The 72,089-nt window shown below is 44.7% G+C and overlaps 3 protein-coding genes across 6 annotated transcripts in view; 1 reads left to right on the forward strand and 2 right to left on the reverse strand.

The window, feature by feature from the left end:
- Positions 1–8,917, reverse strand: part of ttc21a (tetratricopeptide repeat domain 21A) — a 23,320-nt gene extending 14,403 nt beyond the window's left edge. The window contains exons 1-17 of the mRNA XM_062521970.1: positions 8,779–8,917; positions 8,224–8,353; positions 7,884–7,994; positions 7,492–7,658; positions 6,954–7,076; positions 6,563–6,720; positions 6,117–6,201; positions 5,688–5,786; positions 4,807–5,002; positions 4,275–4,372; positions 3,880–4,074; positions 3,560–3,695; positions 2,738–2,895; positions 2,250–2,456; positions 1,383–1,621; positions 932–1,004; positions 591–701 (exon numbers count right to left, since the gene is read on the reverse strand). Coding sequence (XP_062377954.1) covers positions 591–701; positions 932–1,004; positions 1,383–1,621; positions 2,250–2,456; positions 2,738–2,895; positions 3,560–3,695; positions 3,880–4,074; positions 4,275–4,372; positions 4,807–5,002; positions 5,688–5,786; positions 6,117–6,201; positions 6,563–6,720; positions 6,954–7,076; positions 7,492–7,658; positions 7,884–7,994; positions 8,224–8,353; positions 8,779–8,805 — 2,313 coding nt within the window. The 5' untranslated portion in view covers positions 8,806–8,917. The remainder of the gene's footprint in view (positions 1–590; positions 702–931; positions 1,005–1,382; positions 1,622–2,249; positions 2,457–2,737; positions 2,896–3,559; positions 3,696–3,879; positions 4,075–4,274; positions 4,373–4,806; positions 5,003–5,687; positions 5,787–6,116; positions 6,202–6,562; positions 6,721–6,953; positions 7,077–7,491; positions 7,659–7,883; positions 7,995–8,223; positions 8,354–8,778) is intronic.
- An 11,370-nt stretch (positions 8,918–20,287) lies between these two features.
- On the forward strand, positions 20,288–60,099 carry mcamb (melanoma cell adhesion molecule b). Of its 3 annotated transcripts, XM_062521779.1 has the most exons (18): positions 20,288–20,422; positions 45,557–45,681; positions 46,010–46,244; positions 46,598–46,668; positions 46,774–46,861; positions 47,566–47,745; positions 49,060–49,187; positions 49,466–49,616; positions 49,924–50,039; positions 50,279–50,420; positions 51,156–51,280; positions 51,592–51,739; positions 52,263–52,304; positions 53,634–53,666; positions 55,497–55,541; positions 56,526–56,652; positions 57,580–57,695; positions 58,099–60,099. In XM_062521779.1, the coding sequence occupies exons 1-17, from the start codon at positions 20,365–20,367 to the stop codon at positions 57,686–57,688; spliced, it is 1,923 nt and encodes a 640-aa protein (XP_062377763.1). In that variant the 5' UTR covers positions 20,288–20,364; the 3' UTR covers positions 57,689–57,695; positions 58,099–60,099. The 3 variants fall into 3 exon arrangements, with proteins under 3 accessions (XP_062377763.1, XP_062377764.1, XP_062377765.1); XM_062521780.1 differs by lacking the exon at positions 53,634–53,666; XM_062521781.1 differs by lacking the exons at positions 53,634–53,666; positions 55,497–55,541.
- A 9,362-nt stretch (positions 60,100–69,461) lies between these two features.
- The window catches only part of cbl (Cbl proto-oncogene, E3 ubiquitin protein ligase), a 42,981-nt gene continuing 40,353 nt past the window's right edge, over positions 69,462–72,089 (reverse strand). Inside the window, exons 14-17 of one of the 2 annotated variants that reach the window (XM_062521783.1) lie at positions 71,660–71,769; positions 70,750–70,992; positions 70,544–70,589; positions 69,805–70,138 (exon numbers count right to left, since the gene is read on the reverse strand). In XM_062521783.1, coding sequence (XP_062377767.1) covers positions 69,946–70,138; positions 70,544–70,589; positions 70,750–70,992; positions 71,660–71,769 — 592 coding nt within the window. In that variant the 3' untranslated portion in view covers positions 69,805–69,945. Of the gene's footprint in view, positions 70,139–70,543; positions 70,590–70,749; positions 70,993–71,659; positions 71,770–72,089 lie in introns of both variants that reach the window. The other variant, XM_062521782.1, reaches the window with a different exon arrangement.

Genomic DNA, 72,089 nt, shown 5'->3' on the forward strand with positions numbered 1-72,089 from the left:
TGCAATAAAAAGACAGATGAATACCAAGTGTGGCCTTTGCTCCTTTTCTGACACTGGTTTTGGAAACATTTAATTCCTTGATCGACCTATATCTTATAACGATAATGTATCTTGCTGTATCACACTGCAAGCTGATATTCATAACTAATAATAGTAACAACAACTATAACACCTAGGCAAAATAACACCTAGGCAAAATAACAAACTAGCTTGATGTAGGATAGTTGTGCCTCCACATAAAAAAATCAATCACACACACACAAACATGCACACACACACACACACACACACACACACACACCTCAATGTTTTTTTTTTACATTTTATACTGTTTATATCTCCCCCCCCACCCTTAATTTCACCTCTTCCTTTTCCCGTGTGTTTCAGTGTATGTGTTCTCTTTGTTATCAAATAAGATAAAATCAGTCTTGTGCACTACTGACATTGCTGCAATGAAATTCAATTTAATTCAGACGTAAGCACAGAAACAGGACTAACACAGGAAGCTGAGGCTAGAGTGTAGCATCAGCAGTGATATCAGAATCTGGGAGGTCTATGAGCAGATTCATTCTGCCTGAGCTGCACTGTACCTTATCGTACTGGTGGGTTTTCACATACGCCTGGCCAATCTTCTGGGCAAAGGTTGGGTCTTTAGGGGCTTTTTCTGTTGCATCCAGGTAGACTGCGATAGCCTTCTCTGGCTTTGGGTGTCCATGTTTTTAACACATCAGCATTATACAAGTTATGGTTCACGCCATCATCTACTAGTCCTCTCTATGTTCATGCAAAACACCATTATACTGGAAGGCATCAATTCATATAGACTTTAATGCAACTGGAAAGAATCTAAAAGGTTAATGGTTGATGTATTGAATTATTTGGTCCAATAATATAAAGTCCAATACACAACTGCACACAACACACAGCATACCTCTTGGATTTTCATGTAGGCGTCACCTAAGAGAACACTCGTGTGAGCATTAGGCATCACTTCACAGAGCTCCCTAAAATAACAACATCATTTCACTGGTTACAGTACACCAACAATGTCAGACTATTTTGAACATGCAAAGAACAGAAGGGTATATGTCCTCTTATCTCACTCTGAGGTAGACACATATAAGCTAATTTCCCAAAAGGTTGCTGTGTTCCTTTAAAGCCATCCTTATACCAGGGGACTTAGACAAGATTCGGGAAAGATCCTTTAAAGATTGTAGTCTTTTGAGAAAAGCTTGAATAGAGGGCATTTGTTAAAAGAAAGATTCTCTTTCAAGAATCGTTCCAAAGTCTTGTCAAAGTCTTGTGATGTAAGGACAGCATTAGGAACACAGACTCTGCAACCAAAGACTTTTTTTTCTCTCAGTAATTTGCACAAGGCTCACCTGTAGCAGGCAATGTAGAGGTTTTTATTCCTCTTCCTGTCCAGGTAGATGGCGGCCATCTTCTCTTTGGCCTCGATGTAGTTGGGCTGACCAGGCTCGACGCCACGCAGCATGCTGATGGCCGTGTCCACCAGGTTCTTGGCCAGCGCCAGGTCCACATTGGCCACCATCACGCGACTCTCCTCTGGGGTGTCCGTGAAGCTCAGGATGGCGTCCTGCATCACCTTGGTGGCTTCGTGCTGCCCAAGAGAACAGCCAGGTGAGCTTACTGTGGAGATTACTCCTATGGATGTTGTTCGAGTAGAATCACACTAGGCTCTGCAGGAGTGCCTCAATTTCCATTGATGACCAAGAGGTCTATTTTCATGAGCACACCATGTAGCTTTATGGCAACAAATATAGTCTGACTCGGGGAAGGGTTCCCCTTTATTTTTATTCAGGATCACACTTGGTTTTCATGACCAAAGATCGGAGAGCAGCTTTAGAACAAAGCATCTCTGAAACCTTTGGTCATGACCATTCCAAGAGATGGAAAATGACCAATAATTACCAAAGAATAGATATTCTAGGTTCAACACCTGGTTGGCTTGGTGACAAGTGTTTTTTGGCCGAGTGTTCATTTTCATTTTCTAAGTAACTAGTAAATTAAATAAACGAAATATATATTAATACACTTTGCTCTCTTGAGGCCTACACAGCTGAATAACAAAGCAGGACTTTGAGAATGAAAGCGTATGTGTGTGTCTTATGTGCAACCTCTTCTCTGTTGAGCCTGAGTGTGTTGGTGTAAATCCTGTACTTGCGTGTACCATTAAGCCTAAGTGTGTGTGTGTGTGTGTGTGTGTGTGTGTGTGTCCTGTGCGCTACCTCTTCTCCGTTGAGACGGAGTGTGAGAGCAAGCTCCAGGAACACAGAGGCCCTCTCACTGCTGGTGATGTCCTGCCTCCCTGGGATGGGCCTCCGGATGCCGGGCAGATTCATCAGGAGCTGCAGGGAGCGGATGGCCTCCACCAAGTCCCCCATCTCACGCTGACAACGTGCTTTCAGCAGGTGGTACCCTGGCAACTCACGCACCTGAGGCGCACGTGTGTGTGTGTGAGAGAGAGAGAGAGAGAGAGAGAGAGAGAGGGAGAGAGAGAGAGAGACAGACAGAGCGCGAGGGATGATGATTTCACAGAAGAGAAAAGAGAAAGCGAAAAAGACAAGAAAGACATAAACATCCATACACATAACACAGAAAGTGGGGTAGGCATAAAAGCACGCTGTATGAGGCAGAATCTATAAATAAGGAGCTGAGCCGGCTGCATCCTGTGTGCTGACTCAGCAGCAGTGTGCGGTGGGTGAGTGTGTCTGACCTGGAAGTTGTGTGAGACGCCGCTCTCCAGGCTGCTGAGGCACTGCTGGTAGTCGCGCGCCGCCAGGTGGATGCGGGCCTGGAGCACGTGGGCCGGGGCCAGGGTGGGCTCCCGCTCCACACACGGGCTGAGGTACGCCTGCGCCACCTTACAGTCACCTGCAGGAGCACACACACACACACACGCGCACACACACACACGCACACACACACACACACACACACACACACACACACACACACACATGGAACACATACACATACACATACACATACACATACACATACACATACACACACACACACACACACACACACACACACACACACACACACACAGACTTAAGAGTGGATGTAGGGATTGAGCACACACACTCACACGCACACACACACACACACACACACACACACACACACACACACACACACACACACACACACACACACACACACACACACACACATGGAACACATACACATACACATACACACACACATACACACACACATGGAACACACACACACAGACTTAAGAGTGGATGTAGGGATTGTATTTATACAGTACGTCTCAGACAGACACAGAACGTGTCAGACAGACACCGGCTGCAGAGACACACACGAGGTGCACACACACGGAGGAGCACAGACATACACTGTTTATGTCCCTCATGCTTACCTTTTCCTTTGTAAACAATGAGACGTTCATCATTGTGAAATCAAGCAAAAGTGAAAGAACGGGGCTAATGTATGTGCCATCAGATCTGATTATGCCTGAGTGGTTAAACCCCTTTTGAAAAGAAAGGGCACCGGCTGCTAGGCTCACCAGACAGGAACTTGACGAAGGCCGTGAGGTAGGAGCAGGTGAGGATCCCTGGGGCGGCCCTCACCACCACGTCCAAGATCATCACACAGTGCTTCAGGCCAAAGGGCAGAGGCTGGCCCTGGACATGGGCCTCTGTCTGGGGAGGCAAGGGCCACTTCATTAAACACACACACAAAACACGTGCACACACTAACATATGCCATTATCAAAACTTCAAAACTTAAGGCTAACGGGAAACTGTTTGCAAATGTCCGCAAACGTTTGCCTATGCTTGCGAATTTGAACACACCTCTGGTGTCAGAGGCTTCTGGCACCCTCACCTGGATGTAGGAGAGGTGCAGCTGCACCACCTGGAAGAGGAAGTTGGGGTCGAGCTTGAGCAGGTAGTCTGGGCCCAGGGGGACGCCCCTCAGTTGGAGCAAGTGGAGCTCCACAGCTTCCTTCAGCAGATGGGTTACACTCTCCTGCTCTCCCCCATTCCTGTTTAGTGAGAGCGCTCGCAGTAACGACACGTCCTAACACACACACACACACACACACACACACACACACATACACACAGTGTTAAGAGCTAAATGTAAGTGTGTGTATGTCTATGTGTCACATAGTGAGGAAAATCCCTGGCTCTGTCTAACCTCAATGATGTACTCCAACTGCAGTGTGTGTGTGTGTGTGTGTGTGTGTGTGTGTGTGTGTGTGTGTGTGTGTGACATACTGCGGAGCGTCCCAGTGTCTGCTGAATCTCAGTGAGGAACTCCAGCTGCTGGGCTGCCTCCCCCTCTTCACCACTCAGCAACTGGCACCGCACCAGACCTGCAGGAGAGCACACACGTTACACACACACATTACACACACACACACACACACACACACACACACACACACACACACACGCACACACACACACACACACACACACACACACGCACACACACACACACACACCACACACACACTGTGCAGTATATTCACTTGTGTCACATCCAAATAAAAATAGGCTTTAAACATCATTGACCCACACAAACAAACAAACAAATGAACAAGGTAACATGAACTGAAACATTGTCTGTTGGCTGCAGCAACTTGAGCTGGGTAGCACTGTTTTTTTTTTTTTTTTTCCATATCGACAGTAGGCTACTCGGTGAACTTGAGAAAAAGAGATCTACAGTATGTGAAAAAATTGTTGGAGTTTTCCTTATAAGTGTTAAGTGTCCGTCACTCAGAGGTGGACGGTGTGGTATAGGCACCGGTCAGGGCCTTCAAGCTGCTCTCCTCTGCTTTGAGGGCCGTAGAGAACCACTTCTTAGCCTCTTTGGGTTTGCCCTGGATCAACAGCAGGTGACCCAGCTCATTGGCAACGTCAGCGTCTCCCGCGGCCTTGGAGTGCACTCGCAGCAGGAAGGGGATCAGGACCTGCAGCACTGCCGCGTCGCTCGGCACACACTGCAATAATAATGTGGTGGGAAAACACAAGCCATGAACAAGGCACCTATTCAAGACCGTGCACACGGCGGTTACTATACTACCTCCAGGTTTTTTAAATAAACCTGAAAGCCACATGCTGCTCTTGCTAATGCATTCACATGAACAAATATTATCACGATAGAAATAATACAAACTGCCAGTGATATGAATGAATGTGCAAATGGCTGTGTCTTTGTGGCTTTCTCCTTCAGCGGAGAGCCAGAGTGACCAGTGGCTCTACTCACCAGTCAGCTGATTATGAAGGGGGAGGACGAGAAGGAGAAAGAGAGATAGAAGATGGAGAGGGAGTTACTGTATAAAAAGAAGTAGAGAGAGAGAGAGAGAGAAGAGTGATAGAGAGGGGTACAGACTGAGAGAGGAAGAAAGAGAGACGGGGGATGGAGGGGAAGAAGAGAAGGAGAAAGAGAGATACATGGATAGAAGGTGGAGAGGGAGGTACTGTATAAAATGTTGAGAGAGAGAGAGAAAAAAAGAGTGATAGAGAGAGGTAGAGACTGAGAGGAAGATGGAGGGGAGTGATGGTGCTAGAGAATAGATGGTGCTTTTTGAATTTCCCCTTGGGGATCAATAAAGTATCTATCTATCTATCTATCTATCTAGAGAGCAGAATAGCAGGAGAGAGATGGAGAGCAGCTCTACTTGCCAGCCTGCTGATGGGCAGGAGCATGTCTGCATGGAGTTTGGGGTTGCTGGGCTCCTGCATCTCTAAGGCACTCATCAAGGACTGGAGGTGGTCCTTTGCCTGCAACACAACACAACACAACACCTACGTGCCAGGTCACGTTCTCTTCTTCCGGAGTGAAAATGCTATTTTCAATTTTAAATAGCTGGTTAATAATCGTATTCATTGTTCCAATTAACCTTCCTTTGAATATTAATCAAAAGCAAATGGGCTTTGAAAGTCACCTGCTTACACAATGTTCCTCGGACCCCTTAGACTAGAGGATGCTCAGAAAAAAATCAAATGAAAATAATTTTGTTTTTCGGTCCCTGATGCAAATAAGGTGAAATAATGACCCAAAGAACCAACAGGGTGAATACACTGTACTGAACAACTCTGTAGTTACAGTACCTTGACCAAGTCCCCATCTTTAGCCAAAGCCAAAATGACCATCATCTGACGTGCTCTCAAGTTCCACTTATCATGTTCGAAGATTCTAAAAACAATTCAAAAAGTCAGTTGAAAGCATAGCATAGCATAGCATAACATAGCTAGAAGGACAGTTAGGCTAATATAACTACAAAACATTCTCCGTGGACCAACTAAATGTCCTAAAGTAAGATCAAAGATCATAGAGCGCTACGCGCGTAGCGCTCTATGATCTTTGGTAAGATTACTTGATAAGAACTCAAAGCAAATAAATAAATGGACTAAATGTTCATTCTATAGTAGGAATGGTAGATAAAAACAAAGCAAATATAATGAATGGTAATGAAGTTGAATAGCCCCGGACTAACTAAATGTCCTACAGTAAGACAGTTCGATAAGAACTCCAAGTACATAAACAAACATGACACCTGTCACACATCTCCCTAACGTGCTCCCAGTCCTGGCTAGCCATGAAGACGGCCATCTTGAGCGAGAGAGCGGGGGTGAAGGTGGGGAAGGAGGCGATGACCTGGTTCAACACGTCCATGGCCCACGAGTAGTTCTGCTTCATCAGAAAGAACTCCACCTGAAAGACAGGAGCAAGCATCACCCAGGACTGTCTACGGGCCTCCCTCACAATCCTTGTGTTTCTAGTCATCACTGCAGTCAGTTGAGCCTGTGGCTACAGGATGCTAAAAACACCACGCTCATCAACACATGAATAAAGGCAAACCTACAACCAAAGGATGAAAGCTCTTAGCTTTTCAAAAGGGATTGATTTCTTTTTTACTTTTAATATTTTTCAAAATATCACTCCACCTTGCCAATAAGTCCAAAGACATGAACGGTGTCCTGCACCCCGCTGTCGAAGCAGTGCACAGCCTGGGACCTTTGCTGGTCTGTCTCGGAGTTCAACAGCATCCAGCCTTTCATGATCAAAGCCTGCCATAGAGTTGGACTTATTGCAAGATGATTATCATTATGTGATTATTGTGTGCAATTTCAAAAACTCCCTTAGATATCCCCTTCCCCTAATGCCTAAAAGTTTCATCTGTTTTCCTCTAATAGGCGATAAATAGGTAGATGCAGACCCAGTATATCGATGGGCAGGCAGACAGATACAGTAGATGGTACGAGAGAGATAGAGATGGATAGTTAGATAGATGGAGAAGGAGAGAGAAAGAGAGAGAGAAAGTGTGTGTGTTTTAGAAAAAGTGTAGTGTTGCAACAACAAATCACAAAAAGCACACGTTTAGAAAACTCTCACTATTGATTTCAACACTCCAGGTTCCTGTTTAAGCTGGCATTGGCAGGAAGCCGTTGTTGTTGCTTGTTCGCTGGCACACGTTGCACTGACCTGTGGTGAACTGTTGCTCATCTTCACGGCCCTGTCGATGTAGTCCCTGCCTTTAGCACAGTGACCCAACAGCCACAAGGTCATGGCAGCATACAGCAGCGCTTTCTCTCCCGCTCCCTTACGACTGGAGCGCAACAACGCCTCCAGCTCAGACACAGCCTCTCGATCTGCATCAGGGGACACTTCTGAAGTTATACTGTATGCAGCCTCAGTGATCATATTAACCTGTTACATGTAGCCTACTCATACAGAGTTGATATGGATTTGTAAAAAATCAAACTACTGACTGTAACAAACTTATTCTTTCAGCATATTTACACAATACAAAATACAATGGATGAATGTGTGGCTATGTGAATGCAAAGGCTATATGACTGACTGTGCAAACTGACCAACTGTTTCACATTTTCTATGTGCAAATATCAGGGCCAGCATGGATGCAATTGAGACGCTGGACATGTCCTTCAGCGGCTGCAGCTCTCTCATTGCATCTTGGGTCCGACCTGTAACTCATGAAGCCAGAGCTTGATAGTGATTTGATGTTTCAATTTAATGATTTAATGATTTCATGTCAATCAATCACTATTGTGTGGTCATATGAACATTACATTTGTATACAATATCTTTTTTTCCCGTTAGCTAACCACTCGAAAGCTTGTTATGTTAAATCAAATGGTTTTGAGTGAATAAGTATCCTACTCAAGTATGTAATCCAATTTTGGGAGGGCTTACCTTCCATTAAAATGCCAAGAGCCTTTAACAACTGAAGCACTGGGTCGTTGTGATACATTTTCAGATACTCTATTGCAGAATTGATGGCTTGTCGGTATTGTCCATCTCTGAAGTAGTATATAACCGAAGCCTGAAATAAATCAGTGAAGTAAGATTAATCTCCTACAAATGTCTCTCAAACTACCTGATAACGAGTAAATGCAGTGTCGCTGCATATCATCTCTACTTTATTATGGGTGTAAAGTTAACTTAATTTTAGCATGACGTCTCATCATTTATCATGCTAAGTTAGCTATCATACCCTTGTTTCTAAGTCTGAGTTATTTATACTAGGCTAGCCTACTGTAAGACTAATAATTACCATATGTGTTACTTTATATAGCTGAAACTAGGTCTACTTGTTATTTCCAGAGGCTTTCGATGAATTATAGAGCGACAACCAGTTAGAAGCTAATATTATGTTAATGTTAGCCTCCTGTGATATACTCTACTACTCTATTACACTAATTATCTACTGTAATAACGTATTTGGGTTTTCTAACCACTGAAACTTACTAGGCATACTGGGTGATCTTCAGCCATAACGTTAAGAGAGTCAATTCAGTCTCTATTTCAGATATCGACAACTATCACAGTTTACGTAACCCTACTCTCCCTGAACACAGTCGCTCGAATCTGAGATTGTCAACAGGAGGTGTTCAGGGAGAGCGCTCAAGTTTGGCGTACTTGGTTGCTTAACAACCAAGGACCAATCGGGAATATTTCGGGAAGACTAATCGATTACCGTCAGACTAGGAGGATCACACGTTCGTTTCCACGAGTTCAAAACACAAACATGCACACACAAATGAAGTTAATTATTGTATCTATAAATGTCACTATAAAAGGTGAATTTAATGAATAGCGAATCTTTCTCCAAACTTGTTCCAGAAGACTACTTGCAAGCTGAGCTAATGCTACAGTCCTCTAGATGGCGCCATTGGCCTGCGTGTTTTAAAAGGACAGTTAAGCGTTTCAAGAGGAAGGTAAGATAGCCTTGCCAGGGTCAGATCAGATGAAGTGAATACTGGTGCATGAAGTCGCAGTTTAAGAGATACATTTGTTTGTTTGCGCTTCCTAACGAATTTACAGGGTGGCTGTTTTCAGCATGCCAAATAGATTGAATAGCCTAAGCTATGTTTTATTCAGATACAGAAATAAATAAAATATTAGGCCTATGCTACATGACATTCAACATTCAGTCAACAGCATGGCAATAGACTTGTAATATCTGAACCTAATTATTAGCCTTAATGAACTCAAGGTTACAATATGCCTAAGCTGTCTGTTCTCCCAGTCATGCCATTTGAATTCTTCAAAATGGAGAGCTGAGTCCCCTCTAATCACTGCAGAGGATCTGTTTCACTACTGGGCTGGCCAGGGGAACAATGACAGACAGCTCATAGGAAACTGATTCTGGTTTGTTTGTAAAAGCACAAAGGCCTTTGTTCTGATTTTAATGACATAGCCTACATGTAGCTCATGATAGAGGATCAAGTCACTCCATCATAACTTTTGCCATTTGTTTTCCTTTTATGGTCATGGTCTGGCTGATGAGGAAATGCATTATGAGTGAACTTCCTGTGTTTGTTACAGTGAAAAGGCTCTAACTGTTTTGTGAAGAGTCCAGATGTGTGGCAGTTACAGTATCTTTGGAATCTCCCCCAAATGACCAAAGACTATAACCTGCAAGGGAAATAGGCTACAGCAAAATAGGCCTAAATAGGAATTAAAAAAGAGAGTTGTGCATGTCTTTTGTCACTTTGTTAATGTGTACAGTTTTATTTTTTATTAGTATTTTAGTACTTTCCAATTACAAGCACTGCATCATCCCAACCCCACAATGTGCAAGTAGGCTATATAAACTATTGGACATTTGTAGGATCAGATGTTTCATAGTTATTTTGCAAATTAATTGATGATTAACTTCCATCAAACATGAAGAAGAAGAGGAGGCAAAACTATGCTGATTTTAATTTATTTCAAAACAGGTGCATTTCATGGCAACTCTTAACATCTGGAGTTGGGAAAGTTATATTTCAGTATTTGAGCCCTTAACTGCATTTGGAAGTTGTAGAAGCGGAATTGCTGAGCCTTGAGTCTGACGGTAGCTGAAGCATGTTCTGCACACTAGATGATATTCATGTCTGACACAAGGGAGTTCATTGTTCTAAAAGCGTGTTTGTTTTAGATGCAAAAGGATATGATCATGGAAAAATCCTTCATGAACACAAAGACATTTTACTCGAGACAGCCCTCAACATAAATCTGTGTTTCTCATCCTCAGAAGATGTGTGAGAAAACATTCATTCCATTTTGATGTTTGTTTCTGATGTTTGAGACTAGTGAAACAAATATTTCTGTTGCCATTTTAGGGGACATGTGTGGGTGGCTCTGATCACATTACCTCTAAACATGGCTTGCAATGCTTTGGTATCAGTATCAGCATAAAGCTATTAATCAAAAACCTCTTAAAAGCATCTGATAAGAACTATAAATAAAGCCTTGTTTGTAAGGAGGACAAGCAAGTGATTACGGGTGCATTGGAGAGGGTCTGAAAGTTAACCTATTACTGTAAAGGGTCTTTTAAGGAGAGTTTTGGATCACTCTTTACTTGGATGGTCCCATCTTCAGTAAACGATCAACAACAACTTTAAAGACTGAATTTGCATTTCAACAAACTATCTGTAAAGTCTTTGACTAAACTTATGCAGGTATAATGTTACCACAATCAAATTGTTTTCGTTCGTCAACATGTTAGTAAGAATTTAGTCTGTGAGCTATCGCTGTCCAATACTGACCACGGTGAGTGGGACCATTGAATAATGTCCTTGGCATAATGTCCTTTTCCAGAGGAAAATTTCTCAAAAATGTTTTTGTTTATGGTTTAAGACCCTATACGTCACCATATAGTTGTGTAATCAATACTGACCTTTTTGTAAACCCTGTGAGCCCAGAGATACTGATATCTATACACATATCAGGATAGCTACAGTATAGGCATCTCAGGACTAGGACTAGCCTAGTTCTGGACAACAGGAAACCCCACCATAGAGTCATGCCTTCAGACAAAAGCACCATTAGAAAGCCCTGTTTTAATTAGAGTAGCATGTGAACACCGGCTCAGCACTCACGCCCATCATTCTTTGGGACATCCTGGAGCACGAAACCTCTGTTTGCGGGCTAATATCCAGCGATAACATAAACGGCCCAGCCCCTGGGTCTCTAGCCTCGCTCTGAAGCCCACCCGGTGGAAACATGCTGTCATCATGACACCCTGGGGGGGAAAACAAAAACAAACAAACACCAAACAAATAACAAATGACAAGCAGCATCTCTGAGGAGAGCTTTCGGGGAGGGGGACCAAGAGCCCAAGAGCCCAAGAGCCCCCCCCTCCCTGCTCCAAGAGGGCGATGCAGAAGGCCTAGCGTCCTGTTATTGACTTGCCACACCCTCGCCGGGGTCACGTCCATGCCACTCCGTCCTCACTAGCCTCTCCAGTCCAGCCCCGGCTGCTCGTCTCGTGCCCCTCTGGAGGGATGGAAGGAATGCGGGCCGCTCTCGGCTGGTTTGTGTTTCATGGCTCTCAGAGGGAACGCACAGTAGCACAGACTAAGGCCCAGGCCGGCACACAGGGCGTGCCCATAGAGTATTCCGTTACAGACTTACTCAAGGTCAGATGAGACAGGTTCAGTTCAAAGTTGCTGTTGGTGTGATGAAGCTAGTGTACACAGTAGCAGATTAGCGAAAGAAATTCTGATTATTTGTAACCCGTTCATGACTTTGACCTGAGGGGTCATACTTTTATATGGGGATTTAAGAGTTAAATATAAATTATATTAACAAAGTGAATTCATTTGAATTATGAGCACATGTGTGTCAGTGTGTGTATCAAATTCACAGCAAGACACCTTAAATAGATTCCTTGTCAGTTTCAACCGGTTTCACCCAGCCGTAAGCCAGGCGGACTTCTGTGTGTGTTTGTGTAAGGCCATTTACATGTTGAGTAGGATGCTTTGGCTGATGTTGGGCTCCATGCTGGCCTCTCCAGCTGACAACTGTGTTTTCTTTGGGCCTTTGCCAGCTTAGCCATAGGAGAGCGGGCTAATAATAAGCAGCCCAATGACTGACAGGGTGATGGGGGACGGCCAGGGTGTCGGGGGGTGGTGGGGGGGAGCTGGAGAGCCGTAGCAGTGCGGAAGCTTCTATGGGAAAAACACAAACTCCAAACAAGGGGGGGAGCAGCCGTATGCGGCCTGGTCACAACCCAGGCGACGACCTCGCATACCAACACAACCCACAGGCTTCAGCCTGCCCCAGCATCTGGGAGCCGAGAGAGATGGAAGAACAGAGTGAGAGAAAGAGAGAGAGAGAGAGAGAGAGAGAGAGCAAGAGAGAGGGAAAGACTAATGGCTCCGCTGAATGCTGAAGTCCCCTGGGCGGGTAGTCGTGGTCTGTGAAAATGTCCCTTCCCAGTGATATCCCAGCCACCCGCACATACTGTAGTGAGCTCGGCGGGAACTTGCTAAGAACAGAGGCAGTGGTATGAATCTATCAGTAGGACATGAAGGATAAAGCGCTACATGGCATCTATGGCAGATTAATCTGTAGACCAAATGTTAATCTGGACAAACCTCTCTCAACCAGGTTTGGATATTTTGGCAAGGACATTGTTGAGGGTAGAAGTGAGTAACCACATAAAATAAGTCTACAAAAATGTAACAAATTGGTGAAACAGATTGTTCTTGATATATTTGCAGGGTATGAGGACGCACAGACACATACACACAGAGAGATCACTGTGAGTCACAAGAAATCTCAACAATAGTGTCATTATTGGGGAGAATATTAAGAGTGACAGATGCATACAAAAGAACTTGAAAAGGATGTGAATCTGCAGTCTAAATCTGATTTAAACGGACTAAATGTTGTCTTCTATCAATCTCTTCTCCAGATATGGACCTAAAAGTAGGCCTATAATACGTATAATATGGTATTATAAGTACTATATGCATGTAGGAGATAAATTCCAAGGAAAGTTGTAAATGCAAATGCTCTCATTCAAATTCCTATTTCAGACGTGGTCTTAAATGTCAGCGTCCTTACCCCTTTCTCTGTATTAAAATGCCCAAATAACCCTGAGACATAACCCCCCCCCCCCCCCCCACCCCCTCGAGCCTCTCCAGCCCCCACTGCCACCGCCCTGATGGCTGCTGGACAATACCCCCCTCTCATTCCAGCAGACGCGGCCCACACAATGTGCGCTTTTGGTCCAGCGTGGAAAGAATGACTTCTTTTCCTCTTTCCTTCCTTCAGAGTGTCCTTCCAGCTCGCAGCGAGCCCAGGGGTCTTTCCCCCCCATATACTCCAATGGCCCGAGTGGTAAACACGTACGGATGTGAGGCATCCGTCAAGGTGGTGCGTCGACTTTAGAAGGGGACGGTGGTGGTTTGGCTACTGCACTACACTCGGTGTCCTGTGTCGTCCACTGAAGTGTGTTTATGGGGAAGAGCAGTCATAAATCAGGACATTTTTTTTTTAAAACAATATCCACCGCGGCGTGACCGACTGGACACACAGGGTCAGCCTCGGTTCTGCAGATGAACTCGGAGGAAGTTGTGTTTCCTATACCTCACAGCTTCTGCTGAAGCAGGCATATCTGTAATTAAGATGTCAACTGCCTCTAAAAATAAGTCAGAGTTTACAACTGGGAATCCATCACTTTGCCACTTGGGTTGTTTGGCGCTTTTCTCATTAGAAGTGGTGTGTGTGGCTAGAGAGGGGCCGAGAGGAAACAAAGATAGACACAGAAAGTTACAATGGATAATAAACATGAGACAGAGAAAGAAAGAAAGGATGAAAGAAAAAATATGTCTTTTTTATGTCTGATGTCAGAAAGAAAGTACATGTACATAAGAATAATTGTACAAGATAAAGATAAATAATGATAGAGAAGAAGTTAACATAAATAAAGTACTACAGTAAGTTAGTGTTTATTTGTATGGCACTTTTTTCAAGCAAAACATACAACCCAAAGCGCTTTTCACACATAAATTAAGACAAACAAACAACAAAAGTCCATAAGTTAAGTAGTTTATTGGTTGAATTGAATTGAATATCGGATCAAACAGATAAATAGAATGAATTGTTCATGTACGACAAAATATGAGAAAAAGAAAGACTGAAAGGTAGTGAATAAGATAAAAGAAGAATAAAAGTGAAGAAGATAATTCTATAATGGGAAAGAGAGATGTGAGATGCGAGAGAGATAGGAAATGCAGGGGAAGTCAGACCCGATGCCAAAGTGTAAGGATTCAAACAACTGGATGTAGCCTACGTGTACTCACAAATAAGCCCATGTTAGTGGTAGTCCACCCCAGCTTTGACATCCAGTTGTTTGAATCCTTACACTTTTTTACATTTCACCATCTTCATCTACATCTACACCACTCTGCCATTTTCAAGCTCCTAAAATGGAACTATTTGAAAATGTTGTTGGCCTGGCCCCATATTTTTTTTGAAAACCTTTTGGGTTTGAACTTTAATGTAGACAGCGAATCTGCAAACATGTGAGAAAGATGATGTGGAAATCCATGTTCCTTTCCTGATTGGACATGTTCAGTCTGATGTTTCTTGACTCTCTCCTGCCGGAAGTGAAAGCAACACGGAGACCGAAATAGCCTACAAGCTGTACTGGCCTTGCTGTCTTTGGTAGCATCTGTAGTGCAGTTCAATTCTGCAAGTACAATGTGACAATAATGGTCATGTGATATGAGCGTATGGTCATGGGATCTACACAGAATGGAATGATGCGTACGTTCCAACTGAATACTCGCTGTAAATGCAGTATCTTTAGGAGAACAACACAAGTGTAGATGCATCTGTCCATCTCCATCTCTCTTTCTCTCTCTCTCTCTCTCTGCCCTTTGCTTTAAAGAGCATTACCTCAGAGACACATCCAGCAGCAGGGAACAGGAAACAGTGACAAGACTCTTAAAAGCTTTGAAGAAGGCACCCATATGACCGTATGAATAGTATTAAGTATTAAAGGTTATATACAGTAGAGTATAGATTAATGTTGACATATTTTGATTTCAACATGCATTTTAAGGTAATTATTCGTGCATACAAGCTTCTATTGGTCTTCCTGAATCCTGACCCTGTAATGGAATGTGAAACATATTGACTGGATCTAATGGGGCTAATTAGTCAGTGAAAACACTAGGCACTTGAGTTCAATTATGCAGAATTACGGGTAAAAAAAAACTATGGCTGTGAGACAGCTTCAGTGTGTGGATGCTCTCTCTCTCTTTCCCCCTCTCTCTCCTCTTTCTCCCCCCTCTCCTCTTCCTCTCTCTGCCCTGTCTCTCTCTCTCTCTCTCTCCTCTCTCTTTCTCTCATCCCCCCTCTCTCCTTTCTCTCTCTGCTCTGCTCTGAGGGTTGAAATAAAAGCTTTTCTCTCTCTGGGGTCTTCTGGGTCCACTGCAGCTCTGGGAATGAGAGATGAGGGGAAAGTATTTTTGTCTATTTCTGTCCAGATTCTCAAGCCTGGTTTAATGTTCCTAAAACCCCTTGTGCTTTGGATACCCCACAGCCTCGAGGTGTGTGGCTCACAGAAAATCAAAAGTTTATGTCATGAGCATTAATAATTTCTCATCTCTTGTTTATTATTATTTTATTTTTTTGAGGAGATGGTAACTTTTCAATTTTGACTTTTTCCAAATTATTCTCACCAAAAGTCAAACTAGACTTTTCTCTGAACATAAATAGCATTTAATCACAATGTCAAACAAATATAAATCAACATTTCACTGCTGAGTTAAGACAATGGCAAAAGTTTCCAGAGAGCTAATTGAGCCACATTTGCGGTGGTAAATTGCTGTATCCCTCTGTGCCTCTCTCCGGGTTCGTCTCTCTTCCTTCAGAAAGTGCCCACTTTAGATACTGTGTCCAGTGGACATGGAAAGTCCTGATGAGGTCAGAGAGGAATGATGTCAACTTAAGGACATCTACACAGGAACATTCCATCCAAAACTGACCGTCTGTGTGTATCATCTAGACAGACCTTATCCTTAGACGCAAGTTTGACGCAAGTCTCCCCTGAGGCAAGACAAACACAGGATAATTTTCACTTCCTCTTTAGAGATCAGAAATATGTCAAAAATTCAACCTTTTTCCTCCTACCCATTTTGAGATGTGCGCAGCTTTGACCTCTCACCTTTGAACCCTATCCCCCTGAAACCACTTTTATGTATATCTCCCATCTATCCATGGGAAGATGCAAGTGCTTCCCACCGTCACAGAGTCACCTCTTAATGAGAGGTCAATGAGAGGTCATCCTTTGATAACAAGTGTCAGGCCATTACGGTGGACTGACAGGTCAACTAGCACCCAAATGGGCTGCATTGTTGTTTCTATACTCCTGAATGTTATCTTCTGAGTGTCCTGTTGATATGTACAACGTGGATGGGAAAATATCCAAGTGGCCACTATATAGCAACTACAAGAATACATTTTATGTGTGTATATGTACAGTATGTACAGTATGTATTCATTCATTTTGAATTAGGAATTGATGTGCATGGTCTTGGTGCTTACCTTCAGAGTATAATATTTTGAGCATGTCGGGGTTGACTCAGGCCACTGGAAAAAACTCTCCCATGACCTGGGCCGGGTTAAGAAAACTGCCTAAGAGAAGGAAGTGGCATAAGCTTGAATAAAACATCTGAACAGGCCAGTGAGAGACACAGAGAATGACGTTGACCAAATACTTCATTCATAATGACAGAGAGCCTTTTCCCAGGCTTGCCAGCCATGCAGGGCAATCACTTTTAGTTGCTTGCTTGAGTGATGATAAGTACCAAGATTGTGTGCATTTCTTGTGACAGATCAGATTAAAATGGCTCTCTAATCCCTTTATGGGAAAAAGAAAATGACAAGTCATGTCAAATGTATTCATCAAGTATTATCACATCTATTTATAACAACCACAGATGTGGACAGACAGCTGTGCAAACATCTGTGCAAAGCAATACCGTGTAATAGAAACAAACCTTATAAACAGAATACAACCACAAGTGGCTGTTCAAGGGTTGTGTTTGTCCTTTGCGGTTTCTTAAGCAGTCTAAAGCCTTTTTTTTCTTGTCATTGAAAATTCCACAAACAACGACAATTGAGAATGCATATTAGTTATACATGATTAAGTTTACAATTTGTCACTAGTTTGCTGTTCGATTCAAATTATAGGGTCCAATTCTAGGGGCGTTCTTGTGTCTAGTTTCTGTAGGCCTCGAATTTAGTACCAGGATGCACTATGCAAAAGGACAGAGAAGTTCAGAAAATACCAGAGCCAGGACAGTCGGGTCTCTGTCACAGATTACTCCCAGTCCTAGACACTCGTCATCATCCATCATCATGTTATTCCTAGTGACTAATGATGGATGCTGTTTAATGACAATAACAGAAAATCCTGAGACGTTTGTGCTTTTCCATCTAGAGATGCTTAACAGCCAAAATGTCTTCATCAATCTTCCAAAAATATTTTGGGGAGTATAATGTGACTGGTATGATTGAGAGTAAGTTATGAAACGTTTCTTGGTGGCGGTGGTAGCGAAATGGCTAAAGAGTTGTAACCAGAAAGGTTGTGAGTTCAATTCCTGGCTACCATTGTTGTGTCCCTCAGCAAAGCACTTACACTAAAGCAACACTAAAGCACTTTTGCAGAATACACTGTTATGAGTTGATGAGCCACTGAACAGATGTTGGACCATTATTTTAAGATAAGTTGCTTTAACCCTGAGTTGTTCTGGGGAGATTGGCCCTCGTAATAACTGACATTTGTAAGTTGCTTTGGATAAAAGTGTCAGCCAAATGTACAAGTAGGAAAGTTTCTTGCCTGATGATACGTATACTGTATTACGACATTGAGCACTGAAAACAATTCTACTTAATCTCATCCAATTTGATGTGAAAATACCAGGCTGCTGTCACAAAGATCATAACCTGTCAACACACCACATACTGTAGCAGTATGCTCAGTGTTGGAGGTCGTACACACACACACACACACACACTCACAGACAAACAGAAAGCACACACAAAAATACATCCAATCTTACTGACTCGTCTCTTTTTCATCTCTCGAGTGGATGTGTGTGTATTAGGTGCACCACCAAATCACCAGAATCCTGTTCCATCAGCGGCTCACCCTGAAGTTGGTTCAGCACTGACCTGGTGCTAATCCAACACAGATAGGATCCATGTGGGTAGAGCTGGGATGCACTCAGCTCTCTCATGTCTGGTGTAGTCATCTCTGTCTTTCTCAGCCGTTGCTTATAGCATACTGACTGTGTAGATTTGCAACCTCACCCAATATTGCCTCATAACAATCAACAATCAACACAATCAACACAAGCATTAACATTACCTTATTGACATTCATCTCTATTTTGTTATATATACAATTATAATATGTATATTAATATAATAACAATAATAATTAGGGGTGCAAAGGTTCACATATTCATACCAAACTGTTTAGGCTATACTGATGTGACCAGCCTGTCATGTTGGATACAGCTGGAGTAAGATGGTGATGCTATTCACCAGCCAGTCAAGCTTAACATTGTTGGTGTCAGATGGTCATACTGATTTGCTAGTATGACCAACATACTGCAAGCTATGCAATGTAGACCAGCAACACCACCTAAAATGACCGCCAGATCACCATCGTAATCTGGGTAAACCAGCTGAAGGTATATTTTTGCTGCATGGTCTTGCTGGTCAACCATCATAGCGAGGTCAAACAAGCTGGTCAACAAGTTAGTCAACCAGCAAACCACCTTAAGCTGGTCAGGCTGCTTTTTTTTTTTTTCAGCGGGTTCATCCTCACCAGAAACTGTCTTGGGCACAACAAAAACGTTCTCTCTCTCGGCCCCAGCCGTGGCGCGACTGGCTGGGGCACCTGCACCACACACCAGCGACCCGGGTTCGATTCCCGCCCCGTGGTCCTTTCCGGATCCCACCCCGACTCTCTCTCCCACTCGCTTCCTGTCATTCTCTCTACTGTCCTGTCCAATTAAAGGCATAAAAAGCCCAAAAATAATCTAACAAAAACGTTCTCATTTGGACCAGAAACGTAGATACAAAAAAGTTTCCGTTTAGGGGCTTTGTGGTCCTCTTGCATTTATTTGCATTTATTTATCATTCTTTGCTTTTGTTTATGCAAAGAACATTGAATTATTGGGAATTAGCCATTGTGAAGAATCAGCTCATAAGAATACAGGCCTGTGTGATACAATGTTAGTTGTAAAACTATGTTTGCTGTGTGGTTGGCTTTGCAATGTACAGTGTCTCAAGGATTTTGAGGATGAGATTTACAAATTGAACTTGTGCAACAACAAGCCAACTGACACAGTGTCCCTCATATGACCTGAGCCTGTGGTCACCTGACTGATGTTTTGATTGCCATGAGGAAAGATTTACTGCAGAGGAAGGGATTCAACAAATAATACTTTTGAGAGTGGAACAGGCCGAAATGCCTGCCAAATATAATCATTACACCATGCAATATAGCCTGCCAGCATTTATTAGAATCAAAATGAACTGGGTAAAGTTGTTTGAACTGATAAATCCAGTCATTTCAGCCATCCAGACTGTAAATGAATGATGAATGGATGATTCATTCTTCAGCATGTCAATTTGATTGAAATGCAATTAAGGAAAATCTGGAAAATAAACATACAAACAAAATAAACTAGCTACAGCAGACTGATTGCAGCCATTCTAGGTAAAACTATGCTAATCTGAGGGGAAATAAATATTGTATTTAAAACTGTATTTAAACTGGATTACAATAACCAGAAACCACCAAGCTACCACATTTCTGAACCCCAGCGAGGGCTCCGCCTTGAGTTGTATACAGTCAATCCTCTCCGTGCGCCCGTCCCTCCTCCTCCTCCTCCTCCTCCTCCTCAGTACAGTGGGTAATGTGTGGAGTACACATCACACCGCTGTAGTCATTCCCTCGGCTCTCCCTCAGTCCGCCTCTCGTCTCTGCAGCAGCAGCTTGGACCAGGCACCTTCTGGACAGGAGTCCGCAGCATGGCTTTGAGTGGTTTTGTTCTCGCAGGACTTTACATCCTCGTCCTCGCCAGTCAATGTAAGTAAAGCGAAACGTTCTTAACATGCTTGTACGCTCCGAAATTAACTTCAGTCTCGACTTGCACTTGGGTAGGGGTAGTTTATCGCGTTGACCTGACAGAAGCAGTTGTCTTGCAGCGTTACAATTTGTAAAACATGTGACGCCTGCGTGATGGTGATTGTATATAGAGGCAGAACCTTTCCAAAGTGGATTTTGAATGCCAGTTACAGTACAGACACAAACTCTTTCAAGGAAAACAAAGCGTTTGATGAGCGTAAAACGAATGAGCGCTTGATTGATTTTCATGTAAGGCATACATTAGACTTTTAGTACAGTTTTCAATGATGTGTGACGCTGTCACATGCAGCCCTCATGTAATTCGTATCGCGAATATTCATGTCACATTCACGCCCACGACTAATTGCCAGGTAAATAAGCGCGAGCTGCTGTCCCCACAGCTTCCGATATGAAGCGTATGCCAGTGAGGTGAATACTAACTTTTTAAAATGTGAACACTCTAGTTTTAAAATAGCAGCCTGTATGATCTAAAAATCCTTGGAAGTTTCTTTTTTTTCTTTTTTCCTCCATGAAAAAGTTAGATTTGTGTATAATTTGATAAATGACAGTGGTGACAGTGACTTTCTCTGGTCCTGAAATGGCTTACAAGAGCCCGTTCTCTATCCATGCGCTGTAACTTTAGCCACTTAAAACCATGATCCGTTTCCTGACGTGCTCAATTTGTGCCTTGCACTGACTTGAGGCTCACTTCACAGAGCAGAAACGCTCTGACTACCTCAGTCAAAACCTCATTCTTCCCCTCTTTATCTAAGCGACGCTGTAGCACATTCCAGAGGATTCCTAGCCTGTTCAAGGATGTCCAGACTGATGTAGGAAGGGTGGAGTGACAGTGGCATGGCCTTCGCCATCTTTCAAAGGCATTTTAGGATGTTTTGCACTGATGTTGAAGAGAGTTGATGTTCTAAAAGCACTTAACACTCCCCGTATCCTTCCTCTGCGTTACTCAAGCAGTGCACCAGCAGACCAGACTTCCCCCTGTTTGTCTTTAGGTGTCCGTCATTAACGTCACACCAAGGAGCCCTCACCATTGTACTCCTGTTTTTAACGGGAGCCGTGGGGGGCTGACCCTTCCTCTTCCTCTCTTTCTCTCTCTTTTTTGTTCCCCCCTCTCCTATCCCTCTCTGTCTCTCTCTTCTACTGCCTCTTCCATTCTCTCTTCTCCATCTTTACTTTCTCTCTATTTTTCCCACTATCACTTCATTTCCCCATCACCCTCTCGCTCTATCCCTCTCTTATTCTTCCTGTCTTTCTCTCTTTTCCTCTTCCTTATCCTTCTCTTCTTCCCTTGCTTCTCCCTCCTCTCCTGGTCCTCTGAGGTCTTGGCCTGTGTGGCCCTCTCTTCAGCCTTAATGAGGCGAGCCTTATCTCACTTCCTGCGTGACCTGTCGTCTGTGAGGCCTCAAGGGGATTTCCCCTCAATCACTCCCTATCAGCCCACTTTGGCTGCTTCTTTATCAGCACAGCCCTGACGGGCACCTGGGGTCTGTAGGGCACTCTGCTGTGGACAAAAGTCAACTGTCCAAATTCAAAAAGACAAAGCGAAGACAGCTCTGCTCGACGGTCTTTCAGGCGATGTGGAGGAGAGATAGGCTGATTCTCTTCTCACATGTTCATCTCAGCGATGAGAAATGTCTTGAAATCCCTATAGATAATCGGTGTGGGGTGTGTGAAGATAGGGGTTCTCTGACAATTTCCTCTTGGTCGCCAACAGTAGTCCCAGCAGCAGGCAGACTTGTGTTCAGCTAGTCTTCTTGAGATAGGGTTCTGGGTTGGGTTAGGTGTGGTCGGAGTACATTAAAATGCAGTTGTTTTAATATACTGTATAATCAACTATTTCGTATCTCTCATATCTTCTACACTTGTTCTATAAAAAGCTCAGCCCATTATCCAAGCTATCTCCCGAAGTTATCTGCAACTAAAAGAAAACTCTTTGAAACAAAAGAACCACACCCATGGCATGAAGAAAGTGATGACAGAGAAATGAAATTCCATCTGTGAAACACAGAGAAAGTATCTCTGTCTCTCTCTCCCTCTCTCTCCCCCCCCCCCCCTCTCTCTCTCTCTCTCTCTGTCTCTCTCGGTGTCAAGGCTCTCTTACCCTACTGGGGGTCAAAGGCTGCCATTTTCACACAAAGGCCGCATGCTTTAGCATGGCAGTATGGCTGTATGCGCCCCTGCAGCCTGTTCCCAGTGGCTGCTCCTACAAACCGCTCACACACAATTAAAGCCATTGTTTCGTATGCATAGTTTATCACTGAGATTAAGGAAAAACATACCAAGTCAAGGCCTTGTACTTGGAAGATGCAGGAAGTCTGTTAAGATAGGACCATGAAAAGGGCAGAAAGTCTGTTTTTGTGAGTTCCTTTACTTGAAAATATAAATCATCAAGTTGTGGCATTCATTTTCAAAGAAAAAAAGCTGTTGTTGCTGCTCTGTGTCCAGGTAGAACAAAACTGTTTATTCTTCACAGCCGGTTCTTGGAAACTCCGATTTTGCCATCATTTTCTCAATTGACGATCATGAATCTTGGTGCAGGGAAGTTTTACTGCTATGGCTTTCCTTTTTCTAGACTTTTTACATAGCTGTCTTAAAGTAGTGTCACTCTGTACACAGATGTCTTCTTGACTTGACTTCCCTCCATACTTTGTGGGGATTTACCTAAAACTAGAGTAAGATACGCCATGGCTAGATAAAAGGAGTTGTGGAGGAGGAAGTTGTGGGAAGTTGTGGGAAGTTGGGTGTCTTTTGTCCTGCTCAGATGTCCTTCCTTGTGAGGAATTCTTATTCACCTTCCGTTAGTAAGCTACAAGGACGTCTCCCAGTGGCCACTGGACACTAGTTAAGTCGTCTGGACGGGACATGTGGCGGTTCCTGTCTGGATAACACACGACTGCGGTGACGGCGGTGATGCTGTCCAGACCAGCGGGAAACTGGGACAGGAAAAGGCCCGAGCTGCACTCCCGTGTTTATGCTTCTGTCAGCTCAGTGCAGACATCTCTGCTTTTAGGGATTGTTTTCATCCTCATTTTTTTTAAAAGTGATTTTCACGCTCCTGTTTAGTCTCACACCATTGTCTCTTTTTAAAGCTAAATATAGACCTTTAAAAACTAAACAGGGGATGAAGTTTTTTTTTTTTACGGAATGACTGATGACTATTTCTTTCATCTTCCTTTGTGCTGTGTAGTTCACTCTTTTTGTTTATTGTAATACATTTCCTGTTTACAATATTTGTCATTTGGCTGAGTCTCTCACCTAAACACTGAATTAGATACAGTAGTCCCTCTGAAACAACAGGTTAACTGTAGTGCTTTGCTCAGGGACAATGATAGCACTGCCAGGGATTGAACACACAATGTTTAGGTGTTCTATTTGGAAACCCGTATCGTCAACCACTAGCAGCTAGCTACTTGGAAGATGTATGTTGCTCATTTGTCATTTACCTGACATGCTCATCAAGAGCAACGTAGAATGGACTAGCTACAGAGACAGTCCCTCTGAAACAACTGTACAGTAGTCAGATTAAGTGCCTTGTTTAGGTTTCTGTGCTCATTAGCCATATCTGAGTGTACACTATGTGTTGGAAGTGTATGTGGAAAGAACACCTCTAGGTCTGACCCAACCCTGACATAAAAACTTTGCAGCGTTAAGCATTGTATTATGGAATTATTTTGTGTGGGTATGGGAGGGAGGGAGGGAGGGTGTGTGTGTGTGTGTGTGTGTATATCGTTTTTCCGTTATGTTATTTAGTCAGGTGCTTGCAGAGGATATTTGTAATATTGTTTCACTCGTATTCCCATCTCCTTTGATGGAGCATGTGTAATTTCCTCGGAACCTATGTGAACCTGCAGTTAGTGACTCTGGCTGGGCATTGTTCTTCTTATTCTCTTTCTCTGTCTTTCCTTTGCCTTTTCCCCTCCATCTCTCTCTCCATGAGCTAAGTCTCTATGACTGGAGAGGTTCCAAGTTCCCCTAGTGAGACATCCACAGGTTGTGCCAGCTCTCTCACACATGCCTTTGTAGTGACAGAAATGGATCACCAGTCACAGACCCCAGCACAAGATATACCAACACTGATGTCATATGCCAGAGAATGGGGGGGTGTTCTACATAGAGGAGTTGCGCGTCAGGCATAGACAATGAAAACCACGAGAGCAAAACTTGCTCCTACATGTCGTCTCTGCTTGTGTTGAAGATTAGTAGAGCAGAGCTTTCGGTCTGTTTCCTGGGTGCAGAATTGCACGTTAATGGTGTGGGGGTGGAGGGTGGAACCACCTCCCCTCCAAAAAATGTGCTTTATCATTGAAATGAGGCTGCTATCAATCCTCCGTGCTTGTGACTTTTACCGCCGTTCTCAGAGGGCAGTTGTGGGAGACTTGTGTGTTTTAAATGAACCTGTCAAACGCGCAACAGGCAATGAGACATAGATCACGCAAGTGGGCGATTTACTGGTGTGCGCTTTGAGAGAAGAGGTGTAATGTAGAACATTTTAGTCGCACTGTAGAGGGACTGTTAAATGTTGTTATCCAAACTTCCCAAATGAAAGGCTTTCATAGAACCCTTCTGAATGGCCTGTTTAGGGAGTGGGTCCGTTTTGTATTCTTTACAGAAGCCACCCCGTGATCCACATGCAAATGGCCATTTTGTTTGTTTTTTTTCCCACATACAGATACAGTATATATACAAACACAAGTGTAGCTATACGAGGAGAAGCATGTGTGGCCCAAGCAGGCAGGGCCGGGGATGAACAGCTACGTTGGCCTCACCTCTCACTGAGATCCTGGGAGTCTGAATTTATTACCACTACAAGTACTTCAAGTTTGCTCTAAAACTTTCTAACGAAGAGGTTTTTACTAAAAACGTTCTTGCTTAAATTCGGTTCTTTAAGCTGCTGAAATGTAAAATGAGAGAGTGACATGTCATTTAAAAGAAGACATATTTTCTATAGTCAACGATATTGTAATATTACATGGAATGACTGAAACAGCTGTTGCCCGTTGACTTGTGAGTTGGTCTTTGCCAGTTCCCATGACTACTCTCAGTTTGACTTAAGGGCTCCTTTTAGTGCTGAGGGACTTTGTGAATTACTCTTAGTCTGGACTGACTCTCTTCTTGCTCTACTCTACTTTTAGGAGTTTCCCTGAAATTGGCAACTTAGGACCTACCTACGTACATGTACAGTACTTACAGCATAGCCTTGAGAAGCTTTGTGAATATGAACCCAGCTTATTGTGTGGTACAACAGTTGTGGGAAAAACTGACTTGACGTACTGTAATCATTTTGTTTGTGTACTTGAACATAAACATAAACATACATAAAGACAGCATACATCTCGAGCAAGCCTTCTCTCTGAGTGATCAGTGACCAGTCGAAGCTGGCGTGATGGGAAATGTCTGTTTTCCAGTGGGCTGTTTTAACTGCCCAGGCCCTCCCATCCTTTAACACTAATCAATAAGAGTGGAGAGGAGTGGCGCTGCCCTGACACACACACACACACACACACACACACGCAGGGCCCAGTCAGTCAGATGACTTGTTTGTGTTCAGCCTCCCCCACCACCCTTTACCTTCCCTGTGTCCCTGGGCTCCAGCCGCGCTGCTTTGCTGCAGATAATATTATTTATGTCGGGCAGCGGGCGGCCCAAGCCTGAGTCACCGCTATACTGCGCTCGCTCCCAGCCGCCCGCCACAGCCTCGCCGTGTAGGCTAATAAATGGTGTTTATACGAGGTGCTTCGCTATAAGAGAGGAGTATGAAATGCTACACACCGCTATTTTGTCACGCATGAGATAGTGCCAGCGCGGAATGGCACAAGGCCTCAGGGAATTCTGCCGGGGCCTTTTGGAATCTCAGTACACTACATATACATACCTAGTAGATATTACCTACACACACGCACACACAGACACACACAGACAAACACACTATACAACAATGTAGGGAGGTCTGCAAAGACCTATCTGTGTCTCAGTACACCATACGATAATGCAGGGTGGTCTGCAAAAGGCCTTCCTTTGTCTCAGTCCACCATACATAATCATACATATCCATACACAGTCCACCATGCATTTGTTAGCGAAGCCTATAAGTTAAATGTTCCAAATGTAAAGCACTTTGGGCTGTATGAAAGGTGCTGTACAAAATAATAAAGTTTATAACTATTATACGATCATGCAGAACAAACGGAACAAGTATGCACCCAAAAGGGGAATGAGAGAGAATGTCAAGCTGAAATAATTAGGAGTCTGGATTGGAAGAGCAGCTGTCGTGAGGGTCGGGTGCTACAGAGCTGAGCATGTGAAGCATGTCCATCATCAGAGTGCTAATTCTACGCACCCCTCTACATGCCCCGGCCCCCACCCATACACACCCTCACCACACCCCATCCTAATTGTTTTTTTCCCGAGGCAGCTGCACACACCTGGCGTCCTAGTCTCTCCTCACTGGTTGGGGAGTTTTGGGGGGGGGGGGGGCATCTACAGGCTCCAGTTACCACAAAATGTCCAACATAATTACCTCCCCTGACCCCCATTCCTGGTGCGATGCAAGCATCATCTCTGAAGCTCACTCTATTGCCCCCCCCCATACACACACACACACACACACACACACACACACACACACACACACACACACACACACACACTGCTTTCCCAAGGAAGATATCTTACTCAGCCTCAACCCCCCCACTGTGTGCTGATGGGTTTGTCTTCATCGGAGCTGAGGGTCTCCTACCGAGCCTGTTGCCATGCGTGTCCAACACAAGGTCAGGTCTTCACGGCTACCAGAGGATGGGTTACTGAGGATTATGGGCGCCCTGTCATTTCTGGCAGGACAGATGTGGTCTTTCAAGTAACAGCCTCTTCACTGTCCAGCTTTTCGCTGCTGCACCCTCTGCTGAAAGTAAAGTAGCAGAACTTTAACAGTGGATTTAGCCCTGATATGGTGTAGTTCTGCTGGCTGAACGGGTTCCAAACGTTCTTATTTTCGGGACTTAGTTTAAAAATACCCCACCATTTCAGCGGAAAAAAAGGAACTCCGTGTTCCCTTAAAGAGCAATGCTTTGTTTGTTTTTACTGTGCAGAGAGTTGATCCAAGCTATAACTATGAAACTAAACAAGATGAGAGAATGCGGACGATGATGAGCCATAAATTGGCGAGTCGGAGGGAAGTGAGCAGTGCCTGAAGTGGAGAAAAAAAAACGGTGCCGGTACTCATCATTCATACTCATCATCAATGTATCTGTAGAAAATGTAGAAGTTCTGGTACTGCGTGTGTGTACCAGTGAGTTCCGGCCCACTTGGAGCACTGGAAGTGAGTCCATAAAACATTAGTTGCTTATGATTTAAAATAAACGTTGGAGCTGGAGCTCAGCGCCTTCACTGCCCGTCTGACTGGACGCGGTCTCCCTCTCAGAGTACTCCTGGTATACGTGACATGAATATGGATGCACTGTGTCTCATGTTTACTTAATCCCACTAGTCTGGTCATGTATTCTGTTATCCAGCAGTAGAAACGATGCTTCTTTCTGTCTATTATGCTGTTTTGATACTTTAGGATGCAGACAAGTCAATGATACTTAAAGATGTAAACAAGCCTATATTTCTTTCAGACCGATTAGCCTAAGTCAATGTTGGTTTTAGACCACATATTTTAGTGCATACACTGAGGAAGAGCTGGATTTGACCAAACACAGCAGGGCCTCAGTCATTTGGTCTCAGTGCTAAAGCAGACGTTTATTAGCTGTGACCTGAGGGATGTGTGGGGATTGAGCCAACCTGAGGGGTCAGTTTTCCCTTACATGATGGATTGAGGATTTGAAAGTCATGTTTTCTTGGTAGCGTGCTGCCATGCAGCCTAAACCAATATGGTTTCTCAACTGAGTTAGGGTTGTGGCTTGGTTTCAACGCGCACACACACACGCACGGCACACGCACACACACACACACACACACACACATACATACACATGCACGAACACAGTCACACACACACACACACACACACACACACACACACACACACACACACACACACACACCACAGTCAACCACAAACCCAGTAAAAAACTGTAAGGAGGCAGATTGTGCTGCCTGATAGCCGGCGGCAGCAGCAGCAGCAACAGGTCTGTTCGGAGAGGAAGTGTGTGTTGTGCTCAGGTCTGCACAGACGAGCGTGTCTGACTGGGTCTGATCCCCCACCCCCTCGAGCAGCGGCTACGCAAATAAACCTGAGGAGGCACGAGAGTTTGTGGAGCCGAACTTTTGATTCCCACCCCAGAGGAGGTCAACATTTATCTTTAGAATTTAGTCTGGAACAGCGCTTCTCTCTATATATCCCTTTTCATTCTCTCTTCTCTCTCTCTGTCCCTCTCTATCTCTCTCAGTATTTCTCTTTCTCTCTCTCGAAAATATCCATTTTATCCGATTTTCTCCCAAAGCCTCCGTGTGACTGTGGTTTCCTTGGGTGCAGTCTGGTTTTCCGGACGAGCCATGCTGAGCACACACACACACACGCACACACACACACACACACACACACACACACACACACACACACACACACACACACACACACACACACACACACACACACACACACACAACACACAGGCACGCACCTCTCACCGGCTCCAGCCACCACCCCAGCCTCAGCAGCCCCAGCCTTGAGGAGCAGCAGAGGGGGCAGCGGTAGCTGAAGCCCAGGGTGTCCTGGAGCAGGGGCCGGAGCAGGGCCTCAATGCTGCTCTTGTTCTGGGGAAGCGGGCGGCGAAAGTAGCCTCCAGGGGACCGTACCGTACGCCGCCACGCAGCACACGGCTCATGTTGCACTCTCCTGAGAACAGCCATACCTGGTTTAACCCATGCACGTGTATGTGTTATTTTTGTAAGTCGCCCCTGAAACATACAATGCCTTTTTCACTGCATTTAATGCATGGAGGTTTGTGGGAATATGATATGTTTACATTGATGTGTTGATGAATGCCTACTGTGAAGTCCTTAGTACACTTGATGTACCTGCAAGCTCTGTACTGTATGTGAAGGAATATCAACTTGTACGGTTCAGATCTGTGCAGTCTGAGAAGTCTGAGCTGTTCATTTGCAGTATAGTAAAATGCATTATAAAAAATAAAATATCTGTTAGACAGAGAAAAGACTGACTATGGTGACATCAGCATAATGGGCATTTTTAAGGAGTTCTGGTCAGATCCAGGGAGTTTTTCCAACCGTACTGTACATCTGAAGTCCATCATTTTACCGTTTGCTTGAAGAGTTTGTTTGCTTGTAGGGTTGGTTTGAGGCTGCGGGACACAAAAACAGGGAGGCTATTTTGGCTTTGCTGTGCTTCATAGCAGCAGAGCATCATCTAGTGTGCAGGAAACTGCAAGTCAGCTCAGGGCCCATTCTGTAGCTCACTGATGTGAACAGATTTGAAAAGAGCTGCTTTGCAAATGCTATTTAAGTATTGTTGCTCTTACAGACTTACTGTCATGGATTGTAATTGCACGTGTCAGTTTGGATTTGGTCGAACAGCAGAACTGTGATTTAGTTATTTGCGTCCCTGTGCAGCAGTATTACTTGTGATGAGATATAGAGCCAGCGGATTCTGCCTGAGAGCTGAGCTGAGCTGAGCTGAGCTGAGCGGAGTTGACACGTCGTGTGCGGAGAGTGATGTGCAGCACCAGCTGAAGCCCGGACGTTATCCGGCGAAACTCAACACAGTTACGGTCGAGATACTAGAAATGCCCATTTGTCTTCTGCTGACCGCAGATTGGTGATTACTAGGGAAAGGCACTGGGGCGTCCGCATCGGAGCGCGAGCGAGTGGGCCCCCATTAACAATTGAACATGTGGGAAAGGAACTCTCGCAACGCCACTTGGCATTTCTGTGATTCCATAGGATCTGGTTTCTGTAAGTCCCCCTCTCTGTGCGGCCATAGAGCGGCCAGTGTCATTATCGCCTCCAATAGATATGGCCGATAGGAATGCAGAGGTCAGACTGGCTGTAGGAGAGCACGGTACATAAAGTACTGAGCACGCTGCGCTCAGGGCAGTTACGGAACTCAGAAATCAAATTAGTGAAATATTTCAGTTCAAAGGCTAATTAAAGCAATAATTTGTCACTTTTTAAAGGTATGCTTTTATCAGACAACTACTTTTACTATCGTCTTCAAATTTAAATTTTTTGTGTTGGTCATGTGATGGGTAGATAAACACGCAGGTCGATCACTCCACCAGCCATCCAGGATGTGCACTATGCAGTTCCATGTTCCGCATAGGAACACACTGTAAAAAAGAAAGACTGTTGATATTTAAACTCTGCACCCTGCCATTCAGTTCTCCTGAAACAGCTTTGTTGATTGGCTGCAAGTGTGTGCAAGCATAACTCTCAACTGGGCTTAATTCAGCAAAAGGAAGTCAGGTGAGGATTGTGCCTCTGCTGCAACACCTCTCTGTTCACTTACTGTACTGTATATTGTCAGCATCAAATGACGCACAATAATGATGAAGCGAAATGAATCTGAAGCTCTGTGCGTCATCTTAACAGCCCTCTCTATCTTTGAAATGAAGGGCAGTTTTGCTGCTTACTGTTTTTTCCCCGAGTCTGTCACATGATTTGCGCTGTCTGCGCGCCACATCTAAGCGGCGAGCTCATGACCGATTTCACACAAACAGCCATGCTCTTCATGCCTGCTCCAGAGAGAGGGGGGGGGGGAGTGGGGAGAAGAGAGAATCTGTTATGTCTTCACAACAGATTTCTCTGCTCTCAAATTGTTAGAAAACTCACTGGTCCCTAGACACTAACCCTGCGCCATGCAGTGTAATTCACTTACAAGACTTTTATCTGTAATCTCATTCAGTCTTTGTCACCAAAATGGATGCTGAGCCGCAGAAATCATCGCATTAGGCGGTGTTATTTCGGAAATGCAGTCAGCAGCACAGAGTTGGCAGATTTTGCCGTAATGTCGAAGGAAATCCAAACACACGGCGAGATTGTGTTAAAACGTCACCCATGAGAGATGACTTTAGAGTCGAGCAATTCTGCGTGTGATTGATGTACGTAAGTAGGTCTCACCTGAGCCCTGACCCCCATCCTGCAGTATTTCCCTCAGATCTGTTTTTAGATCTCAAAGACAGATATAGAGATCCTTCCTGGAACAGTTCTTATTGAACTGACAATGTGCGAGTGTGTCTGTGTGTGTGTGTGTGTGTGTGTGTGTGTGTGTGTGTGTGTGTGTGTGTGTGCTTGTGTGTGTGTTCAAATATAAAGGGAGCCTCTCTGTACTTACAAAGAGCATGAAGTGGGACAGGGACCCCGATAGCAGCCAACACTGAAACTGACCCGGCTGCAGGTTCTGGTGTCAAGACTGAACTGGCCCAGATCTGGGCCAGACGAAGAAGGCATAACAACAACAACAACAACTACAAACTGCATTTGTATAGCACCTGTCAATGCACCCAAAGCGCCAAAGGAAGCGTCACTCACTAGCCACCACCAGTCGTCCTGGCGAGGTCCCACTCCGTGAGCTGGTGAACTCATCCTCAGACTCCTGAATGAGGCCAGGAAAAGAAAAACAAGGTCACGCTCCGCTGCGGAGTTAGTGCAGGCATGTGCTCTTCAGGCTCATCTAATTTTCAGAAAATAAACAGCCCGTCTGTCAGGACATGTGGACCGCTTACTGTACTGGACGTCTGCCTGGCCTCCGAAGTCAGACATTTCACTGTATATTTTAACCTTGTCAAACAAGACACACACTCACTCTGTTGGGTGCAGTGTAAACTTCTTAAGAGATAAAGATGTACTGTAGCAAGGGGTTATGCTATATTTTTAGATTTGGTAGGAATGCTAATGCTAATAATGCTAGAGATATAAAGCAAAATTGTTGAGCTCAAAATTGTGGACGATGTGAGTTGTCAGTCGTGCCTCTCTCTGTGTTTAGTGTGGACCCTCTTAACCCTTCATCTCCTCAGAGATAGCCAAGTTGTCGCTCGGGAGGGGTTGTAAATCGCGAGAGATAGTGGCAATGTAAGTGGTGTGTCTGCAGAGGGTAATTGATGTGGTTTCGTGCCTCCTGCAACCCCGCTCCCCACCCTCACTCTCCCCCTTAGCTCCGTGCTCAGAAGTGGACAGGCCCCTGTTTGTTTCCTGGGGGGTGAGGATTAATGGTGCGGGTCGAGCTTTCGTCACTGCTGAAAGGGAGGCCCCCTTTCGGTCACGTCTCGACGCCCCTGGCAGACAGTGTGTCTAATCGCCACGGACCGCAGCCCCACTGTCGGGGGGGAAGTGGACCCCCCCCCACACACCCGACCACCCTCCATGGCTGGTCACAGGGTCTGGATTGTGTGAAGTCTCTCTTAGGATTGGGGAAGGGTGATGGAAGGTCCGCCATAATGGTCACCTTATCCATAATGGTCACAAAGTGGTGCCATCTTAGAAGGAGATGCCAGACATTCCTCAGTTCTCGTCCTCTCTGTCTCGCTGCTCCCCAGCTTCCCCCCCCCCACCCCACCCAATGTGGACCCTCTCTTCCTCTGCCCTCTGCCCTCACCCCCCCAAACCCCTAAGTTCATGAGAGTAGGTCTGCGTCAGCAGGCCATGCTTCCTTGAGAGCAGGGAAGTAGGCCAAAGGGCTCGGTGAACATGCTCACCAATTATCTTGTTTGCTGTTGGATGGAGATGCTTGATTGGCAGTTTCACATCTCCATTTCCTCTTTGCTAACACATACACATCACACACACACACACACACACACACACACACACACTTTAAGGCAGTTTTCACACTACAACACCCTTGTTTATTTTAAACAATGTGACTTCACACTTCAGTTTTCACATTACAACACGCCTCTTGTTTATATGCAAGTTAAAAGTTCAAGTTAAAGATGGTTCAGCTGATGAGGTCTCGTCATTGCTTGGATACCTGTCTTAGCTAAGTCAGGGTACTAGTTCTTAGTATATTTTTAGTATAGTATTTTCCATCTTTTGAACACTGGTGAGAGGGTTCAAAAGATGTGTGAAAGTGTGTCTATCTGAATTCTGCCCAATTAATTTACCCCTCCCCTCTCCACCCCCACCGGCCCCCAGCCCCCCATATTTTACGCCTACAGTATGATCAGATAAGTAAATGTATCCCAGCCTCCAGGCATGAAGGCAGGAAGTTAGAGTATTGTACTATAAGGAAGTTTGAGTCTTGTACTGTGTAGCATACAACATGGCAGTACCAGCTTTGGGATCCTGGACCACACTAGGCTGAGGAAGGGCAAATTGTAAGGGGGTGGGTGGATCTCTAATGCTACTGCTTATCCTGTGTGTTTGGCACAGGCACACACACACACACACACACACACACACACACACATATTTACATACCGTACATACAGTGAAGTTGCTTCTTGTGAGTGTCCGGCAGCTCGGCGAGATCAGAGTAGAATGGACCTCTTCTCTGGGGAGCTGATTCTGAGAACGCACAGTGGAGGGGGATCACTTAGTCCTCATGTCTCTCTCTCTCTCTCTCTCACACACACACACACACACGCACACTCACAGGCCCAATACACATGCTCAGCTCTTATGGAACGTCATGTTAAATAATTAATGGTGTTTCCTGAAAGACCCATCTCTGTTGATGTCCAGGAGCATTAGTGGGCTTTTAAAATAATGTGCTCATGAACACACAGTCAGTAATGAACGCTTCTTCTTACAGTACAGTTCAAATGCAGGACCTTTCACGGCTGCCCTGAGACCTTTTACCTAATATCCTCTAGTTATCTCCGTTCTGTTGATGTTGTGCTGTAGATTCCAGACTCCGTAACGTATCTGAACTACGTTAGGCTCAGTTTGAGGCAGAGACCTGCTCAGGCGCCTTACACATAGGATACAGCAATAGTACTGCTGTGTTCTGTGATCCGTTATTTTCAATGGCTTGCGTGATGGGAGAATAGTTTGCCGCTGTGCTGGGCAAAATGCAGTGCAAGGGGCAGCTTGCCATTCAACTAGCCCATGGCACGGTCTAAGTTCACTACCTTGCTCTGAGCCCATGGCAGCGTATACTACTTTCTGTCACGTTCACTTGCTGTTCTGCTGATGTGAGGGCATTTAACGTCAGGATCTGTCCATCACACAGCCTCTCTGCTACTGTCTGATCCTGTGTGGCTCCCCAGGCTCTGGGAAGTGGGAATAGACCATGAGAATTAATAAACAGAAGAGCATTAAAAAACGTTGTCAACTTCTTTCGCAATTCTGACCGCTTTCCCCATAGTCCGAATGAACAAGTGCAGACATGGCTTTTTATCCCATGTGTTTATAATATAATAGTTCCATTTTAGAGGCATTGTTTAGACGCATTGTTCTCTGACACGCCACATCTGCTGTAAGTGGTGATGTGTTTTGAAGAAGTCTTGCCTTGGTCTTTCCCTTGGTCTTGGGCCAAAAACAGAGGTGGTATCTGCAGTCAGACAAGTAGGCTATGTTAGTGTGTGGGAGACGAGACAGCACAGTCCACATGCACTTCAATGTGAATATACTGTAAGCACTGTGTGTGGGATTCTCCAAGGATTAAGTTCAAAAAGATTAAAAACATACCTTCGATCGAGATATCAAACAAATGGAAAATGATTGATAGAGTTTGTTAACGGGAGGCCAAACCAAACTCAAAGTGTTTACGTATGCTTGACAAGGAGGAATAATAGTGTTCTAGCTGAAAGACTTTCTCGCATGGATGAAATGATTTTTTTTGTGGCATGGTAGCTGTTATGTGTTTACATAGATTGATTCTGTGCTTGTGATTGAAGTGGTTGTTATCTTTGTATGAAATTTTCTATTGTAAAAAAAAAAAAAAAAGAAAACGCTTCAGTTATCGATTCCTCCAGATAGCAGTTCACTGGGTTGCATTGGCGTTGAGTCAGATTGTCTGGCGTGTTCTACTCTCATGTTATTGATGCCCATGATGCCATGGATTCATACCAGGTCCAGGGTGCACCAAAAAAGGAGAGAGGCGCTCTCGAATACTTCATCACGTCGACCCTGGCAATTGCTTCCAGAGCGGAGCTATCTTTAGCGCTGGAGCGCTGTGCTGCCAATGAGAGATTTCCATCACACACACACACACACACACATACACTTTCATACCTCGCAGGGCAAGTCATGGGACTCCAATATCACAATCGGTGCGGCACAACACACACACACACACACACACACACACATGCACACATAGACACTCACGCACACAGAAAGTCCCGCTGCCCTTTCCCATAGTTAGGCGATGTGTGTTTTTTCCTGCTCTTTCCTGTGACATTGCGCTGGGCTCTGCGGAGAGATGGCTGTCTTTAACGTGGGAAAGCAATTTGAGGGGAAATGTACCACCCTGAGAAGTCTCAAAAAACAGAGAGGAAAAGAACCCCAGTGAGATGATGTTGAAAATGGAGGCCATTTGTTTGGATTTCAGTTCAGTTTCTTTTTTTATGAACCGTGCTCAGCGACATGAGAAGTTATCCATACGCCCCCGTAATGTCAGGGGGTCGCTTTCAACAAACATTTTACGACCAGCGTATCAAAACAGTGGGTGCAGGGGAAGTTTGTCTTTGGTAGTGCAGTTGTTTGCCAAATTCACAGGCTTTCGTTCTGCCCCAGCGTTCGTCTCTGAGGCTATCAGGAGGGGTGGGGGTGTGGGAGAAGGGATGTGTGGAGGTGGGTGAAGACGCCGAGGCCCGTGGGGGGGGGGGGGTGGGGGTTGCCGTGCAGAGCGAACATCCATAACAGGAGTCTGATGCTGTGTGTTGTCGGCGGTTGCTTAGGATATTCAGCCGTTGGTTGCCATCGCAGAGCTCTGGCGAGTTCCTTTGCAGAGCGTATTTATAGGTTGATGTAGTGGAGACACTTATTAAGTCCAGGGAAAAAGGCACGTTTACTGTATAAAGCACTGACAGCACTGGCGGTCTTCACGAACGAACACACTGTGTTGGTTTATTGACTCGTAGAATAGGTTTTTGTGAGAGACAGAGAAACGGCACAAGCATTTTCTAATTTCCGTTTTCATCTGTTCTTTTTGTTCTTGAACAATAAAAATCCAAACATGTCAGTGAATGTTGATATTTCAGTGCTACATCAGTACCCAACTCTCCAATCAAAACAATACTCCTCAACCATGTGTTCATAGACAGCCAGTCAGAAAATAGATTAGATGGATGACAAGAGAGGGGAATCTCACCTCCTGATCTGAACCAGAAGGCTGTCTGTCTCTCTGCATGTGAGTGTGGTGTCTCACTCGCTGATGCACCAGAAGGCTATCTAATATCTCTCCAGCCTGTGAGATGGGTGTCTCATTGGCTGCCCACAGTTGCGTGTAAAGGATGTAAAGTCCAGAACAGGCCAGCAGGTCAGACCAGAGTGGTCAGTCTGACTAGTGGCAGACTGAACTCCCTCTGCGGATGGCCTCTGTGGTGGTCAGTGGCATGGGAACGCGCCGACCGCTGGTCTGTGATGTTGATGCAGCTGCTTGTGTCAGTATCACCTCAGGTGGCGTGTGTGTGTGTGTGTGTGTGTGTGTGTGTGTGTGTGTGTGTGTGTGTGTGTGTGTGTGTGTGTGTGTGTGTGTGTGTGTGTGTGTGTGTGTATGTTTGTGTTTGCGTATGTGTGTGTGTGTGTGTAAAACACTACCTGAAACTTGCACACTGGCACGGACTACCAGCTGTCACACACACACACACACACACACACACACACACACACACACACACTCTCTCTCTCTCTATCTCTCTCTCTCTCTCACACACACACACATACACACACACACACACACACACAGAGAGAGAGAGTGGGAAGAGAGAACTCTACCAGTAAAATTGCCCTCACACAAGGTCAACATGCAGCTCAGTTTCAGGAAGGAGATCTGTTTGGGTCACGCTAATTAGCTTGTTTTGCTTGTCTGTGATTTACGAGAGCACTAAAAACTGTTGAAGGCTACTGTGCAGTATGCCAGAATCACATTGTGATAGGTGGTAACTGTTACCTGTGTACTGGAAGTGCTATAGAATTGATGAAAACCTAACTGGTGCAAGACACCAGCAATGGACAGTGGACCCATGTACTGTAATTAATGTACAGTTCTATCTTAGGGCTCCTGCTCCTACAGTGACCTCCCCCTTTTCATGCTTGATTACTTAGATTTCACTTTTTTCAAAACAACCCCACACACCACCTCTGAACACAGACTCAGTTCTATATTTGTCCATTGTTTATCGAATGCTTGTCAGTTGAACATTTCAGCACAGGTGTAAGTGATAGAAAGTGTCAGCAATCTCACGTCAACGCCTAAGCGCAGTGTGCTTTACTTTTCAGTGATTTCACATTGTTACTTGTGTCATTGAAACAAACTCAAACAAAATGCTGTTACAGAAATCAAGTTCCAGTGCTATACTGTAAGTACTTAGTAACTTAGTATTAACTTAATCTTAGATATATGATAGTACAATTCCTGGGACTGCAGGATAGCAGAATAAGTAGAAATGGCTTCCTGGTGGTGGATAACTGTCAGAATGTTGTGCAGTAATTCAGAAGTATGACACAAGTGTGGCACAATTTCCCTAATGGGTAACCTGAGTGCAGTGGGGGGGTTTTACGGGGAGCCACGTGCCTCGTTAGGGCCTCAGCACACCTGCAAACACTTTGGTATTCTGTTTGAAAGTGGCCGCAGGCAAGCAGGAGTAGACTAGGGGTAGCGTGCGCACACACACACACATACGCACACACACACACACACACACACACACAGGGGATGTATAGAGAGACATTGGTGAGGCAGGCAGGAATAGAGTGCTACACAGAGGTAGCACACACACACACACACACACACACACACACACACACACACACACACACACACACACACACACACACACACACACACACACACACACACACACAAGCACACATACACAGGGATGTATAAAGCTATATTGGTGAGGCAGGCAGGAGTAGACTACACAGGGGTAGCACCCCCCCCCCCCCTCCCACACACACACACATACACAAGGGATGTATAGAGAGACTTTGGTGAACAGCATTGGTTAACAGCATACCCCTATGCTCGTGTAGTGACTGCAATGTCTTTGATGTCCCTGATAAAAGTGCCGCTCTCCTTTTATAGTCGTCCCAGGGGGAATGTAAACCAGTTGATCAGTAAATTCTATACATTAATAATGTAATGGAGATTTTGGGAAGACTCTTTCATGTGAAGTTATCCAATTTAGCTCTCTCTCTCTCGCTCTCTCTCTCTCTCTTTCTCTCTCTTTCAATCTTTTTCTCTCTTGTTTGTTTGTTCAGTTTATAAACAAGTTTGTGCAAAATCCAGAAAGCCCAAGCAGCAAAACTGTTGCTTGTTTATTTTATCTCCCGCTTGCTCTCTCTTCCTCCCGCTCCCTTTCTCTCTCTGAGATGTGTATTGAAGGTGTTTCCTGTAAAGCATCAGCGCTAAAGTAAACCGGATTGTCGTCGTGACAATACTGTATGCCACTGTTGCCATGCTCGGCCCACATTCCGCGTCCCGGCGACATGCTTGGCATGGGCGCTTTACTGTGTGCCCAGCGGGTGACCTGCCTTACAGTATGCGGGCAGACAGACAGGGCTATTAACAGCACTTAGCATCCACTGACACGTCACGTAGCCTCTTCTGTATGAAAGCCAAATGTGCCAACGTGCGCAGATACAGCTGTGCTATTCTTAAACACAGCATGCTGGTTGCATGGGACCAGCTGGGACACGGTGCACGGAGAGTACTGTATGGGGGTAGAATTAGCCTTTGTGTACTTAGGTGGGCGTCTGATGAGATGAGACCGTGTTGTGGTTCAGGATTAATAGGCGAGTCTGTGGCCATGTTGGTGGTACAGTGCTGTTACTGCCACTCCTTGGCACTTGCCACTTCCTTCGGGTTTTGTGGTTCCCCGATGGAGAGAAACAGCCCTACGTACAGTACAATACATTATACTGTAGAATGGTCGTTTAACAGCCTGGAAGTTAAATGTGTGGTTCACCAACTATTAGATCATTGAAATAATGTATTCCATTATAAAACAGTTTTACTCATTGTACATAAAACACAGTGGTAGTTATGGATTGTGCATATTCATTTGGGACATCCTCCTCCCTTGCTACTCTCGTTTCATTGGTGAAAAGCTGCTGGTGTTAGGTTTGTGTAAAAAAAACCAAGTATAACGAAAAAAGTACATGTATTTAAAATCCATGAATTCACAAATAAGCGAAAATACAACTGAAGAATGACACATTGCTTCCTGTACATTTGAACACACACAAGTTTTCAGTGCATCAACGAGATGTCCTCCTGTAGCAATGTGAACAGGTGTGGAGGGTGTTCTACTGTTTGTGGCTGTTTGGATGTGGGTGGTGTGTAGGCTGTGCATGTGTGTGTGTGTGTGTGTGTGTGTGTGTGTGTGTGAGATGCAGTGGCGTAGGGGAATGGTGCCTTCAGGTGAAGTTCAGTTTAGGAGATGTGGGTGTTTTGGGGAGATTAGTGTTATTAGGGTTGGTTGTTTAGGGGCGCCCCATTCTTTCCACTGAGACCAGATGTGAGGGGCCCCTTGAAAGGTTTATGTGTGTGTGTATGTGTGTGTGTGTGTGTGTGTATGTGTGTGTGTGTGTGTGTGTGTGTGTGTCAGAGAGAGAGAGAACATGCAAAAGTCTGTCTATGTGTGTGCGTTTGTATGTGCGTTGATTCAGGGTGACTCTGGTTCAAGGTGAGGTCATAGGTTGTTGGAGGTCGCTGACCTGACTAGAGGTTGTTTCCTGGGGGACACCAGTGGCACCTTGTTGCCCGTGGCTGCCCATTACAGCAGCAAAAGTGAGCCGTATCCCCACCGTCCTTATCCTCTCACACTCACTGATAGCCTTTCAACTGCTTTTGCTGCGTCAGGATGTGGACAGAGAGGCCAGAGCATAAAGTCATTTAGATTGATTTATTTGCAGATGCTTTTCGTCCAAAGCGATGCACAGGCACAGCGAAGGAAAAACATTAATTTGCTCAGGATGTTTTCTGTTACTGATATGAAGAGAGGCACGGCTTTTTAATGGCTAAAAGATGCACTCTAAGATTTTTTTTGTGCCACTTTCAGCAAAATGCCTCCTACTGTCCTCTAGTTGTCTGTTGTGTGTGTGTGCTAAAAAATAAAACATAAAAAGAGAGAAAAACCTCAGACCGAACCTACACTATTGCAGCCAGTCACCATACTTCTTATTGAGGAGGATAGAAGCAGCATACTACACCTTTAAAACAAAGAGTACACACTATACCTATAACTCAAAAGGTACACACTACCTTTAACACAAAAGGTACACACTGAGCCTTTAACACAAAAGGTACACACTGAGCCTTTAACACAAAAGGTACACACTATACCTTTAACACAATAGGTACACACTGAGCCTTTAACACAAAAGGTACACACTGAGCCTTTAACACAAAAGGTACACACTATACCTATAACACAAAAGGTACACACTATACCTTTAACACAAAACTACCAGAACCTTGAGAGCATGCTGAGGTGCTACGCCAGGTTCACATAAAAGTCCTCTCTGGTACTGCCCAGACAACCAGAGAGAATTTAGCAAGTAGCACAACCTGTGAAATCAGCTGGTTTACTGTAGTTCACGGCTGTGTTTTTACAGTCAGGGTTTAATGTGTGCAGTACTGACTGAGCCTGCAGCTGATGGAGCTTTATGAGACATTTATGTTCGCAAGAGTTTTTCTCTGAGCGGCAGACCTGGAGGAGGACAGGGAGAGAGAGAGACGCAGAAGACTTCTGATAACAGCTGGAACAACTCCTGTGCCAGCACTGCAAGCCTCAAAGCAGACGTCTGTGCTTAGACGAGATCAGAACCAGACCAAAAGCCATATCTCACCTCCACATCTCTGGGCCCAGGCAGCGGGCAGAGAGTGCTGCCTGATTGGATCTGGCCCAGATGCGGGCTGGATGCGGTACCGAGCAGGTCACACGTCACGTCTCCATCATCGGCCATGTGCTTTCGCTCTCTAGGCAACTGCCAAGCAACTGTTGGGCGCGATGCCACGTTAGAGGCGCTGGCGTCGCACATGTCAAGTGGCTGCCGGCGACTCGGTCAAAGGCATTCTGGTGGCTCTAGGCCTGCCGAGCGGAGGCCATATCTAACGGCAGGGTCTGGGCAACCGCCACTCTGCTGCCAGGTGTCTGTTTGTCTCAGTGTGCCAGAGAGCAGAGATGACAACGACCAGCTGAGAGAGAGAGAGGGGGAGAGATAGAGAGAAAGAGAGTGAGAGAAAGACGCTTTGTAGTGATGTGTGTCGGCTTTGGTTGAGGCTGTGCCAAAGAGGATCAAAGCTTATGGAGTAGACATACCGAAGACCCAACACAAGAGTATCTCTGAGCGGCTCTCAAAGCAGCCTTGTCCTCCATCATTTATCCCTGTCAAAGCCATAGCTGAACTTCAAGTGCTTTCATTTCTAGAGGTCTCTCAACAAGAGCTGTTGGCTTTGTTAACAAAGTCTCTCTGACACCTCAATGTACAGCCGGAAAACCCAAACTATCTTCAAGCCAGACTGAAGGTGTAAATTATACAGTGGCAATTGGGTGTGTGTGTGTGTGGGTAGGGGGGGGGGGGGGGGGGGGTTCTTCTATGTCTACACAGAGCTTAAACAAAAAGTATAAATTGGCCAATGTTTCACCTAGACAAACTGTTTCTGTAACTGTTAATAGCTAATAAGCACATGTTATTCTAAAGCGTTACCCTTTTGCCTTTTTTGATGGGCGAGGTCCCCCACCCATAGTTTGCACCTTTTTTTAAATCATGAACATATCACACAAGTTTTGAAGAACAACAACTGTATTTTATGCACTTTGGTGAACCTTGGAAACCTGTGGAAATATATGATACAGAAATATATCAGTCACAATCAAGCAGCAGCAAGACCAAATGCTCAGTGAATAAATCAGAATCAGAATCAGCTTTATCACAATCAGAATCAGAATTCTATTGGCCAGGTTTGCGTAAACAAGCAAGGAATTTGACTCTGGTTAATCTTTGCTTTCAAGTAGGCTATGACACTAGGCTGGGTGAACCCTGCCTGACCTGCCGGCGAATTTGGATTTCGCCTGGCAGCTTAGGCTGGAAACCTGCACATCTATCTCCCCTGCTTCCTGTCCACAACCTTTGGGTCCAATCACAAAAGTTTTAGCATCAGTAGGCTAATTGCAATGAGCCTACTGCAATGAGCCACTTAGCACTGAGTTGCTAACTAGCGCCGCGTCTGCTGATGATCCAGATGGTTTCAGTTTTACCTCTGGGGGGCAGGGGGGTTGCGGGGGTAGGGTGGAGAAATTGACTGGGGCAGTTGCACGGTTTGGGGAAATGTGCTCCGTCTGTGTGTGAAGAGAAGATTTTCATGTGAGTCAGGGTTCAGGTTAAAGGGGAAGAGGTTGGGGGTGGGGTAGTGGTTTAATGGTTTTAGTATCTGCATCAGTGAAATGTGCAGTGTGTATGTGGGGGAAAGTATTCCTTATGAGGACAGAAGAGTTCATGCATGTGGGGTGTGTGTGTGTGTGTGTATTTGCAAGTGAAATGTACTGACGCAAGTCTCCCAGCATAGTTTTTGAGATAAAAGCCGTTTGACTATACAGCCTTATGCTGAGCTGATTGTGTTGAAATAATTTCTCTTTTCAAACATGGGATGAATAGAAACAGCTGTTGAGGTGGGAGCTCTGTAAACTGGTGAGCTTCAGTCGAGAGAGTGTGACAAAGTGTACACACACAAAAAAAAAAATTGCATTGACATGAGACCCTCCATACACACAGGCATAAAAGATGAAAAAAAAAACGGCATTGACATGAAGTGCTCCGCCAGGTGTGAGCTGTCATAACGGTACGGTTGAGTGAGAGGGCGGCAGGTTAAGCAAACAGTCTGAATGGTGAGCTCACTCACGCTGAACCATAACACCAAGTCATCAGCAAGAGGCGTAGAGCAACCTTAGTCCGCCTCACACGCACACACACACACGCACACACACACACAAACACACACTGAGCTATAACACTAAATCAACAGAGGGGTATAGCCCTCAGCTACACACAGTACAGTACACACGTGCACACTAAGCCACGGCACCAGGTCACTGGCAGAGGAGCTATACAGTATATTCAGTTTTACTGTACAGTATACCACACACACTACCTCAGCCCACACACACACACAGCCCACCTGGGTACTGGGTTTGTAACACCTCCGCCCCCAACATAATGAAACTGAGTCTGAATCAGAACTGCTGCTGCTGCTGCTGCTTCTGCTGCTTCTGCTGCTGCTGGTGGTGAACTAATGGGCAGGAAATGCCTTTGTTGGAGACGCTAATCCGATTGCTCTAATAGGGAAGCATCCTTTCTGCTCAATTAGACTCCTGGACAGGCTACAGAAACACACACCGCGGGGATGGAGGGATGTAGAGAGAGAGAGAGAGAGAGAGATGAATGTAAGGATGGAGGGATGGAATGGACGCATAGAGTGGAAGATGGAAGGATGGGTGGAAGAGAGAGAGAGGGATGGAAACAGGAACAAAGTGTTGCGCTGCGGGTGTTGCTGGAGTAAATGGAAGTGATATGGTGTAAACTTGATTATTTGCAAGACAAACAGCTTGAGAGAGAGAGAGAGAGAGGGAGCAAGTGAGTAAATACGCAAGTAAACAGCAACAGTATTGTTGTTTGGTGTGTCTGGATTTTGCACAAAATTGTTCATTTGCTGAACCAACAAAGGAAAGAGAGAGATAGAGAGATAGAGAAAGAGCGGAAGTGAGAGAGCAAACAGCAACAGCTTTGTTTTGTTTTTGTTTCGTATAAACTTGAACAAAAAAGGAGAGAGAGAGAGAGAGAGAGAGAGAGAGAGAGAGAGAGAGAGAGAGAGAAGGGAGGGGAGGGGAAACGAGATGAGAGAGACAGATCTCGATCTTGATGTTTTGATGGTTTTTGGCAGCGGAGCAGGTCAGATTAATGGTGCTAAAGTTTGAATGTCCTGCTGTTATGATTTCACACTTGAAAAGCAAACCGATTTCACGTGCAGGGAACATGCAGTTCTGTAGATCAGACACAATACTGTAATATTCTTTGTCTGATCTTATCAGGCACGACCAGTTTGATACATAGAAAATGAATGGTTTAAGAAATAACACGTACAGTATGTCTCTCAATCAGGTTTATATTGCTGTGTGTTTGTATCTGTCATCTTGCTAAAATGATTACAAAGAATTTCACACGAGTAGGCTAGCACAGTGTACCCCATAGAAATTCCTTCTGAAATGGACAAACACAGGAATCATTGAAATCCCAGTCCTTGTAATTTGGACTTCAATAGCAGGCCATTAAAGTGTTCTAATTCACTAGCGCTTTGGGAGACACAGCCTCACTATTCTGCCCGTAAATCGAGTCTTTCTTTTGCGCCGCTGGAATGCCTTACACTCACTCGTAACACTGCTGGGCTCCCAGAATTCCTCTCATAGCACCTAATTCCCATCTGTCCCGCACAGCATCACGACAAGCCAGTCCATCTGCGGCAGCTAGCAGGTCGCTGCTGTTTGTGTCTGTGTGTGTGTGTGTGTGTGTGTGTGTGTGTGTGTGTGTGTGTGTGTGTGTGTGTGTGTGGTCTGGGGGCCTAGCTAGAGGCCTAGCACTGGTTTGTGCTTCTTCAGAGTAAACTCAGACAAACCGGGTGGTTTTCATGTCAACGTAGTCTGTTGTGCTTACAGTCTGCATAGTTTGACCTTTATTACAGTAAGAAGGTGTTGGTGATGTTCACCAACAGGCTGGTGTGTATGCACTCACTCACACACACACACACACACACACACGCATGCAGACTGTGTTAAGACTGTTTGTGTGTGTTTGTGGGAACTGTGTGTGATTGTGTGTTTTATGTGTTTTATTTGTTACTATTGGGTGTCTGGGATGTGGCAGCGTGTGTGTGTGTGAGAGAGAGGGAAAAGCAACTGTGTCTGCATATCCACATGTATATTTATGTGTGTGTGTGTGTGTGTGTGTCTGCAGCATGGGCGATGATAGAGGTAAACATGGAGGATCGTGTGGAGGTCTTTCTAGGACAGCAAGTGGAGATCTCCTGCCAGTATAAGATGGAAAGCGACCCCAGCACAGCAATCATCCAGTGGTATACAGTGAGTATCTAGCCCCTTCTACACCACTCTTCACACACACACGCACACACACACACACACACACACACACACACGCACACACACTTTTTTTACACAGACTTTCTGATATTCATCTTTAACTGAGCCTGCAATATTTTATTGTGAAAGCTAAGAGATTTTATGTATACTTTTTTGCTTCTAATAATAATGCAATACAGATCCTTTATAATTGTACGACATACAAATGTAAAACAAACAAGGTCGCAACCTATGTGTCCAGATGCAGAATCTAGCTCTGTGTTTTTGAACAGTTCACTGACCTTTGGTGCTTGCCAATGCTTTTCCACAGAAACCAGCTGTCTCCAACAGTCAAAGGCAAAGCATCTTCTATAAGGACAACGAAAGGCGGATAGCGGACCAGGACTCGTCCCTGGCGGGCCGGGTAACGGTGGACGACAGCACCCCTGGCTCTGTGCTTCTGATTGTGGAGCCAGTCCAGCTGGAGGACGAGCTGCTGTTCATCTGCAGCGTGAACACACCCACCGAGGAGGCCAAGGAGGGCAGGACCCAGCTCAGAGTCTTCAGTGGGTACCAGCCCTGGGGGCAGGGAAAAGGCATCTAGTGTGTGTGTGTGTGCTTGTTTTGTGTGTGTGTTGGTGTGTGTATGTGTGTGTGTGTGTGTGGGTGTGGGTGTGGGTGTGGATGTGTGTGTGTGTGTGTGTGTGTGTGTGTGTGTGTGTGGGTGTGTGTGTGTGTGTGTGTGTGTGTGTTAGTGTATGTGTGTGTGTGTATTGTATGTGTTTGTTTGTGTGTATTTGTGCGTTTGTGTTAACCTCATGCTTTTATCTACAGTAGAGCCATGTAGATAAAGCCATCAATAAACAACACACCTGTGTTTTTCACTCAACTCTTTACTCTTCTTGTCTTGTTATCGTAGGTAAGCCAGAAGTTCCCAAAATTGAAGGAGTGCACACTGGGATATCTGTCAACGAGGAGGATCCAAGCAAGGTAAATAATCCAGTCTATCGGGAGGCCATTGTTTACTTACTTATGCCCTCTCTGGTGAGACTGTGACTGGACTGAGGCTGATAACGCTACACTGTGTCCCTGCAGATTGCTACCTGTGTGGTCAAGAATGGCTACCCCCTGCCCAATATCACCTGGTTCAGAGACCGCACCCCGCTGTACATCTCTGAAGGAGGTGAGAAGGAGGACAGTGATCACATCTCAGTTTAAAAGTGTCGTTGCATAACCTCCACGGTGACTAGAAAAGAGGCTCTCAAACTCACATCTTGTCATGACACACACACACTCTCACACACACACACACAGAGACGCACACACACTTGAAACCTCTGAGCTATAATCTCATGGGGTGGTGGTAGTGTAGTGGTTAACGAAATGGACTAGCGTACAGTAGCCTGAAAGTTGTGGGTTCAATTCCAAGCTTCCACTGTTGTGCCCTTGGTCAAGGCACTTGACCCCAAGTTGCACTTGGGACAATGTAATCCCTTGTAATAGTCGTCATATGTAATTCACTTTGGACAACATGAATAAATAGACGTAATCTGGCTACCTCATCATCACATCAAGGCCAGCTCCAAACCACACCAGGGACAGGAGCTGTTTTGAACTTCGGACACTCATGTCATATTAACATTCACAGTAATTTCCCTTGTATAAGCCGCAGGACAGTGTTTTATGCAAGTTAAAAGAAACAAAGCCATATTAAGACCATATTAACTGCCCCCCTGTATTAACCTCATAGCTGAAGAAATTTAGCAAAATCAATGTATAAGTCGCGGCTAATAGTCTGGAAATTACGGTAGCCATTCTCCAGTTTACTGCTGCCTTGACATTTGTGTCTAATTATTGTTATTTTTTTTAAACTTGTGACTTCAACAGTGGTCGGAGTGGCCAACCAGGTGACGAGGGACACCAACAACCTGTACTCGGTGAATAGTGAGCTTTTTATGAAAGTGAAGAAGGAGGACAAGGATGTAACCTTCTACTGCGAGTCTTCGTACTTTGTGCCTGAAGGGACGAGGATGACTGAGTCTGGCCGCATCAAGATCACAGTGCACTGTGAGGACATGTCCTTTTGTTTGGCTTAACAGTTAACACCCTGTTACTATGGTTAAAACATTATGTAAGGGACAATGTATAAAACACTGGTCACTATCGGGAAAATTAGTGCTGATAAGGGTAAACCAGACCCAGACACAGAGCAGAGGAGTTTTGATTCGCCCTGAAGGGACTTATTTTCCCTATAACGACCGGATTTCTATACATTGTCCGGCTTTTTATCTGGCCACTTGCCAACACAAGGAAAATAAACTTAACATGATATGTTTTTTTACATTTATTTGTTACCGTTTTGTTGTGGATTTTGCTGAGAAGCAAATACTTCGCAACACAAGCTGAACTTGAATCAAGCATTCTTTAGAACACAGCTGATCAACGCTCTGCTTTCACTTTTTAATGAAGTTCCATTGCAAGAAGTGACCGGATTACTTGCAAAGTGATGAAATATGTGAATCGGAAGCACAAAACCCATTGCCATTGACAGTCAGTCATTGTTTTGCAAACAATGGGTTGGGTTTGCAACAAATGGGCAATGGGTTTTGTGCTTCTGATTCACATCTTCCATATCAATGCTCTTTCAAATGGTAACTATAACAACCATATAACGATGGTTGAACTAGGATGCAGGCTTCACAACAATAGAATCAACGGTAAACAAGTTAACTACCCAAAGTTATCATTGTCAGGACCAAGGAGAGTAATAAAACAAACTGAACAAGTCGGCTTCTTTTTAAACTGAACCATTTGTTTCCTTTGTGTGCTGAAGGAGACATAAATAGTGGCAGCCAGGGCATTGGCGGGTCATGGACTTCTTTGCCTCTGTCTCCTCCATTAATTCCTTATATCAGGACACCGCTGCGGCATTTATCCCTTGCTTAACTTCCACATTTTGTAATAATTCGCTGCACTTTGTAATAAACTGCCTGAACGCAATACGGAATAAAGTAATTAGGCCGTCTGTTTGGTTACACACCCTCAACCATAACTCTGTGTTTAGGTTACTCACTTAAGCTGCATTCAATGCATCTTATCTCACAACACCAGTTTGAACTCACAACTGAACTATGCTCTGTTGCTTATTAGTTTCATTGTATAGCTAATTTTAGTTTAATTATTATTTCATTATTATCTTCTGATGTAAGGTGATCTTGAATGTCATGATTCATAAGAGGCGCCAGTAAATATGATTTAATATATTATAATGGTAATTTATTCTATTTTATTTAAATTTTCTTATTAAAATCTATCCTTACGCCATATTTACAACCAGATGTGCTTGGCTGTGAGTCATTGTTTATTACGGTTGTGTTGCAGACCCGACGACGTCTGTGGAGATAAGACAGGTGCTTCCTAAAGGCCAGGTGAAGGAGGGGGACACGGTGGAAATCAGATGCTTTGGTGACGGGAACCCAACACCACCACTGACCTTCAAACATAATGGAGTAATGCATGCACACACACACATACACATATCATATGCATACACACACACATACACACACTTTTTTACATTTCTATTAAATTACTACACTGAAGTGCTTATGCCACATTTCAAGCTAAAAACTGAAATTACATTCATGACTGTTGTCTTTTAGATTTTGATTACATTACTACATTTAAGTGTTACTACATTTAAGACTAAAACCCAGAAGAAACTTGTGTCAAAGGCCCTTTGATTATCTCCATGTCTAACCATATCTAATGACCTATGATCCTGCAGGAGGACCTGGACGAGGGGAGCCTGACTGATGACCAGCAGGGGGTGGTGTTGCGAGACGTGAAGCGGTGGGATGGGGGCAACTACACCTGCAGTGCCCTGGACCTGGAGACTCTGGAGGAGCTGGAAGATGACATGGAGCTGATGGTGCACTGTGCGTCACTGAGCGACTTGCGCTGGACAATGACACACACACACACACACACACACACACACACACACACACACACACACACACACACACACTTACCACAGCACACACACAGTTATCACATCAAACAAACTTAACACACCACATGTATAAACCAGAAGATACTACCTACATTTTGGTTGTGTTTATTTGTATTCATGTTGTTTGTGTTTATTCATTTGTGTGTGTGTGTGTGTGTGTGTGTGTGTGTGTGTGTGTGTGTGTGTGTGTGTGTGTGTGTGTGTGTGTGTGTGTGTGTGTGTGTGTGTAGTCCTGGATGAGGTTGTGCTGTCTCAAAAGTCACCAGTAGTGCTGTCCCAGGGCACCGCCCTAGAGGCCACCTGCAATGCCCTCTCCTCTCTGGACACAGAGACGGCCTGGTTCAAGGTATGTATGTGTGTGTGTGTGTGTGTGTGTGTGTGTGTGTGTGTGTGTGTGTGTGTGTGTGTGTGTGTGAGTGAGTGTTTCACAGAGTAATAGGTATTTCAAATTGACATTGCATTAACATTGTTATTCCAGCAAAATCTGTTTACAGGAAATACAGTGATATGGTATGGAATGGATACTTTTGATTGTGTCTTTAAATTCATCTCGCCTGTGTGTGTGTGTGTGTGTGTGTGTTCCAGGATGGTCAGTATTTCACTCAGGGCCACAGATTGAGGATTTTGAATGTTTCTGTGGACACATTTGGAACGTACCAGTGTGTAGTGACCACTCCTCGCTTGCCTGGCCTGGAGTCCCAGAGTGCACTGGAGGTGTTTGTGCAGAGTGAGTTCTCATCGACTGTCCTCTCCACTCCTCCTACTGCCCCTCCTTCCTTTTTTCCTCTCTTCCCTTCCCTCTTCTTTTTTAGCCCTCTTTCTATCTCCTCTCCTCTCTTCTCCTCCTTTATCTCCTCTCCTCTCCTTCGGCTCCATTATGTATCCTCTCTCTTCTCCTCCTCTCCCTTCCTTTCCTCCTTTATCCATCTCTTCTCTTTCCGTCCTTTATCTATCTCTTCCCCTCCCTCTCTCTACCTTCTCTCTACCTACTCTTCCCCCTCCACTCCTCTCTCCTTTTCCCTTCTTTCTCTCTCTCTCCTCTTCTAACCCTCCCTCCCTCCATCTCTTTTTCTCTAGCCTCCCCTGTCCTCTACTATACATCAGCCTTGTCCCTCTGTCTTCTGTCTTTTCTCATCACCTCTCCCCAGACCTCCCCACACGCTTTTATTTGTATGTGTGTGTGTGTAAGGATGTCCTCGAACATCAAATTAAAAAAAAAAAAAAAGTAATGGCCCCAGCTGTGGCGTGGCTGGCTGGGGCACCTGCGCCGTATGCCGATGACCTGGGTTCAATTCCCGCCCCGTGGTCCTTTCTGGATCCCACCCCTACTCTCTCTGCTGTTCACTTCCTGTCATTCTCCACTGTCCTGTCCTATTAAAGGCTTAAAAATGGCAAAAAAATATACTTTAAACAAAAAACAAACTAGACATGAGATAAAATGCTCCTGTATTGAATTCCTTAGGTCAGCCGCAGATCACAGACATCAGAGAGGAGGACCTGCAGGGAGGCGGGAACTCTGTGAACATCACCTGTGTGGTGCAGGGCTACCCCATGCCCTCAATCACCTGGGACTCACCTGACCAGGAGGTACTGTAATAGCCCATCCTCCATAACCCCCAGCACCTTTTTAGCAGTGAGGGGCTATTTGCAGCCTGGCGGCTGATGGCTTTGGTCTGTATTGTCTGAGTACACAACTAAAGCGAACAGCATGTGGTTCTGTCTGAATTGCACTTATCGGGTTTGTGTGTGTTTGTGTGTGTGTGTGTGTATGTTTGTGTGTGTGTATACATGTATGTGTGTGTGTCTGTGTGTGTTTGTGTGCGCGTGCATGTGCGTGTGTGTGTGTGCGTGTATATGTGCGTGTCTGTGCATGTGTGTGTGTGTGTGTGTGACAACAGGATCTGAATGGACTGTCCAGTGACAGCATGGAGCTCCCTAATGGTGCCATCAGCACGCTGACGGTGAAGGCCTCGTCCAAGCTGTCAGTGACCTGTGAAGCAGAGAATGAGTTTGGAAAAGACAGCCGAGTCTACAAGATCGAGCCAAGTGAGTCCCTTAGTGATGTACTTCTTCAGCAGTGTGTGTGTGTGTGTGTGTGTGTGTGTGTGTGTGTGTGTGTGTGTGTGTGTGTGATATTTGTGATTTGTATTGTATATTGCCATGAAATAAGGGGCGTGCGATATTGATGTGTGTGTGTGTGTGTGTGTGTGTGTGTGTGTGTGTGTGTGATTTGTGATTTGTATTGTATATTGCCATGAAATAAGGGGCGTGCGATATTGATAAATACATTTTTAAAAAAGCATCTTGGCATTTTTTGGGGAATTTTGTCGATAATAATAATTGGACAATATATAGCGTCCTTAAAAATGAGTCTCGCTCTCTATTGAAAGGTTTTTAGAAAGGTTAATGTAACATGGCCTTTCTTTGCATTGTGTACAGTACAAGTATTGATAATACAAGCTTACACATCACAATGACATATATCGCACATCCCTACACGATACACAACCCCCTCCTATGATGAAGTGACTTGACATGAAGAGTGTGTTTTGGTTTTCTCACTCCACAGTCGGACTTGAAACGTCTCCCGCTCCCACTACTACCACGACTCGTAAGTGTGTGTGTTTCTGAGCTGCGCTTCTCACGCGTGCCGATGCGCTGTTCTCTCATTCATAAGAAGTGTCCAGATACACGTCCCTCTCTAGCACAACCTGTCCGTAGTGGCTGTGGCTACTTGACTTGCGTGTGTTTGCATGCTGAAGATGAGGGGAGCCACCGCAACTGCAGGGTGATGATCTATGCTACGCTCAGACGAGCACTGATAGGAATCAGCACACTGTGCACACCATTCAGTCACTTTTCAGTAAAACATTTGTAAACAAGTAAATCTTTTTGGCTTTTTATGCCTTTAATGCGATAAGACAGTGGAGAATGACAGGAAGCGAATGGGAGAGAGAGTAGGGGAAAGGACCACGGGGCAGGAATCGAACCCGGGCCGCTGGCGTACAGTGCAGGCGCCCCAGTCAGATGCGCCACAACTGGGGCCCACAGGGTCAATTTTGCCTAAATAAGTGCCACGGTTCATGGCGCAACATGCAAAACAGGCAGAGATGTCTTTCCCCATTTTATATACTTACAGGGTTAGTACCTTTGACTTGGCATGTGGTTGCAGTGATGCAGTGACTCGAACGCATTAACACTGTCTGTGATTCGGACAGCAGAGGTGAACACAAAGTGTCAGAGGTTCACAGAGATTGCCCTTTGGGTTTTAGGCCTACCACCAGAGAATCCACCAGAGAGTAGTTTTTCATCCAGAGATGAGTCTGCCCAAAACTTTGTAGTTGGTGTGTGTGAGTGTGTGTGAGTGTGTGAGTGTGTGTGTGTGTATGTGTGTGTGTGTGTGTGTGTGTGTGTGTGTGTGTGTGTGTGTGTGTGTGTGTGTGTGTGTGTGTGTGTGTGTGTGTGTATGTGTGTGTGTGTGTGCCTGCACATGTGCAACTGACTCTAGAGGAGTCTGTTATCTGTCAAATTGAATAAATAGAGAGAGGAAGGCAAATATAAGTCACTTCTCAATCCCAGACACCACAAAGAGTCCTAATACTGTTAAAAGGAACATGGCAACATTTTGGAGTTAGATCTATATCCGTGCAATAACCCAGTCTGACACAGTTAGCCTAGCTCAGCACAATTCACTGGAAGTGGGTTAGACCAGTTAGCCTATAGCTTGCCTATAGCTAAAAGCAAGCTATAGGCTTGCTGGTCCAACCCATTGCTAAGCTAGGCTAATGATTTCCAGCCCCTGCACTTGTCAGGCTTTGTCAACAGTACATTATGAAGTCCATTAAATATGCTTGTGAAAGGATGTTTTTACAGCTACTAGGGAGTGATAGATTTTAGAGGACAGTTGTTAACTGACAATTTTGTGCTTGTGGTTCATCAGCCCCAACAACTACTCCAGCCAGCATTCAGACAGGTATAATATAAAATAATATTGTATAAGAGGAAAACATCATACCTCTCAGTCCTATTTACGTGAAGTTTCACATTTATTTATTTATTGTTGTTTTGTCTGCAGTGGCGGCAGACACTAATGCTACATCTGGCCCTAGTACCAAGTGTAAGTGTGTTTCTACGTGAACAGCATCTCATATGCGACTGCTTGTTTACGCTCTTTCTTCTCTGATGTTTACCTTAATGCCAGCTGTAGTTTGCCTGAGGTGTCTAGACCACTCAGTTTAGCCCAAGTTGTACCATACTACATACAGGCTAGGCTTGGTGTCTGCCACTTAATGCACAGCTTATCTTGTAGCCAGAAATTTGAAGAACCAGACGTATGTTCTTCCTATTTTAGAAAGTTCTTTTGGTCAAATACAACACGACACAGACTATTTATTTTTCAATGAGTGCTAATAACAGATAACAGACACAGACAGAGAAAAGCATAATAGAAAACAATGACACCACCAACAACAACAAATAACCCCTTGTTGGTTTACACACTTACCTCTAACGCATCTCTGGCAGAGCTTTTAAGCACTTAGAGAGATGGTTTGCACCCAGATGGAAACTATAGAAGACAGTGGCTCTCTCCAGTCTGAGGCAGCTGCTGGGTCTGTGTGTGTGTGTGTATGTGTGTGTGTGTGTGTGTGTGTAAATGAGTTAGAGACTGCGTGTGTGTGTGTGTGTGTGTGGTTTTGGTTGTGTGGCCAGGCAGATGCTGGGTCTGGCCCAGGTCTGGCCCACACGTGGCATTCAGTCAGCTGCACTCAGGGTCAGGTCTGGCTACTCCTATTACCTCAGCAGGCCTCTGGAGCACCAGCTCATAATCACACCCTGCCTGGAAGCATCCGCTCGACTGTGTGTGTGTGTGTGTGCGCGCGCGGATGTGTTTGTTTGTTTTTTGTCTATGGGTGTGTGTGACTGTATTAGTGTGTGGCTGTATGTGTGTTGTCTTTGTCTGTGTTTATCTTTGTGTGTGTGTGTGTGTGTGTGTGTGTGTGTGTGTGTGTGTGTGTGTGTGTGTGTGTGTGTGTTTCTGACGCCACTGGAGAGAGCTGCTATCTATCAGAGAAGCAAACTGAATTATTAGAGATAGACACAAACACAAGGCGCTACACATAGCACACATGTAACTGACTCCTTAAGGGTCTCACTACAAAACAGTAGCAATGCAATGGTCCGAACCAATCAGAGCACTGATTGGTGTACTGTGTATGACAGCTGTGTATGACAGCATGTCCGCATAGCGCATTGCATGCATACATCTACATTTACATTAACATTGAACTTCATGGGCCCCAGCCGTGGCGCGACTGGCTGGGGCACCTGCACCGCACACCGGCGACCCGGGTTCGATTCCCGCCCCGTGGTCCTTTCCGGATCCCACCCCAGTTCTCTCTCCCTCTCACTTCCTGTCATACTCTCTACTGTCCTATCCAATTAAAGGCATAAAAAGCCAAAAAAAATTAAAAAAAAAAACAAAAAAACATTGAACTTCATGGCAAACGTATCCAGCTGTAGCCTGGCAGGACTGGAGTGAAAGAGAGGGAGCTGTTCTACTGTAGCTAAGGGGATGGGTTCTAAAGGGTTCTTCTGACAGATGAGGGGAAAGAAAAGCTTGGTTCTGGAGGATGGCTGTACCTAATGGGTGTTGGGATAGGATTGGTTCCAGATGGTACTTCTGACTAATCAGGCGTGTAAATGAGCTCAGTTCTAGGGTGCGGTACTCACTAATGACTAGTAGAATGATCCCGGTACTCGAGGACGGTTCTGACTCCTTACTCTTCTGTTTGTGGTTCTCCAGCCAGCGGGTCGGTAACAGTTAAGCCTCCAAAGAGAGTCCATAAAGGTTTGTCATGTTACCCCCCCCCCCCCTCCAACCACCACCACTATCAGCAGGACTCTACCACTGAACTGCACTGTACTGCACCACTCTGCACTGTACTGCACTGCACTGCACTCTACTGCATCCTGTGGCCTTTTACATTCAGACATGTGGAGGCATCAGCAACCATCAGCAGATCCCAAGAATAGGCACTGCAATGACAGGAATATGCTCTGTAAATATAATATAATATAATATAATATGGTATAATATTTCACTATAGATAATTTTGTACCCTGTATTCCTAGTCTGAGGTTCTGACTGCTAGGCTAGACAAAGCTATAGTTATGAACTAAAAGTTTTCTGTAGATCCCTCCTGCATCTATCTGCTGAGGATGCGGTGAAAGAGGTCTGATGGTGCGCTTGCTTTTGCCTCCACTGACTCCTAAATGTAAAGATGCCTTTTCTCCTAAGACAGCCTCAGCCTCTTCCACCTCCTCAGAACGGATCTGCCCGAGGGAAGGACCCGTTTGGAAGCACCCTCACTATGAGAATCACATCATGCAGCCTCACCTTCTTCTTTCTCCACACATAGAGAATAGGCTCTTATGTGTCCTGCTATCTCCCCACATGCGGAGGAGATGCTGGTTGTGTCCTCCTCTACGCTGCCTGTCCTGTCCACCTGTCTATTCTTCCACCAGCACTCTCTGTCTTTCCGCCAGCACCTGTTTGTCATCTCTGAGTACGAGTGCGGTCAGCCGATGAGGCTGTCATGGCGTATGGTCAGTATTAAGAGCTGCGTGTGTGTGTGTGCAGCTGCTCAGAGATGCTAAACTGCTTGGGAATGCTGCATGAGCGGGATGCCCCTCTTCTCCTCTACACGCTGCATCTGGCTTATGCACGGGTCAACGTTTCCAGCCGCCAGGAGCCTTCCTCTCCTCTTCCTCACCCTCACGGTGCTTCCCTCCTTCCTTCACTCACCTGTTCTTTCCTTTTGTCATCCACCAGAGGGCAGTGGCGTGATCATCGCGGTCCTCATCATCTGTGTCCTCCTGCTGGCCATCCTGGGAAGCGTCCTCTACTTCCTGTACAAAAAGGGCAAGATCCCCTGTGGACGTTCAGGAAAGCAGGACCTGTACGTCCACATCCTTTACAGTGTTAAATTAGGAAGTTAACCCTCATGTTGTCCTAAAATCTTACGACGTTCGTTGTCCTTGGGGTCAATTTGACCCCAGCTACAAAAAACTCTCAAAAATGATTAAAATAATTTTTTTTACCCAATTTTTTTTTGTGGTAGGTACTTAACAAGAGTGTAATAACCACTATCAAAAGCCCTACAAAACAATCCCACCCCCCCACACCCCTTTATGAACCCTGGAACCCTGACTGGCAATATGGCCAATCCAGTGTCAACAGCCCAAAGGCTGACTTTTTGGACTTTTTCAGACCTGCCAAAATAACTTATATGTAATATGTACTTGTATATGAAATAATGATAATAGCTACATGTTCTCATACTATTACAATAATAATATCCATAATTTGTCAAATATTCCTTTTCATCATGTTTCATAAAAATGGGGTCAAATTGACCCCAATACCACCAACGTAACTATTTTTTTTACAGGACATTGGAAACATATTTTTGTGCAAATTTCATGTTTACTCTGTTGTACCCTTCAAATAAGGAAAAGTCATGAAACTTGAAGCAAAACAAAAAAAGTGAACCATATATTTTATGATGTTAAACACTGCTTGGGGTCAAATTGACCCCAAGGACAACATAAGGGTTAAAGGTGTCGTCCATGACCTGGTCAGAGTCACAGGCTACTCCTTTAAAGGGCATGTTTAAAAGGCTCATTGGACATATTGTTGTTATGAATAATACTGTAATTATACTGTAAATAATTCGGGTTTATTCATAATTAATTACACAAATTATATCATAATCATTTTGGTGTAAATTACATCTTAGAGTGGGTGAAAATTAACTAATCTAATCAACACCTGTTGTTAATTAAGGTAAATGCAGACAATTCATAATCAAATATTCTATCTGCAGAACGAAACAGAAGTCTAATAAAGATGCCATCGTCATGGAGATGAAGACGGATAAGTCAGACGAGGCCGTTCTTTTACAAGGAGTCAACGGGGAGAAAAAAGCTCCCTAGTGACCAGGTAACCAGGGAAACAGTTACACAGCAACAGGACAACTAATAAGATTACCCTTGGGAGTAACCTGCAGTACTGTATTTCCACTGTATGATGATTTCCATGAAGTGTCAGATCAGATTAACTGAGCTACACTAAACACCAGGCCTTTCCATGATGCTCTATTCACCCACTCACTCCGTGTCGCGTTGATTCTTGCCAGTATAGTTTCATTAAATGTTGTATGTATAGAAGAGGATTAGGTCATCAGCATACACATTCACTTAGAAATACAAAATGCTTCATGCCAATGCACATACATGAGTGGGTTAAGTAACTGTACTGTACGGTAAGATGCAGAATGAGGTATGATACTTATGCGTTGTGTTGGTTTTGTGCTCTCTCTCTCTCTCTCTCTCTCTCTCTCTAGTGTGGAGTCGGCGGACACGCGGCTGTGACTGCTCTGCCCTGAGAGCAGGAGCAGAGGCAGTGTGCTCTGCTCCGCTCCGCTCCGACCCACCATCCAGATGCCACTCAGGGGCCAACCCTAACACAGCTATCCACTTCTGCACCCCACCCTACCCAAGCCAACCCCACACACCTCCAGACCCCACACCAACACCCCACACAGCCCTACTGACAGCTGGAAAACACATCCAGCCAAATCCACCAAACACAACTATCTGCCATCTTCTTTACACACTCTTAAGAAAAGCCAAGTCATACATTCCTAATGTACTGTACAACTACCAAACATATCTAGCCGGAATCCAGTTACCAAACACATCTAGCCAAATCCACCTACCAAACCATGTGTAAAGCTCCCATATGCAGTGACCCTCATAAACACCTAAGTAAAGCCCTCAACATCAGCTACCCTCGTGCAGTCCTGAATCCAGCTCCACACTCCAGATCTACAAGCACCTACAGTATCTGCCCTGCCAGCCAGTGACCTACAGAATGCTGCAGTTCATATGCGTGTCCTGCCACGCGGCTCTTGTACCCGCTAAAAAGACCCCTCAACCAGACCCCAGAGCCATGGACACGTCCACCCCCCCTCCCCCTCCCCCCAATCTCTACTCTGGCGTCTTGATCCAGGTTAAAGCCCTGCTGCCCCCTCCCCCATCTCACCTCTGCGGAGAGATGCTCTAACAGTGTTGTAGAGTTGAGTGTTAATCCAACAGTCCCGGTAGACCAGTTATTATGCAATCAGAAGCCCTTGGTTGCGTGCTATATAATGTATATATTATCTACTGTATATATTCCTGGAGAGCAGGTGACTTTAGGACATATTTGGTCCAGAGCTGGTACCCATCTGAGCCAGATCAGGGCCAGACCAGGGCCAGATGCGTGCTATTGTCAGCTTTGATCTGGGTTTAGATATTTAAAATAGATGAAGAACATTTGCAAAGTGTTATGATCACAGGTCCATGTTTTGAGTTCTTTCTTTTTTTTTTTTTGGGATGTTTGGTGTTCTTTTGTTTTGTTTTGTTTAGTTTTGTTTTGTTTTGGTAAGGATATTTTCAGAGTTGTGTATGTGTATGTGTTCGGGGTCTTTGTGTCGCCTCCTGCTGTTTAAGCTCTGTTGTTCTATGACAAATTATGACATTAAAGAAGACAGCTTCGCCACCCAACTACTTACTGTATTGTGTGGTGGAGACATTGGGTGACTAAATCTGCCTTGTCTAATTTCAGTTGTAAGGGCAAAAATACAAAGAGATGAATCTGACGAGAAACTGTGATACGCGTTAATTATAGAGGGAGTTCCTGTCATTTTGTAGTACTTTATCTGAACATCACTGCCCTCTAGAGAACACTGTGCAAGACAGACGATGGCCATTCTCAGTTTTGACAATCAGCTGATCTGTGTGAATTGTTCCCCCTAATTTCACCTTTCTGCCTCATTTTAGTGTGCACTGAATTGTTTTGGATTGTCTATTTGTATGTTAAAAGAGAGAAACTAAACACACACACACACACACACACACACACACACACACACACACAGTTTCATATTTCCATAATGATCTAGATTTGTTGTTGAAGTTTTGTCTGCTGTGACACCCCTTAAAACCCATCATTTTCCATCACACAAGAGAGAAACATAACAGACCAAACTCTTGAGTTTTAAGGCATATGTGCCACCTGTTGGTGACATAGAGGAAAGACTTAATTTCAACTTTAATTTTCTGTTAAGTTTTTATGCCATCTTATTCCCTGCTGTCTGTGGTGCACTGTTTTTCATTAGTTTTGTAACAGTATGACTTTACCTTTTGGCCTTAAGTGAGTTTAAGCATTTAGCCTTATGTATATTTCAACCTCTCTGTGTGTATTTTTATTTTTTATTTGGGCAACTTGCCAGCCACCTAAAAAAAGGTTATTCCTGGGGTGCCTCTCATGTAAAGTTTATACGTCCTCCCTCGCTCCTCGGGCCTCGATCCTCACTGATCTACATAAGGAAAGATAGACGAAGGGATAGACTATCGTTGTTGCCGCCCCATCATTCTTTATGTAGATCAGCGAGGATCGAGGCCCGAGGAGCGAGGGAGGACGTATAAACTTTACATGAGAGGCACCTATAGGCTCATTGCCTTTGCTCACCCTCAAACCCCAAATCTGTTCCATAGCTCCTGGCCAGTGTTCTATGGCTGACCCTACCACCAGGCCTGATCAGGGTCAACTCTGGTACGAACCAGAGCCTTATCCAGGCCAGAACAAGGACAGACAGGCAGACAGACATCAATGACTCAGCTGCCATAATGGTGTGAGTCTGAGACCTCTTGACCTGTATTCAGTGTTGAAGATGCAAATGGTAAAGTCTGAGATTTTACTTTGTTTTATGTATGTATGTAGATTGTAAATGGTGCAAGATGGAGAATTATTCAGAAGTCAAAGGCTGCACTTTCCACTTATGTCAGACTGTCATTCAAAGCACAATTGTTCATTATTTGCACCTCTACAAAGCGCTGAGCTATGCATAGTTTCCCAAACATTAGGCTACAATGTCTCATTGTCTCAAATATATACACAACAAAGATATACAAGGCAGAGATCCTATTTATGTTCAGCAAGTAGAGTAAATCAAGTAGCCTAATGTTTCAGTCAGAGTACATTACATCCATCAATCCTAAATCTTTGAAACGCCACATACAGATGGACATGTTCATGAAGACATGAGGTCTCAGGTCATAAGGCCCAGGAGCTTAGAGCAGGGTTGGACTGACTGATCACACTGGCCGAACAAAGTATGTGACTTTTGCTTGGGTTGTCCAGGTGTATCCGATCAAGTGATTTTTATACTCTTCTACTGATTTCTATACTGTATTTTTATGTTTTGTCCATGAGGGTCTCTGTCTGAGGCCTCCTCTTTTACTTGCTTTTTAAAATGCTCTACTTCTGTGCCTTTACTGAAAATAAAATATAAAAATGAAAAATAAATTGTCTCAAAATATTCCCATTTTGCCAGTGCCATTGTCTAATCGGCAAAGGTTCCTATAGGTGCAAAAACAGTGAGAAGAATGGCTGGTTGAAATAAGCTTAGAAGCTGCTGTATTCAGGAATGAGTTTACTGTAGGCCTGTTGAGATTGATGTCATGGAGCGTGTTGTAATAAGTGAAAGTTATAAGTGTGCGAGTGTATGTAACGGCCAGCTCATTCCCAGACCATAACATAAAGTGGCACATAGACAGCCCAAGGTTCAAACCCAATAATAATTTAATTAACGCAAAGCAACATTATCAAATAGAAAATGTTTAGGGGAAAATGAATGGGTGTGGGTGTGTGGATGCAATGAGGGTGTCAGTAGACTATGTTAGACACACTAAATAAGTAGACAAAGAAAAGAGAGAGAAAGAGAGAGAAAAGAGAGGGGAAAGCAAGAGAGAAAGAAAGTGCAAGAGAAAATCAAAATGCCAGCATGAAAGACGAGAAATGCCTAATGGGAAAAAGAGGACAGCCCCCTAATATAACAGTTAGCTAAGTGCATTTAATTAACCAATTGACCTACCTAGACGCATTCTTGTACCTGTGACTGAAGGCAAAGAGAAACCACTGAAACACATTATTTTTTTTAACATGATCTGGATTGGGCCATTTCGAGGCTTTTCCCTCGAAATCACACTGTTCCCACTGCAGAGGCCTCTGCTCTGTGTCCACCCAGTTTGATGACCCTGTATTTTCTTGGGAAACAATAAGGATATACTGTAGGTGTATGAAGTACTGGCACAGAGCTATAGAATATTGTTTTTTATTCTTATTTCTGCCGGATAACAAGCATATCTGAACTGACCACATTTCAGTTCTCTAGGAAACTTGAGCCTTTAGAAACACAAGTCCTAGCAGATCTGCAGGTTTGTGCAAAAGTAGATCGATATAGAATACAAAATGAGTACCTCAGACCATTATTTGCCAAGGTATGCTCATGCGTTTTGTAAAATGCCCTATGGAAACTCCCCATAGGACTTTTGGTTATACCAAAATGCATACTGACGATAAAAGCCTTACTGCGTGGCAACCTCTTGGCGTAGAGGCATAATCTTGGTCTCAAATGAAAGGTTCACGCTGAGGTTTCTTGTAGACTATTTGGATTGTATGCTAGAGGTTCTGACAGAATGACTTCACAAAATATGGAATAGTTACACAAAAAACTCTTTTTGCATTTTCTTTGTTGGTTCAATGGCTGTGTATAAGATTAACTTTACATCTGCATAATTAATATTGGATAAAACAACATGAATATTCAATTTCTATGGATCCTGTAAATATTTCAGTACCCAATATGCTGCATAATTATTGCTAAGATACACACTGCAGAAGATAGGGAGGCACCAGAGGGGGAGGAGGGATTTTTTTTATATAAATTAACTGAGACATAGTAAGATTCATCTGACAATGTAAAGCACTATAGAGATTGTACATGAACAATGTAGCATGGTAAGCCCTGCATTGCTGCACAATGCTCCACAGTGCCATCTGGTGGTAGAGCTATAGGTCCATAAAGTTCAGACAGTGTGTACATTACAGTGAATCTGTAACTGAAATACCATCTGCACTATTCACAGGATTTAAAAAGCTTCATTGTCTATCACACAATGACAGAAAATTATGTTATATTTCTGAATAAGACCCATCTACTTACCTAATATGTCAGTCTTTATGGTAGATGATATGGTACAAAACAAACAAACAAACAAAACTGTTATGTTGAAATTATGGTGAACAGCCGTTTGGAAATTAAGGAGATTGGTCATGGCAACTGCGGAAACATTTGACCCTACAGACTAAAATTGAAAATCAAATTGGCAGCAACTTCACTCAGGATGTGCCAAATCTGTTTAAAAAGCTTGACAAAGTCAAAGACTGAGATAGAGAGGTAGGCCTATATCAGAGAGGACAAAAGTAAAGAGTTCTATAAAGAGCTTTATAAAGCACAAGGCACATGGACACACGCTTCAAAAGCCTAAAGCATTATGAGGTCAGTGCAGGGACTTTGAAAAAAATGTAAGAAATGACTGACCTAGAAACAGGTCATGTTGTAGTTGGACAGGAGAGAAGGCAAGTACACAGAGAAACTCATAGATGTTAGAAAGCTATAGCCTACTGCATTGGGCTCCAGAATTAAATAGCGTGGCAATCATGGTGGGGCAACGATCATTGAAGGCCAATGGAGGTGTCTGCTTGCCTGCAACTGTTGCTCATAAACAGCCAGGTGTTTGCCCCTGCAAAATGGCAGCCACGTTCATGTATGCCACCTAACCGAACTCAACAGTGTTATCTAGCTTTCAAATATCCATGGATAAGCTGATCTAAGGCGGTTTCACATTGTATGCGGCATGCGCTGCACTCGCCGCTAGGTTGCTCTTGTTTGAGATACAGTCCCAAAGATGTTTTTTATTGTGGTTACCACTGGGCGTGCTGCAATCAAAGTTCAATATGGTTCAACGTGGCACGCGCAAAAGTGGCTAAGTGGCAAAGTGGTGCTTTTGCTATGTTTTGCTCAGCGCAGTGGCAGGTCAGTTCTTGCACTCGCAAGCCATTGACAATAATGGGTTTCATAGCGCAGTGCTACCACTTGCAGTGTGAACCCTCCTTTAGCAGAACAAATACCGTTGGCATCTGAATTTAAGCACCTGATGAATGATAAAATGAATTCGTTAATTTGGCCTACTACATTTTTGACAAACTGTTTTAATGGGACAAATTCAGTATTGAAATCCCAGCCGGCTGTGGAGCCACTGAATGTGAACGCTTCAGTAAAGGCAGTCATCCTTAGAGGGTTCCAGAAACAACCAAACATCAGACATGCTGAAAGGTGAAATGAGGGAATTCCATTTTGATCTTGGCAAACACATTTGTCAAGTCAGGTCAAGCTTCTGCAGGAAACAATTGGGTAAGATTAGTGGAAGTTCATGATGTGAAGGAATTGCCAAGGAAATTGGAAAAGACAGATTTTCATGAGAACTCCATCTCTAGCCTATGAGTAAAGCCCTGGGCAACATGGTATCATTTAACAGTAACTGCCTTCAGTTGCCTTGTTTAAGTAAGGATTGCCTTCCTGACAGATTGGGAGTTTATGTCGTATAGGCTAAAATCAGATTGGGCTTGAGAAACATTGAGAAACAAACATTTGGGAAAACAGACGCTTGGAACAATTGGAAACAATATTTCAAATGCTTTACAGTGAATTTGATTGAGAGCTTTTAAAATGTAACACACAGCTTAACTGTAGCCTACTTTGAGCGCATGTATGAAGTGAGGCCCACTAACTTAGCCTGAGATGGCCATATTTGGCCTGAAAACTAGGATGTGGTAACTTGGCTTTTCCAGAGCCCATAATTCACTGTGGTTCTAGAACGCTTCCATAGGGATTCAGTCTGGGTGGGGGGTAAAATGTCGGAATTGGATCGCCATAACTACAGAAGAAGGTGCTGCTGGTCCTGAGGTTGAGACCCAGACAAGATTTACACCACAGACAGCTGCATACTGGGAATGGGGAAGCACTTATGAATGAATATATGTGTGTGTGTATGTAATATTAGTGAACATGAAGGAAGAGCAAATCAGCCTATACATTTATTAAAAATTGCTTTAATAACAGATGTATAAATTTCAAAATTAAAATGACTTTATATGCTTTTTTTTCTGGGTTGGTGTACATCATGGACAATTAATAAATAACATTAGTCTTTATTTGTTGACAAATGAAAAAAAAAGAAAAAGAAAATGTACATAATCAACACAAAGGCAAATCTGCTGCTCTCCATGACTCTGTACTCTGCAGGTGAACGTGTTATTCATTCTCATTACTCCCTATTAGTCTCCTGTTCACAGAAACTGTCAATACATTTAAATTTATCATCTTCATATTAACAAGACATGGCGGATGAGCGAAGTCCCAGTAATTCATATAATTCATTTCAACAAGTCGTCTTCAGCGGAGTGAGGAGGTTTCAGAGCTCAATGCTGAAGACATCTCTGAGTCCAGAATGACCAACAGTTAGACCCCCCACTTTACAGGTTTCAACACATCAGCCCCCCTCCCCCCCCCCCATCACTGGCCCACCCACCCACCCACCCCACTGGGTCCTTTGGCTTCCCCCTCTGAACCCAAAGACACAGAAGTGAATCCACACGGACACAGACAAGCTGGTACGTTTCAACTGTTGATACAAGGCATGGCGCACTGCGACACGATGAGCGTCTGAGAACCGAGCTGAGAAGTCCGCACACAGACGCGCACATCCTTACAGAAAAAAGGCTTTTAAAAGATAGAAACTCACTCACACACACACACTCACTCTCTCTCTCTCTCTCTCTCTCTCTCACACACACACACACACATACACTCGCTCATGTGAAATACGAAGCGACTCAAACAGAAGTATGGCACAGATACAGATTGGCATCGGAGGTGCAGCAAGCACACAGGTAGGGCGTAAGGCTACTGCTGAGGGCATCCTTCAGTGCACCGCTATGCTCCACTCCGTTCCGCTCGGCCAATGCCGAGGCCGCGTCTGGGTGTGAGAACCCAACGAAATGAACCGTTAGTGGAGCTGCTAAAGTCGTTGCTATGCAAGCTTAACGGACATTGACATATCATGACTGACATTCATGAATGTTGCGTGTACATTGCTGAAGTAAAATTACTTTCTCTATCTCTCTCTCTCTCACACACACACACACACACACACACACACAGACAAACATACATACACACACACACACCTCCAACCCCTTCACTTTGTTATAGGACTGTGTTACTACATCACCTGAAACACGTGTGCCATGGGAGAAAGCAGCAATGGAACGAACACCAATATGCATGTGTGCATGCACTCTCATACACATCCATAATAAACATACACACACATACACACACACACACACACAGCAGATGATCTTGTACCATATCAGTGACTAACGTACCTTCCTATGAGGACTGATTGAGGAAAAAAAAACATATCACCCTCTCTACACATCTGACTGACAGTACTGGGAACACGTCCATATTGATATGAACACCAAAGGAGAGGGCAGAGTCAAGCATCAGGTATAAACAAACAGGCATCTAATATGCATGTATTCATGAGTTAAAATGTGATGGGGGGGCATAATGCTCCCTCTTGTGGTCAGAGCAGGAAACACTCAACTAGACTCATTCAAGCAGAGCAAGCTTCTTACAGAACCAAGATGCTGGAGACGTGAGAAAAGGGGAGAGACACATAGAAACCATTCACTCTTCAGGAAAGAAAGGCTTTTTCTTAAAAAACAAAACGAAAAAAAAAAAAAACACTTAACATATGGCACTGCTCACAGTATAATTCTTATCAGTAAACAAAATCTTGAACAAAAATAAAATTCTGACATGTACAGGAATGCAAAATGAAATCAAACCAAAATGACGCCATTTCCACAACTTTCAACTTTCTATATAAGTAACTCTATACACTTTTGATTTTTTAAAGTGACAGTATCAGAGCACTGTGTGGCATCTGTATGCGGTGCCAAAAATGTTAGAAGGCACACACACACACACACACACCTGCCAATAACAAGTACAGTATTTAAACGAATGAAATAACAAAGATAAAAAGTTTCGGTTTGAAACTAAAGGATCTCTAATTCACATGGTGCGATCGCAGCCAGTTTTAATGATTCGATGAGTTAGAGGAGTTCACTGGTAGCCAAACGTGACAGGGAGGGAACGCTCAACAACACCTGACCCTATTTAGCCAGGCTGGGGCATTCCGTTCTGTCCACTCTCCACACGGCTCCTTTGCACTTTCCCATGGATACAGAAGAGAAGGAGGAGGAGGAAGAGGAAGAGGGAGGGAGAGAGAGCGACCACAGTGAGGGGATAACAGAGAGCGAAAGAGACAAAAAGAGAGAGAGAGAGAGAGAGAGAGAGCACACACAAGAAACACGCAATACATAAGTGAGATAAGATAAGAGACGAGAGAGAGTGTGAGAGAGAGAGAGAGAGAGAGAGAGAGAGAGAGAAAGAAAGAAAGAAAGAAAGAAAGAAAAGAGAGGATGGGAGACACAGACATCTCTGGTGGCAGTGCAAAGTTCCCCAAAACATGACGTCTCCACTGACTCTACCAGACAGTTTTTACCAAGCAGTGGGAAGAGAAACTAAAATAATAAGCACAGACACACACACAGACACACACAGTTATGAGTGGAGTAAAGAACACACACTTATGAGTGTGGAGAAGGGTGTGTGTGTGTATGTGTGTGCTGTGTTACTTATGGCTGCTTTTGCATGGTTCCTATAGTTCTTCTCAACCCGGGCAGTGCCTCAACTGTGCACGTGTGTGTGTGACTAACTTCAACAAGCTGAGAGGTACCATGCCAGATGTGCAATTATCCAGACACTAGAACGAACAAACACGCACGCACGCACACATGCACACAGACACACACACACACACACACAGGAAAAGATGGAAAAAAAGGTCAACTTGAGCCTGAATTTGCACAAGCTGCGTATCAATTTCAAGTATGCTACATGACTCCAAATAGAGATACTGCCACTTTAAAAAAAAAAAAAAAAAGGTTAAACACAATATCCACAAAATGTACAGTTAAGGCTTAATAGTTTAGCACTAACAATAGCAGCAGCAGTAAAGCACTTCTGAATTAATAACAATAATAATAACGACAACAACAACAACGACGACAATAATAATAATAACAATAATATATTAAAGTAATCAATGACGATTCACTAAGATGAACAACTTCAGATAGAGAACCCCTCCCCTTCCCATACTGAACACTGGGAGCATAGAGCAGCTCCGTGTCGTGTCAGCCAATACTTCTTCCTCCTCCTCCTCCTCCACCTCTTCGTCATCGTGTTTTTCCTTCTTCTTCCATTTCTCTCTAATGCTTCTCCACACGCACACACACACACGCACTACACACACACGTCCTGTTTCTCCACAGACAGACCCCGTGTATGCCAACACACCCCGGCCGGCCAGCGTTCCCTCTCTCCTTCGGTCTTCTGTTTGGTGGCTGTTGAGAGTCTGTCGTTTTTTATGAATGAGACATTCAGAGGCAGTTGTTGAGGGAGGTGAGGAGGAACAGGCCAGGTGTGTGTGTGTGTGTGTGTGTGTGTGTGTGTGTGTGTGTGTGGGGTGGTAGACTCCACCAGTCATCTTCACATAGGTCTGCGCTGTTTCGTTTGGACAGGCGGTCTTTCTTTCAGTTTGAGGTTTGTCCTGCTCTCCGCTCAGAAAGCTGACACACACATACACACACACACACACACACACACGCTGAGCCAGGGCTGTCACTCCTCATCATAAACCACATGCTATGCTTTGGCTGAATGAAAGGCTCTCTCGCTCGCTCGCTCTCTCTCTCTTACACACACACAGACACACACACATATACACATACACACAGCTGAGGGGCTGGAAAACAGCTACCAGAGGTCAATTCTTCATCCTTGTGGACATCCTACTGTGAGCGAGCGTAGCAGCCCGCAGCATGTTCCAGAGGGGACAGTGTGAGCACGCTCGTCTACACACCTGCTGGGTCGGGGCTATGGAGTCAAGGCTACTGCTGGTTTCTATGCCAACGCTTTCTCTATGCTCAGAGACATTAAACACGAGCAGCGCACAGTTCAAACACAAACACACACACACACAGAGTACCGACCCAGCAAATCAAAAGGCAGCTGGGTCAAAAGCGAATCCAGCCAGGAGGAAATCCCTACTGATCTGGCAGTCCAAGTCAGGCTTGTATCAATCCCACAATCCTCTGCTCTATGGACATCTATGAGATTCTGCGAGTTTGCTGTTCACGTACTTCTGGAAACACACGCCGATACACCCAGGTTCTGGCCCAATACCTGTCCACACCGTAGCAGGGACTCCACCTAAAGAGGTGCAAGCTATATCATCTATAGCCGTTTTTGGTTTATATATTAACTTACTGTTAACAAACACATTTCTAGCTGTTATTCTCCATGGCACATAGCCTTGAGGTGACCCAGTGACAACTTTTGGGCAAAATAGACAGACAGAAAAAAAAGAAAGAAGGAAAGAAAGAGAGAAAGAAGGAAAGAGAAAAAAAAAGTCCTCATCAATACTAATTCTAGAAACACTGATGCAGAAGACAACCCTGATATGTGTGCTGGCACGCACACACACACACACACACACACACACACACACACACACACACACACACACACACACACACACACACACACACACACACACACACACACACACACACACACACACACACACACACACACACACACACACACACACACACACACACACACACACACACACACACACACACACACACACACACACACACACACACACACACACAGCCAGTCTGTGGAGCTCAAGCCAAGCGCGAGTCAGGCGGCCTCATGGTCAGTCTCACCGAAGAAGCAGGCAGGCTGAGGCGCGGGCGGCTACACCGGACGTGTGCGCGACAACAACGCATCGCCACGGAAACAAACGCAGCCGCTCTGGGGAGTGAGGGTAAGCTTTCAGCAGGGGTCAGCCTGCGAGAAGCCTGGAGGAGTGTGTGTGTGTGTGTGTGTGTGTGTGTGTGTATGCGTGCGTGTGTGTGTGTGTGTGTATGAGAGACAGAGCGCAGAGGGTGCTATGTGAGGATATGAGCGGTGGAGGGGATGGAGACAAACTCGCGAAGTATGTTCTTGGCCATCTCGATATTGTTCTGGGCGATCTGCAGGGCCTTCTGGATGTCCTGGTAGGAGTAGCCCTGGCTCATCAGGTGCTCGATCTCACTGCTGAAGGCCGGCGCCGCGGAGGCGGCCACGGGCATCGAGGGCATCGAGGACAGCGAGGGCAGCACTGGCAGCACGGGCAGCACTGGCATGGGGCTGGCCGGGGGCACGGGGCTCGGGCGCCGGTCCGAGTTGATCCGCCGGGGCAGCGGCTTCGGAGGACGTTCGGGAGCTTCGCAGTCCGAGAACGCTAGGGGAAGAGGATATTTTTTTATTTTCTCATTTTCAATTTCCCCCATCAACACACTGACATTTAAATTTTTTTTTTTTTGCAATCATTCAATGAAACATTATGGCACTGTAACTGCAACATGTTCATCTAAAAAAAAACATAATTTGAGAAGTTTTCATCTCCTGTATTTCTATTAAACCCACTAGCCACAATCAATACATTATATACAGTGCCCTCCACAATCATTGGCACCTCTGGTAAAGCTGACTAAAGTCATGCATAAATCAGGTGATTTATTGTAATCTCAAAAGCAATGAGGGAAAATCCAACCTTGTTGGGAGGCAAACTCTTTCTGAGAAAAAGGAAAATCTCATAAACAAACCGTTTATATATATTTTTTAACAACACCCCTACATGTAATACCTTGTTAAAGTCTCCCTTTGCCAATAAAACAGCTTGTAATCTTCTCCTATGACATCCCGTAAAGTTGGAGAATACAAACAAAGCAAGGAATTGGCATAATAATAGCAACACACTCATTTGAAAATTGGAAAATGTGACAAACTGGACAAGCCCTAGTCTGGCAAGAGGTCAGAGGTCAAAGAGAACGACTGGCGCTCCGGTCTCACCTGCGGCGTTGCCGATGTCGCTGTCCAGAGACAGGCGGCTGAAGTTGGCCGAGGAGCTGCCCACCTCGGAGAGGGTGCGTCGGGCGGGCGCGATGGGCAGGGGCGGCTTGGGGATGTCGTAGCTGTTCTCCTCCTCCTCGCTCGGAGGGTCCCGCTCCCGCTCCCGCTCACGATCACGATCGCGATCGCGATCTCGCTCTCGGGGGCCGTTGGTGCTCGCCAGGGGAGGCAGCTCTGAGTAGTCTGGGGGTGGGGGGGTTTGGAAGAGTGAGTGAGACTGAACGTAGACTCGCATACAGAGTGACAGACAACAACAACAGATATCAATACTGTGTCTGTGTGTGTGAGTGTTTCTTCAAGACTGAGCAGAGAATTGCAGGGTTAAACCACTGACTGTGCATTTGTGTGTGTGTGTGAGAGTGTTTGCTTCAAGACTCATCAGAGAATTGCAGGGTTAAACCACTGACTGTGCATTTGTGTGTGTGTGTGTGTGTGTGTGTGTGTGTGTGTGTGTGTGTGTGTGTGTATATATGTGTGAGTGAGTGAGTGTTTGCTTCAAGACTGAGCAGAGGATTGCAGAGTTAAACCACTGAGTGTGCATGTGTCTGCGCGACTGCGTGCTTGTGTCTGTGCAGTGTGCACGCCTGCGTAAGTGTGCGGGTCCTTCAAGACTGAGCGGAAGATTGCAGGGTTAAATCACTGAGTGTGCAAGTCTGTGTGTGTGTATGTGTGCATGTCTGAGTGTGTGTGGAGTCTGTGCATGTGTCTGTGTATAAATATGTGTGTCGTATCAGAATCATGTGTCTGCTGTACCAGGTGAAGTGGAGATGGCCTAAGCCTGGTGAGTATGTGTGTGTGTGTGTGTGTGTGTGTGTGTGTGTGTGTGTGTGTGTGTGCGTGTGTGTCGTACCAGAATCGCGTGCCTGCTGTGGCAGTGGGGTGTTTATGGCCTGGGCCTGGATGTTGTACATGGCTTCATACATCTGCTGCCCGTCAGAATCCAAGTCATTCAACAGCGTCCTGAGGAACACACAACACACAACACACACAACTCAGCATGTGGCAGCATCCTCAAAAAAACACAGCACGCACACACACTTGAATTTCCCCTTGGGGATCAATAAAGTATCTATCTATCTATCTATCTATCTATCTATCTATCACACAAACCTCAGCACCTGGCAGCACCCTAAGAGTTACTCACACTCGAACACACAACTTAGCTTAGCACCGAGCAGTACCTCATACATACACCTCAGCATCTCTCACACATACACTTTAGCACTTTAGCTTTACACCAGATGTGATTGAGTTGCGCACCTTTGAAAACCATTTTTACA

Source organism: Sardina pilchardus, chromosome 19 (genome assembly GCF_963854185.1).
Source record: "Sardina pilchardus chromosome 19, fSarPil1.1, whole genome shotgun sequence".
Taxonomy (NCBI): Eukaryota; Metazoa; Chordata; class Actinopteri; order Clupeiformes; family Clupeidae; genus Sardina; species Sardina pilchardus.

What these genes read in the sequence shown, in the direction of transcription:
- mcamb (XM_062521779.1), top strand. Translation starts at nt 20,365, where the DNA reads ATGGCTTTGAGTGGTTTTGTTCTCGCAGGACTTTACATCCTCGTCCTC. An exon ending in CATGGAGCTGATGGTGCACT is followed by an intron (nt 49,617 to 49,923) that starts GTGCGTCACTGA and finishes GTGTGTGTGTAG; the next exon opens with TCCTGGATGAGGTTGTGCTG. An exon ending in CGTTCAGGAAAGCAGGACCT is followed by an intron (nt 56,653 to 57,579) that starts GTACGTCCACAT and finishes TTCTATCTGCAG; the next exon opens with AACGAAACAGAAGTCTAATA.